Source organism: Pocillopora damicornis, chromosome 4 (genome assembly GCF_964200805.1).
Source record: "Pocillopora damicornis chromosome 4, jaPocDami1.2, whole genome shotgun sequence".
Taxonomy (NCBI): domain Eukaryota; kingdom Metazoa; phylum Cnidaria; class Anthozoa; order Scleractinia; family Pocilloporidae; genus Pocillopora; species Pocillopora damicornis.
Genome location: NC_142673.1, coordinates 17,247,282 through 17,319,370, shown reverse-complemented (window position 1 = coordinate 17,319,370; position 72,089 = coordinate 17,247,282). Strand labels below are relative to the sequence as shown.

Here is a 72,089-nt window from a genome sequence, read left to right as displayed (position 1 = left end):
AGATTGGAAATGGAGGACTGGGAGCCACTATTTATAGAAAAAAAGTTGACAATAAACATTTAGGAGAAGAATTGACCTTAAAAGGTTACTGAAGGATAGAGTCTTAGGTAATTTGAAGATGGTGTGCAACGTAAAAGAGAGAGAACTCGAAAATTTATTTTAAAATGACCAAGGATGAATGTTATTTCATTATTTACAGTATATATAACTGTTCTTGTGGGTGTCTGTTCCATAACCTGAGCAGAGGATATTATCAGGCACAAGAGCAAGGGGAATATGGTTCGTGAAAGTTTCAATCGGCCAGTGAAGTGAACGCCATTTTGAACGATACTATTGTTCTGTTCACCTTTTGAACCCTGGCATCAGTTTGCATATTCACCATACTGTTCTCCGTGCATTTGATAAGGTGCTGAAAAGGATACTTTTTTTAATAATAAAGAGTTTCTTGCGTTGAAGAAGAATTAGATACTGGTCACTCTTGGGGATTTAAGTGTTAATACATAAAGTAAAAAATGTAGTAGGTACCGAGCAGTGGTTGTTCACATCTGTTTGAATATGTTCAGAGAGCACCAACTCGGAGCAATCTGAATATCACACAGAACTTAAATATCTTGAAATGATCTTTTCTCTGAGCCATAACCGTCAACTAACCTTGCACAGTTAGATTTCCATGCTTTGATACCCTTCCCGCTGCGTTAGATGCGGTGCAAGTATATACTCCAATGTCAGCTTCACGAATGCTTCCAATCACAAACAAGCTGCTAGACGAGGACAATAACTCGCCGTTCTTGTACCACGTGATACTTGGTTTAGGCGTACCTCTCACAGAACAGTTTAGTACAGCGCTCGCACCGAGTTTTACCAGTCGAGGTACGTAAAATAATGTTATATTTGGTGGGACTGTAAAGAAAAAACAGATGCTTTACATCAGAGACTTAATTGGCTGAGCTGGTCCTGCATCGAGTCACGACGGCAGTCATTGTGGACAGCTCCCACCAAATCTAAACGAGTACCTGTAAAATGTCTGAGAAACCTGACCTAAACCTAAGTAGTATTTTATCGCTATTTCCTGGAAGAGTAACAATACCTCTGTCGCTTCATACCACACACACTGGGGTTAGCTCTGGCCGCCACACTAGTCAGTCTCTCAAGCAGAATTTACCCGGCAAGATATGAAAGTAGGAAAACTGCCGCGTCTGAGAGGCAGCGCAGCCGCAGGCAAAGAAACTTGTATATGAGTGAGAAAATTTTGGTTTTTATGGATTGTGTGCATCATCCATTACAAGGAAAAATAGTGTTACAAATTCATTGGTCCATGGAGACAAAGATTTAGAATAAAAATCGTCTTGTAAGACTTTCGGCTTCTCATCAAATCAACAGATTTTCGAAATAGGTGCTTTTATGTCTTTCACTCCCAAAGAGGAATTTGTTCTTACAACATTAATACAATTTCACGGAGAGAGGTGATGAGAAAAAAGGAAATATCCACCTATAATATTGTTCGATTTAACGGCAAAGTCTTTGAACTTAATTAACAAGATGTGTTAGCTAGACAGTGTAGAGAATTTGGTCTAGATCTTAGGAGTGAAAGTGTTAACGTTTTTACGCAAGAACACGATATTTATAAGTAACGATCTTTTCACTAAGGCTCAGCTTCTTCAATTGCCTGTTGATGAACACGGAAAAAATTATATTAAGTACTCAATAAACTAATTTAAATCGATACCAACCCACCTTGAACGAGCAAATGGGTAGTTCCCACATGTGAATTCAATCCATTGCTAACATTACAGCTGTACTGCCCAGAATCACTGGCGACCGTACTCACAATCGTTAAACTGTCTTCACCAATCGCAATCCTTGCTCCTGGGGTCAACTGGGTTCCACCTTTAAACCACGTAACTACTGGTTTGGGATCACCAGATGCATTACACCGGAATGAGGCTGGAGAGGACTCATTCACGGTTATATTCATTGGGTTCATATCGAGTCTAGCGGGAACTGAATGAAAACAAATAAAATGTCTTAAAAATGGGCAAAAGCGCGGGAAAACATGTCTTGTAGAGAGCAAGCCGCGGTTCACTTGTAGAATTGCAAATGATTGGTTGAGAGGGTGGCTGAAGTTTTGTGGACCAATCAAAGCTCTGACGAAGGGCCAACGCTCGAAACGTCAGCTTTAGAGACTCTCTACAGTGGCCAATTTGCATTATTAAGTCAGTCCCAGATTACTTTCAACACCATCATATTGAAGAGTGCTGTGATTTCTTAATATTTTGGAGGTTAACACGCTAGGTACCTCTCACTGTTAAATAGGCCGATGCTTCCAAACTTCCAGCAACGTTTTCAGCTCGACAAATGTATCTTCCTTCGTCTTTCTTCGTTATCTGCTTGATTTCGAGGGATCGGGTCAAAATATCGTAATGGTTTGTTTGACTGATTTGAACCATAGACCCTTCAGATTTGTAGAACCACTGAATGCTCGGGTTTGGAATTCCACTGAACGTGCACGTAAACTTCACGATATCTCCTACTGTCTTTGTAGCGTTTTCTGGCGGCGAGACCAGTGAAGGCGGAACTAGGAGAAAAGAGATTAAAACTAAATAAAGGCTTGCTCACTTGCCAAAAATAATTGTGGTCACTACCAATTCGTTTAAACCTTCTTCATCTTAGAAGTAGAAATATACTGTACCAAGTGGGTAATTTTAACATCTCCTGTTAAAAAGTGTTCATGAAATTATTGCACGGATTGCATCTTGAGTTACCAATTGAAAGTAATTTGTGTTTTTTTTTTCTTTAGCATTATCTGACATGATAACTTAATACTGTCATGTAATGCTGAAGCATTCAAAAATCTTGACCCACTCATCAGACAAGTACAAGTACGTACATGCATGTGTTTTAGTTGAGAGAGAGGCTTTCTCTCTGCCTCTCAACTGGACCAGTAAATAAGACCTTGGAGATAAATTGTCCACTGGCTCAAATTTAAGGGTGGAAGAAATACTTCTGTATCCATTGTCTTTTCAAAACCAGAAGCAATTAATTCTATCCTTAACCCTTAACTTTGTTTCTCATTTTAAATGTGACTCAGACTGTCTCAGCTTTGCCTAATTAAAATAATATAATTTTCTCACCATAAATGGCGACAACAGCAGTCACACTGACAGAACCTGCGGCATTGTTTGCAATACATCTAAATGTCCCAGCATCCTGCTTAACAGCACTAGAAATGAACAAGCTGCCATTGGACAGAAGCGTCACATGATTATTCTGCACAGCCTGACCATCTTTCTGCCAGGTTAAACTTGGCATTGGATCGCCTTTGGCCTGGCAGGGTAACATAAGTGGAGAACCTTGTGTGACGTTGGTATTACTGGGCCGAACTTGAAAAGATGGTGGTACTGAAATAAATTGAGATAGATCTGGGTAAGTTTAAAAGTCACGAGTCCTATTTTAGTGGAAGAAAGACATAAAATGTTTGTGTGCTAAAGACAAGTTGCCCAGAGGTACTGTGGTATGTAGCCTGACTACAACCAACAAGCACAGGTGGCAATCCTATCTGGAAATTTTAAGACAGCCCCATCTTGCCACTTCATATAGACCTCTTTTATAAATGGTGACCCTAAATTTTCATTTCACAATCTATGAATGCAAATCAGCCCTCCAAATGTCCAAACACAGCACAACTTTCATTCAAAAGCAAAGCAAAAATAGGCAGCAGGACAGGCATAATTCTTTCTGTTTTTCAAGCGAACAAAGATAAGTGTTAAGCAAATGCAAGTCACATGCAAGAGTTTTTTTTGGTGCTTCTCCCACAGCATGAGACTCACACTTGCCTCCATTTGCCTGAAAAGTACCAAAAAGAATTTCACCTGTTCTGCATGCTAAGTAAAGAATGTTTATTGGCAATTGTTCACTAAAAGGATAATGATCATACCTGCCATTGATGTCAATCATTGCATAAAGAAAGCAAGACTGACCCTTTTAACACATTTCTTAAGTTACTCACCATACACAGCAACAAAGGCCACAGAGGATGTTCTTGTGGCATGAAGGACAGAATTTGTTGCATCACAGAAATAACTCCCTTCATCAGACTTTGCTATGGAAGTAAAAGTTATTGTGCCTGAATTGTCAATAGTAATTCTGCCGCCAGGTGTAATCAGCTGATAGTTGTGAAACCAATTAATTGTGACCTGAACAGGAAAACTGAAAGGAGGAACACAGGACATGCTGACTGCATCACCAACAACAGCTGTCTGATTGGTTGGATTCTCACGAAAATTGAATTCAAAGTCTGAAAATGAAGAAAATAAATATTCATTGTCTTTTCTTTTGCAATACTTAAATGCTTAAGATTTAGAGGTTAATTCTAAGAACACTACCATATATCATTTTTGTACTTAAGTAAGCACAAGGTGATGATTTGATTGCCAGTTTCATTCTCTGGTTTACTCATTTGTGTTTAAAAGTTTTATTAACCATTAACAAATTGATAAAACCTTAAATAGATATGGTTAGTATTCAGTCAACTTACACGCCACTCTGAAAAACACAGGAAAACTTGAGACTGATCCAGCTGTATTTGTCCCATTACACACATACTGCCCAGCATAAGAGTTTTTCACTGGAGGAGCAAAGTAAAGTGAGCCATTACCAAGCATGTACCGGTCAGACACATTGTTCACAGGCTGACCATTCATTGTCCATGATATCACAGGTGGGGGAACACCAAGAATTTGACACTGAAGAATGGATGGAAGGTGCTCAGGTACAATCATATTTGTTGGACGAATACCAAAGTGAGGCTTGTCTTGAGCAGCTGCAAAAAGCCAAACACAGACTGGTTTAACAGTAACACAAAATAATATTTAAATAATGCATTTTCATCAAACCTTAGCCACTGACAGTAATTCTGTGCACACTGGGTCGGTTAAAATCACCAAGTCACTGTGTTGAATGCACACCAATGTGTTTAATTAAGGCATCATTTCATATTAAAACAAAAAGGTAATAATTTGTGATGTGTGTGTGAATGAGGCTGCATAAGAGACAAAAGCACAAAACTTCACCAGTTTCCTGAAGGGTTCTGTTCTAACTTGTGAAACTCAAAATTACATGTATCAAATAGATATTAGTCCTGTCTCTTCCTTTAGCCTGTCTATTACACATGTCTTGAAGCTCAATTGCTGCACAAGATTGGAATATTAATTCTAAGATAAGTTCACATGCCTTAATGATTAAATTAGAGAATTTAACCTCTATTTGACAGCAAAACAACAAACAGCTGTACTTGTACTAAAATGATGTCAATTCAAAGCCATCAACTCAAGCTGTAGCCGAGAAAAAGATTTATAAGATTGACCATAAAGCCTGACAACCAACACTGTCTACTATAGCTAAATGTAAATTCATCCACGTCAAACTTGAAAATCCTGCCTTTAAGTATTCATCCACCACCAAAAATAAATGTACTTACGAAGTACAGTTAAATAAGCCTTCTTGCTGTACTGTGGCAGACTGGGTAACAAAGGATTTACAGCCACACAACCATACCATCCTGCACTTGAGAATGTTACATTCCTCACTGACAAGGCTAATGATGTGGCCTTTGTGCTAGGAATTTGAAATGGACCTGTTACTTCACCACCAGTAAAGGCCTTTCCATCTTTCTGCCAGTGAATGGTTGAATAGGGTAGACTTTCTGCAATAACACAGTCAAATGTTGCATCCTCTCCCAATTTTCTTGTTAGATTATGTGGATTTGTGAGGTACTGTGGTTTGATGTCTGTAAATTGAAAAGTCATATTAACACACATGAAGCTGTAATTAAGTACTGTTACCGTTAATAAATGGCATGGAAAAACAAAAAGAGAAGGAGATAAGGAAAAGAAAATTCTGCACACAACAAATTAAATACATACATGCTGCTTGAACAGTTGCTTTTCTACTGTAATTGAATATGGATGTGCCTTGAACTGAAGCTCCACAGACAAAAGTGCCAGTACTATTAGCAGGAAAGCTGCTATAGTACAAAGACTGATTCGCTAACTGGGTCCAGGGTGCATTCTTGGGATCCAACAGCCATTGGTTATTATTTTTCCAAGATATCACTACATTTCCAGATCTACTGTATTTGGCCTGGCAGTTGAGGAGAAGGGGCTGTCCTACAGCTACAACATGGTCTGATGGCTCTATTGTGAAAACTGAAAAAAAAAAAGGATTTTAGTGCTTCTTCCTTAAGGATTATGTTATCAGCATAAGCACCCCTCTCTCTTTAATAGATCAAAATGTTTTTCAAAATTCATTAAATTCATAATAACTCTAGGTTAATTGTAGACCAACAATAAACATTCAGATAAAAAGAAAAACTTCCAACTTGATTATCCTTCCAAAAGTAATCATAAAAATGTGCTCCTCAGTAAACAACAGAGTTTAACAATGTGTATCAAGTTTTGTTTGCACCATATCTAAAAATATAGAACAATTATTAAACAGCAACTACATGTGAGTTTTGCGATGTTTTCATTTAAATGAACATCACTATTCAGATTATCAGAAAATAATATACATGTACTTGTCCCATGGATAACTCATGTCGAAGATTTACTTGTCCAAGATAAATTATGCTTGTTCTGCACAATCCTAAGAATGTTTTGGTTCACCCTGTCAAATGTTTACTGCCATGGGAAATAAATTTGAATTCTTTGTGACTGTGCTGAGCAACTTAGCTCTGGTGACCAATGGTGAGAGAGTACAGTACAAATGGAATTCTTGGAATCATAGAAATTGTAATCATAAAGCACTCTCTTTTTGGTGTTGTTCATAAACATTCCTGGTCATACATTCAACAATTGTCTTTTGAAATCACTAGAAAATCACACTTCAGATCAGCTATATACTTTTCCAGTATTTATTATCCAACTGCACAAAGTAGAGTGCAAGTAATGCATGAATAGAATACAAATATCATGTAATATTGTGTAGTTGGTTAGTTTGTACTGTAAAAGAACCTGTCTATCAGGTTGGCTGCTTAAGTCACACTTAAATATACACTTAAACTGAGAAATGATTAGGAACACTTTCCAGAAAAATAGAAGTTGGATAATAAATAACTTATTAGCTGTTTGGGTGGGTAGTATTGCTTAGTATTTTCACTTGTTTTTTGTATTTTGACAGCATACGGGCTTGTCAAATATGGCACAACTCATAAAAATACTAAGCAATACTACAAACCAAAATATTTAACAAGACATATATATATATATATATATATATATATATATATATATATATATATAACTAACTGCAGACAGTACTGTTTCTGCCTTCTGGGCCTCATCAGTGCAGTGCTGATGCTAGGATGGAGGTAAGGCTGTATAGCCACCCCAAGTGATCTCACACGTGTGGTATCATCTAAGCCATGCCAGAGTGCTCAAACTAGATAAACTAGTGAGCATGCATAATGCAAGCAGCAATGACTCATCCTAGTAGAGTGCTCAATTTGGACATGAAAGCAAAGCTTTGTATGCCAAAGAGCTATATCTGTATATGTACATGTATATATATATTTTTTTAGCTGCTGTAATCAATATGCCTCAAATATTATCATCATCAATAGGACTCTCTCCTTTCGATCACCATATAGGGAAATCATTGATTCATTTTTCCCCACTAATTATCAAGTTGAACATACAACAACAGAGAGATCTGAGAAGTCATTGACAGCATCACTTTCTCCACCATAATAGTTTGTTTCTACTTTTTGTATCTATCCCTTGTGCAATTCAGTAGGATAATAACAAGAAGGTGAGAGTGCTTCTCATTTAAAAGATCAACTTAGATCAACATGTGAAAGTTGAATAAATTGTCATTTGGCCATTAAGTTTGTTTCCATAGCATTTTCAGATCCAACCACTAAGGAAGATACAATTTTCTGTTACTCAGGTCAGGGGTAGTTTTACAAAACCCTACTTTTTGGAGAAAGAATGTAAATAATGTTTTAAATTTATTATTTCTTTCGGAGAAAATGTCTACTTTCCTTCTCCCCAACAATATTGCAACTGTCACTAAGGAAGTGTCCCAGTATACTTTGTTGAAAATACCACAGTCAGCAACAGCTTTTGTAATAAAAGATATTGATCTCTCAGGGACATTTGCTGAGGACTTAATTTCAAAATACACAACTCACTGTAATCAATAGTACCACTTCTTGAGAAAACTCGTAGTGAAGTTTGGTAAATAAACTCAGTTTTGTGAACTTTGTGATACAAAAAAAAAAACAAAAAAAACCCTTTTTTTTCCTCAAATGTATATGAAGTAAGCGAAGCTCACATAATCTCCCTTGATATCAAGACATTAAACTATGCGACAGTCGAAAACGGAATATATGACGAAACAAGTCATAAACAATCTCAAGTATCACTGACTTCTTCATCGCAATAATCATTAAAACTATCATAACGTAAATCTGAGTTGTAAACTTTTACTCACTCAAACTTGCATATGCTGGAAGTATAGCAATGAAAATCGTTGCGATCACCACAGCGCTAATGAAGGAATTATAACCCATTTCAAAGAGACATGCACAGCGAGGGAGAATAATTATAAATCGTTGATCCCTGGATACATCATGTTTGGAATTTGCTGATCCTTAGGACTTGTGCAGCATGATTTTTTTACTTCTTCGCAAGTTAAGAGATTCCACTAAAGCATCATTAGGGCTAAATTAGAGAAAGGTTTCTCTAGGTTGCCTTGGAGAAGAAAGAATTTTCCGCAGCATGAATTTCAATGTTTATAAGTTCCTCGGGGTAGGACGCCAGAGGTGATTAGCAACGAAACGCCCGCGATATTGAGTACAGTGGTTTTATTATGAGAACTTCCTATTTGATCTTCACCGATGAAGTACAGAAACTATGTCGGTACGGGTTCGGTGTTCGGCTTTATTTCGGTTTTGATTCGGTTTCTTATGAAAGCGGAAGGGTATAAAATATGACAATTCGCAATTTTCAAAAGCAAGAGCGGGTTAGCCAAAATAAGAGGATAATTTTTTACTCATATGGGTAGCGCCTTAAAAAAGAAAAACTGTTTCAGTTTACGTTGTTCCTGTTCATCGATTTCTGGAAGCTAGTCATCATAAGTATTTTTCTCTTTAAAGAAAAATTAAAATTTAAAATTAATTTTTTTTCAGAATTCGGGCATCGACGGATGTAAAAGTAACTTCATGGCGGTAACCTGGGGGCAATGAGGTGATAAGTGGAAAAATTCTAATCCGGCTTTATCGGTAGAAAATTGTCAGTGGGCGAAGACCGTGAAGATTACTAAGCTCCAAGACCATAAAATGCATATACAGCTCGAAAATTGGACTATCAATTTTTCCAAACTCTTAAATCATTCAGTTGAAGATGTATAGTAATTTTATGGAGCACTTGGCTAAATTACGCATAGGAAGGGGGAAGGAAAGCTATCTATGCGTTAAATCTAAAATGCGAGTTAATTTAAGTCAGTTAATGCACAAGTAGAATTACATTAACATAAGTCCTAAAGATTACTGTTACCTTTGGTAGATAACCCGTGGAACCTAATGACATCGGAATAGAATGGAAAGCCGGAATATATGTTTACACGCTCCACAAAGTACGCAATCAATGTACGATATTATGACGCCCGACGGCTCATAGGTACACACGACATTAAAAGGGATATCCCTGACGTATAACTCATTATAAACACTAAGAGTTCAAGTTTCTTAAAACACTTCTAATATACTGATTGGCTGATATTGGGCGTCGGTAATTTTCATACAAGAGAAAAACCGTCGAGAACCGTCTCTCTGTTTCGTCAAAGGAATGCCGCGGATAGCTTGATTGGAATCAGCGAAACTCCAACGGTTCTCTCATTCGTTAAAGTTATGTCTAGCTCTTGTCATTTGTTTATTTTCATGTTTTGCCGATTAATTAAAGCTTAAGTTTTAATTTTTTAGGTCTCGTGATCTTCTCCCGTTGACGAACGGCAATTAGGAGTAAATAGATAACCCCAAAAAGTTTGTTACGTTATTTACATACCTTTTCTAATACTCCGGCTATGGGCATTTTAATTAGGTTTGCAAAAATAGTTCTAAACGGGCTAGTCTGGAATTTATGAAAGACCTTAATCCAGCCTTATGTGAAATTATCATAAATTGATGTCAGAGACGTGACAGAAGTGGTGTTCTAGTTTGTTCAACGATTAGTCAGGGATGATGCTTTACTGAAAAGTATCGGATAAAGAAGAAAAGTACATTGCCTCCAAAATACTGCAGATGTCATGGACAAAGATGCAGAACATACGTACAAAAAATGCTATTTTTTCTAAAGCCGTGACCAAAAACAAACTGATTTAAACGTCAAGGCTTAGTTTGAATTTGTTTGTCCGAGGAGAATTTAGAGACCGTTTAAGCTTCGTTTCACAAATCAAATAAAAAGTCCATTTATGTCAGTGGGAGATCACAAAGGGAATAACAAGAAGGAAAAGATTTCTTGCAACAACCATTATTTGAAGTCAATAAGAATAACAGGACGGCGATGTACTTAGTAATCGATGGATGGTTCTCTCTATGGGTTAATAAAGGCATTGTGTACCTATTTTGATCTTTGACAAGGGATGTGGCGCCAAAGCTCGTGGACGCGATCTGTGATTGGTTAAATACACAAAGCTGTTAATCCGGCCAATGGTTGGCTGAATTGCATTGTTCTCAAACAGCTGCTTCACAAAGACCAATATATTCAGCAGTGATGTTTAGTCTCGAAAGTGACACAGTTGGTCAAACGTCTGTAGAGAAAACAAAATTCAATTCTTTCCCTACTCTCGCGCAAATGATGTATGTGTGCATCGGGAAGGGCGGGTGCCGAACGAACCGCCGTCGCTCGCCCCAGTACGGAGACATGGTGCCTGTCTCACCATCTAAAATCAAACAGAAAAAAGGAAAAAAGACAGAAATCTACAGTGCAATGAACGGAAACTATCAACCGCCAGATTATTCGCGAACAGACTGCAATTTTCAAGACGATTTCGCCCCAAATGTGAGCGCACTTTCGCTGGATGTGAACGATAATCAGAAAGCTCAAATGCTGCCGTCTCCAACAAAAGCTACAACTTTTCCTCGAAGGAGTCATGCTAAAACACCACCACAAAAACCTCCACGGGGATTGCCACCGAAGCCCCCTCGCTTGATGGAAAGAAAAATTTTTACTTGCGAAAATCCGTCGTGCCAAAAACAAGAGGAACTGCTGGGAATCGTCGCGTTGGATTTTAAGTCTTGTCCATCATGTTTCACACACTATTGCTGCATGGAATGTCGAAAGACACATTGGAGCGAACATCGCGTCGTGTGTCACTACGGACAAGTCGATAGTCACATGAAGTCGATAATAAACATGAGTAACGAAAACCGTGAGTTGCTTTATCATTTGACTGAAATTGCACGAGATGGATTCATTACTAAAGGACGAGGAGCTGTCATGCTTGTTTTTCTCTCACCGAAAGCTGCGGAACTCTTCGTGAAAACTGGCGTTGATTATTTTCGTAATCCTCGAAACTCGCCAACTTTTTCGTCGGCACAAGAACTTAAAGAAGCCGGAGTTTATTCAAAACATCAAAAACAGCTTTTAAATCTGGTGAACGATTATCACCCAGCTCAAGAAATGGTTCTCAATATTGCGATCGTTGTAGGGAAAAACCTCCCGAAGACACCGATACCTCGAAATAAAGAACCCGCAGTTATAACCCAGGTTAAAATTCCTTTCACAGGAAGAAAAACCTCGAAGACTTTCAGTCCTCAAAATAGCCAAGAGTTTGACATTTGCACATACAACGTCAGAAACAGCCCAAGAAGGAAGTCTCTTTGAAAATCGTAAACAAGATTTCGTGTTCGTTGTAGTATTTTTTTTTTAGTCCTCATGTAGTGTGCCATTTATCTTTGTCAATGATGAATAAATCATATATTTATGCCGTTTACAAGTTAACTTCTCGAAATCAAGTCAGAGTACAATATTTCCCGCTGCGAAAGCGTTCAAATCGAGTGTTCCAATGTGCACTGAACGCTGTCGAAATTTCATTTGTTTTCAAATTTTTTCCAAATTAGTCACTGTGAAATAATTTCAAAAAAATTCGGAAGTCGTTGGCGTACTTTAACGCCATATATGTTCCCTTGATCATTTTTTTTTTCGACTTTCAGATCGTTTTATGTGCAGAAGAAAAAATCTGTACGGTGTTGTTCATAAAAGAAAAAGTAAATGTCGTGAGTCGCCAGCTCAGTCAAATTGTGGTCAACGACACTACTAGCACTCGACTACTCTATTAAATAATTAAAAAGGTAAAATTTGCATACTTATTCAACATGAAAATTGTTTTAGTTTTATGCCAAGCGCGCTAATGTGGATCGTGACGCAAGTTTTACCGAAGAGCGGAAATGAGGCAAGTGAAGCGAAAGTTTGCTTCGGGAAAAAATGAATGTATGAATAAATATTGCTTTACTCGCGGGGTAAATTTTTGCTTTTTAGCTCAATCTTTTCACACCTCAATGGATTGATTCTTGTTTCAGTAATTGATGTTTTTATCTATGAATTTAGATTAAATAGGGCCGTTTTGCCGGTACTGACCAAGACTTACGCGTGATGGTCCAATGCACATATATTCTCGTTAACAGAAAACTGACTTTTAAATTAAAAGCTAATACGTTAACATGCAGTTTATATTTGACATGAATCAACAAAGCTTTGGCCTTTATTGGACATATTTTTAAACAAATAGACCCGAAAACTTCAATATTCACTCATCGATGATGACTTCAGATTTAATTTAGAACAAGATTACTGAGCCAGCGACATAAAGATCTGTGGGCGTATGCATAATGAGTTTCGTGCAACGATACGAACACAGGCAGAATGCAGACACAGACGCAAAGATCTTCAAGTGCCAACTTCCTCTCACTTGTTTTGATTTACGAAAAATTTACGTAGATTACGACAAAGAAGAAAGACAAACCTTGTCTATGAATAGACCCGTGCTGGCTGACTCCAACGAAACTGCAAACTTGCGCATATCTTCAACTGAAATCTCGACATTTTTATTGTATATTTTTTTTTAGAACTACTACGTCTAAACTGGTTCAAGTGGAATTGAGGCTTGAAGTCCATACATATTGACTCAGGTGACTGCATGTCAGTTGCATGTAAATCATAAGTATCAAAAACATAATAAAAAATAGCAATTACTAAAGTTAGTCTTGTGTTTACATCCAAGGAGATAACGTTTGTCTTAACATCGCGCTATTTTGTTTTTTTGAACATTTGCTTGATGTTGCGTGCAGTTCGTTTTCCCATGATCTTTGAAGCACTCAAATACAAGCAAATTACAGGTCAATTAAGTAAAAAGAAATTAAAAAAAAAAATTCCTTTGCCTCCGGCTAACTATGGAACATCAGCAAACCACGCAACTGAAAAAGAAAGTAAACTCTGCAGCATTGAAATAGAGATTTTCTTTCGATTTTGTACTTTGAAATTCAGATGGAAGATGCTTGCAGTCAGTGGAACGTTTACTATTCTGTGAAAAGACATTTTGCTCCTGAAAAATAAGAGGAACATCAAAAGACGACAATAATTTTATGGGTAAACAAGGCTTTTGGTTGTATAAAGCAAAGTCGTAAAGTACGAGCGACAATAATTCTCCAAAATGTCTTCACAGTTCCATCCCACCCTTTAAAGGATAAAATTTCTTCACTGGATACACAGTTGCTTACCGTTGGGAAGCAAAATAAAGAGGTAAACTTGAAAACATTTATTTATGATAGCGTGAGGTTCAATAATTATTCATGAGACAGATCTTAAAATATATATGAAGAAGAAGGTATTTATCGTATTTCGATTTCCGGGTGGAACTCAAAGAAATAATTCCGTTGTCTTAATATAAAAATTTTCTCGAATTATCTATTGACTGATAATCCTAGTCAGTATTAGTACGTACTTGAGGTTACATTGTTAAAGTCACGAGATATCTACGGCAAAATAATAAATAATACTCTACATATAAATTATATTTGATAAGTCTGATTAACTTATGGTATCGAATGATGTAACTACTTATTGCCTGACCAGGAGGTCTGTTAGGAAGTATTTTAAGACCTACTATCAGACCACCTGGTCGGTCAATCAAAACTTTTGACTGGCTCGTGGTCATGACGCAATGACCGCGGGGAAGCAGTAAGACTCCACACAACAAGAGTTTCATTATCTTATCCTTCCTAAGCTTGATTAAGAAGGCACTCAATCCTTGCCTCGCTGTCAAAAAAAAATTTAATTGAGTCAAACGCTAAATTGATATGCATTTTTCATAAATGGGCCCGAACTTAAGTAGAAGGATTTTAAAGTTTGGCCTTCTTTTAACGCTCGCTGTTTAGCAATTGAGATAAAGCACAAAATTGCAAAATAACTAAAGAAAGAAGTTCATCATTTGAGTGAGTTTAAACAAGTAGAAACTAGTTTTAAACAAGTTAAAAATAGGCAAAACTGGAAAAAAAACTATCGAAAAACTATTTATAAACTAAACTATCAATTCATTTACAGTTTATTTTATTTAAATTTTTTTTGCATCAACTAATAAATTTCAGTTACCATGGAAGACTACACAGCAATCGGCTTTATGTACTAATTTATGCTCTATGCAGTGAGAGGGCGCAATGGAAGAATGACAAATGCGGTTGCTAACTACTGCTATAATCCTATAAATAAGACAACTCTTTCTCTGGGCTTAATCCCTAGCGGGGATTGTTTTGGTAGCGACCCACTCGACTTTACCGGATCGCGGGCGCATGGAAACTCTCAGGGCAGGGTACTGAGCCTGGCCTTTTTACCTAACCATTTAACAAAGTTAGCATTGTTCGGTAAAGTAACAAGCTACTCAAGCGATCGAGTTTGCTTACTTTCGTTCAAATCTCCTGAGTAATATTATAATCCTCGCGCTAACCATTTAGTTCCTCATGGTCATTGAAGAGAGATCAACTTTTGACTTGTGTAAAAGAGAGGAAAGGCGAATCTTCACGACAGGAAAGCTCTCAAATTTCGCACAAATATTTCCGCATCAAAGAAAATGCCCACATCGCATTTTTTTTTAGGTCCTTAGGTAAAAAATACGTCAATCTTCAGGCTTCAAAACTGAAATTCTAAATCTTAATGCCAGCAACTGACTACCCTTGAATTTTCGTTAATTAAGGTTCATGGTTGTAATCTACTTAAACATCTCTGTGAACAAATTGTAGTAATAAGTTTAATCACTGAGATGTTTGAGGCCCCCTGACTTTGCCTGACCTTTCATGTCTAGCTGAGACGGATTACGAACTCATTAACTTAAAAAAAAACGCAACTTAAACAAATGGACGCTGAAGTTACTTTAGGCACATCTCAGACAGGTTCTCTCCAAGAAGATTACATTGCAATTCTTGATAAGGGTTTGCCGTCATTCTATCAGGAAAATAGTCGTGAAGATGAGTATTTCAAAAAAGAAAAATCGTAGTTTGGCGCTAACTTAAAACACAATAAACACTACGCGCGTCATCAAACAAAGCTTAATTAAAAGTAGATCAAACAAATTGCAGGGTGTTTCAGGTTAAACTCCATTAACAAGATTAACTCAGAATTTACCTCCCTGTGTGGTAGCCTTGGTCACTTCCGCCGGAAGTCATAAAGAAGGATATCTTTCCAATTATCAAATAGCCAAATTCTACATATCACAATGAACAAATTTAGAGATATTGGTATGCGTCTCTTTTGCGTGCATGCGAAATTCAAGTAACTGAAATCATTTCATTTGCGCTGTTGATTTAAATGTTGTTTCGATACCAGTAACATAGTACATATAACTCTGACTGTCAAGATACATATCTACCAAATTCTATTTAATTCACCAAGCAAAACACAAGGATATCGTACAATAATATCTGCCTGTCCTGCAGGACCTCAGACCCTATAAAGGAAATTTTCTAAAGTTCTCTCTTATTTAACAGAAATATAATATTTAAGGTTAACTATATGCGTATATCATACTACAACAGTGTAGGCTTCCTTTCATGCACTGTGTACAATTTGACGGGCGGAAAAATGGTGGCACAATTTACAATTGTACTCTGATAAGATGTAAGTTTCTAGTTTGACATATTGAGTAACTAATCAGATTATCTTAAAGTCGAACTATAAAAGCTCTGGAAGATGGTCTATTTCTGAACCCTCTACCACACAACACTCGTTGGAGAGAGAGATCTCCTTCAAGAGTTGCGTGACAGAAAATATGTGCCAGAACAGGACTGACTCTAACAAAAGAGCTGAGATTCTTCCTTAAGTTAACGTGAGGTTTGCATGAACTTAACTCACTCAGTTACACACGTAAATAAGCATACAATATATTGATTCATTAAAAATTTTCATATCTGCCCAGCCAAATTGAACACTATTAGTTACGAATGATAGAATTATTTAGAGATACGTTAGTATTCTGCTCCTCCAGCAAGATACCCTTGTCAACATGAGAAACATTAAGTAGAACGTTCGATTGATATGACGTTAAATCTGATGATCTGATTTATTACAATGCTGAAATTAAAAAAAAGTCTTATTTTCTCTGTAAGATTTATACAAGTAAGTTATAAGTTAATTTCTAAGTTTATTTTGTACTTAAATTGATCATGCTGAAATCCCCTGGAGGTCTGAACAAGGTAATAAAGAAATAAAAATTACAAAAATGTACCAGACACAATCAAACGAAATCTTTCAAAATGCTCAGCCACCCTAACTTAATAACTATAGTAAAATTTAGACTGCGACCGTCATAGCTACATAAAACAATCAAAAAAACCCGAACGATAATTGCAATAACACACTGCTCCAAATATCATAAAAATGCCAATAAGCGACATATAATCACACGAAAAGTTTCATGAAAATACATTATTTAAAACTAGTTGAAACGTTTGTCTTAATGGGAGAAAAATTTACTACCGTAAAATACTAAGAAAGTGATACACTCCAAATATTTCTCTTCTCAAACGTTTGGGGGAAAATAGCTAGTGAAAAAATTTAGTTATTAAAACTGATACAATGAAGTATGTAATTAAAAAAAATTAAAATAATTGAATATACCGTGTACACTGATCAATCCTGCAGCAAATGTTAAGACAATTTAAATGTTCACTTAGTTTAGGACGTACTGTTGCGGACACTATTCCCAGCGGTGTTGTAATGTTCACATATTGGCTTTAGTAAGCGATGTCATCTGTATCATTGAATACTAGCCGTACTTCAGATACAATCGTTAGAACCAGCTATGTGGATTTCAGTGTGCTTCAATCTGAAGAGGGTAGCTTCTTCAAGGATTCTTTATCCAATTCCTCACAAGGCATTTACCTTTAATGACAACAAAACGAAGTTAAAAACAGCAAATCAGAGTACACTAATCAGGACTGTCGAACAGTTTGCATATACCACAAACAATGTAAGATGGTAACAATTTCATTAGTCATTTTATCTGAGGAAAAAGGTTAAATTCCATTAAATTTGAAGGTTATCTCTGCTCCTCTCGGAACAGTTCTAAAATGATTTTGGACATTAATCATGGACTGTATTGACTTTTTTATAAAGTTATTGGTGTAAAAAACATACGACCATTCTATTAACCTTCACCGTACAAAACCAAACCAATCAGGACTTGGTCACTGGCATTTTCGTGCAGTTTTCGATTGAGTGTTGTTAAAACAAAAACCAAAGCAATCACAACAACCAATCATGGCAAGGACAATATCACCAAGAGAACTCAAAGCAAAACAAGCAAACTGCCTGAAGCGCGGGAAAACGCGGATGACCAAGTCATGATTGGTTTTAGTTTTGCATCTGATTGGTTGAGAGGTTGACGCGAGTTTTCTGGACCAATCACAGAGCGAAGTGAAGCAAAACCAAAGCAATTCAGGATTACTTTCGAAATTCAATTAAAAATTGTCTTGCGCAGTTCAGGTTGCTGGTTTTTGTTTCCTTCAGCTCTCACTGGCTCTTGCAATATGTTTTCGTGGTTCTGATTTGCTGTTGTGATTATTCAGGTTATGATTTACGATACTCAATCATGCTCCGCTCTAATTGCAGAGATAATAAGCTAAAATTTACCTTAAAATCACATAGAGTATACACAACATGTCATTACCTTCGAATCTTTGTGTTTCATGAGATAACCCTTTTCAGTCCTTCGCCACATCATCTCCAGCTTCAGGCATGATCTTGCACATAACAATCTTCTTTCCTTGATTTCCGTACACAGTAAGTGGTTCAGTAAAGCGAATGTTCTGATCCACGTAGAGGCAAAGTTTATTATATATATCAGGATAATCATTTTTCAACCTGATTCCGTACTGTTTCAAGTTCTTCGAAATGTTCCTGCAATAGTGCCGGCGAGCTTCATTCTCGTTTACAAATTCATGCCGCGAGCACTTCGGGAGATAGAAGAACTTCGTTTCAGTCTTTGGTTCGCTCGGAGGAGAGGGTGCAGTTTCCTCTCTGAGCTTATTGCTCAAGGGAACCTTGACAACTTGAAGAACTGTATTTACTTTTCTTCGTGGGACGGGACTTTCTGGAAGGTTGTCCATCTTGCCTGCAATTATGGCGAGATTGAGGACAAATTCTTCCTCAGGATCGTAGTCTTTGATGTGTTGGGTTAAAGCGACTCGGTGCTTACTAACAACACCTTCGGCTTGAAGGTCCGTTAATGATGAATACGTCGGAGGACTTGGGAAGAACGTGCAACCAGTCGTCATAAATTTTCGCGCAGACTGCGCAGATGCAAAAGTCACCAGGACGCAGCCACGCCCTTTCCTCTTGAACCCTTCTCTAGCCGCTTTAGAGAGCTGGAATTTCAAAGCTTCTTTCTTGTGACATATGTAAATGAAGGAGCGAATGTAGCTGTTGATTCGACCGAAGAAACAAACTTTCTTGTGCTCGGACCAGTGAATGCGCCTGCACATTCTATTGCAATAGTAAGTAAAGCAAGCTGGACATGAAGTGTAAGTGGTTTTCTCGCCAGAAAATAAAGCCTCCTCTCGCCCACATCGAGGATTAGAACACTTGATGACAGTCATTGAGCCCCTACGTAACCCCATGTGGGGCGTATCTCCAGCGAATGAGAACTCTGACATTGGGCTCCCAGGGCGCGTCGATAAAGTTGATGAATTCACTGATATGTCATCAGGAAAGTCTCTTTCTCTATCATCAGCTAATGACAAGAAACTGGCGTCAATGTTACCTCCGGGCTGAAAGCGATTTGAAGGGTATAGGAACAAATCTGAGGTCATCATATCTTCTTCATCTTGGTGTCCGCTGTCGCCCATCCACACGTTTTGACTGAGCCACTTCCGTGTGTGGGCGCTCAATCCACGCAAAAAAGGCGACTCATTGATCTTGTTTCCTTTCCTTGACAAATCAGGCATCGATTTCCGGCTATCAGCGGCTTCTTTAAACCTCTCTTTGTCTATATCGAGGCCTGGTAACTGCACGTCTTGGAAACTTGCTCCCAGGCCTTTTCTTTGCAAGCCAAGCCCCTGTTGTTTACTTTCCGGGCCAGGCTCTTCGTCGGACTTGTGACGAGAATGTTCCGACCTTGCACGAGGACGACGAATCTCCGTCGTTCGTGAAATCTTAACAAAAGCGGACGTAAACTCGCTCGGTTCGTCGATAACTGCAGGACGAGAGTGTTCGGGTGTTCTGTACGAGAATGATTCATTCTGCAAAATGTCATTCGTTTTCAGTTCGGGTGTGGTCGAACCTGAGGAAGTTGGTCTCTTGTCATTCTCCAGCTCGGCAACTGGCGTCGCTGTTTTGGATGAGCCACTTGAATCAGAGCGATTTCGAACTCCGATGTTTCCGGCTTCGAGCGACGACCTTGTGTGCCGATGTCGTTGTTTCAGCGGTAAGCTACTCACAGATGATGTTTCAGAGTCTGCATCGCTGCTATAGGAATGAGATGAATTAGCGACGCTTTTAACGTCAATTCCTGGGGGGTACTCCTCTAGAAACACCTCATCCAACTCATCGTCTCCATAACCATCATTCACCGGGAAAGCCGTTATCACAGCGGATTCTTCCTTATCAGCTGCCTCCGCGAGAATAACAGGTTCCAAGACAACCGGGTCGTCGGCGATGACCTGGCGTATCACGACACCATCTTCTTCTTCATAGCTGTTGATGCGAATGACCTTCTTTGGAACCGGACCCATGTGCGCTCTCACTTGAACCCTCTCGGCGACCTCCTGTTTGTCTGGACTTCGCGGCGGAGATGTTCCCTCTGTCTGTAGAACAGCCTTCTGAGCCAACAAAGCGTCTAGATCCGTGACCATGATGCGACTTTCCCCCAGAGGTTCTCCATAAAATTCATCTTCCAAGCTACTAAGACTGCTCAAGCTGCGTTCCTTGGGTTCTTCCTGAGCAGGAATAGCCTTAGTCCGATCACTGCCAAGAACACTGGACAGAATCATCCCTCCAGTATCATTATCTCTTATTTCTAAGCTTCCATATCCAGACTCGCGACCCTGACGGCGAGTGACTTCTGCAATAGGCTCTGCTTCTGTTGTCGTTGATAAATGCGGCCGAACAATCGTGTCATCATACTCTGGTCGGCAATCTTCTACAGGGGTTACTCGCGCCACGTGAACTTTAATCCTATTCCCCTTGGTTGCTGGCTCTGAAATTTCTGTAACTATTTCGCGCTCTAGTCGCGGAATAGCTTCAACCATTGGTGGTACTCTTGAAACGCGAAGTATTTTCCCTTTCATTTTATCCTCTTTATCATCTCCCTCCGTTTTAAACGCATTTCCAAGACTAGTTTCAGGATCGCTTGGTGATATCTTGGTCACGCGCGTTTTAACATTCTGCTTTACGGGTTCCTTTTCTATAACTTCTGCAGTGGTCTCTCCATTCTCTGCATCAGCCTCGCACAATACTGGCATAACTCTAGCTTTAATCTTGGTCGGCGTGTCATTTTCTGGGACGGATTCGTTGTCTTGCACAGCTGTCACTTTAAGAATGGGTGATCTGCGAGGTGAAGTCACTTTTTGCTCAGATCTCCTTTCGCCCATTTCTGGAAGTGAAAGTCGACCGTGGCGACTTTTGACTTTCACGACAGGTACTACTTTCGGACCATCCTCCTCCTCAACCTTTTCCTCTTCCTCTTGAAGGCTTGTCATTGAATTCCGTAAGTCGTTACTTTGCCTGAGGGGCGTCAAAGCCTTGTTGAGGGAATCTAGGTCATTAAGAGATTTCCATCTTGCTTTTCCATGCACTTTCTTCTTGACATTTAAAATGAGAATCCTCTGTTTGTCGCCTAAGACCTCTTGCACGGTAATTTTAGCAGTGTGAACAGATGGAGACTCCATCGACTCGATTGCATCATCCTCGAAGACACTGTTTGCTGGTGAGCCTAAACTACTGGTAGGCGTCTGAGCATCAGGTACCTCTTCATTGAGGTCTTCCTCTTTGATGCTATCCTTCCGTATTTCGGGTGCTTTTTCAACAAACCTAAGATCCTCATGGCTCTTACTTAGTCGTATGTTACGCGATGAGAGGTACGTCTTTTGAGACTTCTTCTCCAAAGATTTAGTAGGTGATGTCCTTGGAGACCGGACCCTTCGGCTTTCTCTCTCCGCTGTGGTGTTCTTACCTTGAACGCTTATTGTAACGACAGGCGATTCCACGGGCACTGTAGGAGTTTCTTCCTCTAAAATAGCTGGCTTTGTGTCTTTATCCGGTGAAGCGTTTTGAACTTCTTTAGTGGTCTTGCCCGATATAAACATTTTTAATCCCACATTTGCTCTGCTTGGCTTTGTTTCTACTTCATTCTTTATATCAGTCTTAATTTCATTTGCCAAGGATTCTTTTTTCTTATCGCCATTAATGGAGGTTGGTTTGTCGAAATCCTGCTTTTTATCCAAAGGAGATTCACTGTCCTTTAGTTTCTTGGGCATAATTTTCGGCTCCTTTTCGCCACGGATTTCTTTTTGTTCGTCTTTTGAGGGCTTTCTCTCCAAAGATTGTTTGACTTCCCGTTTTTGAGCATCCGCTCCGGCAGGCGTAAGGGCCGCGGTCTCCTTAACACTCTCAGGCGCCCTATCTAGTGTCGTTGAAGCGTCGATGCTTGACCCTTTACTTGGTTCACGTACTCTGGTGATGCGATAAGTCATATCACGTTTTGCAACATCGACTTTCACAGACGACGCTCTTGTCTCTAGTGACTCGGTCGTCGCTTTAGCTTCGGAGTTAACGTCGGCACTCCTTTCATCATTCGATGCGGGTAATTTAGTGGACTCTTGCGTGCCTTTACTCCTTGTAACGTCGCGTTCAATTGGTAACGCTCGTGCTTTGATACTTTTGGGATCGCTACTTGAATCGGGTTTAGGGACAGCTTTTTCTCCGTTCGTATCTGAAGAAAGTTTCGCCAAATTATCCTTGATGTCATTTTTTGGAATGTCTTGTGTCACGGATGGTGATGCATTTACTGCGTCACTCTTGGTTTCTGGTAGCCCGTTCACTTTCGCCTCATCCTTCTGTTTGGGTACTTGCGACAAGGTTTGCTCCACATCACGCTTGAAGAGGGTTTCCACTGATGAAGTACGTGACTCGATAGTCTTGGTCACGCTTCTTAGCTCGAGATGAGGCTTGATGTACGTTTGATCTTTCTGTGTGGGTGACAGCTCTGGATATTTCTTGGTGTTACTCTTCATATCAGCAACTTTCTCAGAAGAGGCATTTTCCTTGATTAGCGCAGGCACAGTAATTACTTCGGCTTTCTTTTCATCTTTCTGTGTGGGTGCCTTTACAGACTGCTCAAAAAGGGTACTTTTTCTTGTGATTTCTTCAGTCTGGGTCAGGTATTGTTTGACTTGCTCTGAGATGTCTTGGTTTGGGGGAGAGGCTTCCACGGTCGAAATACGTGCATCTATCACCGGTTCGACAGACTGGGGCTCAACCTTAGGTGCAACCTTCGTTTGTTCACTTATCGAAAGTGGACGCGTGACCAGTTGTGTGACACGTTGCCTGACGTCTTGATCTGGAGTAACGACTTCCGAGGGAAAAATTGGTTCCTCGATGACCTTTAGTTCAGGTTTAGGCGGCGTGTAAAGTTCTTTTTTAGCTGTTGTTTCCATTTTTTCAGCGTTAACTCGAGAGATGTTGTACTGTCCTTCCACAAAGTTCAAAGGCTGCATAAAATGGCTAACTGGACCAATCTGGGTCGTTGCGAAATTGTAAACAGAGTGCTTCTCTGCTTCGCTACCCTCCAGAATTACTTCTGCCTTATTAACATCTTTCTTAAAAGTTTCATCACCTGCATCCACTTTTTCTTCCTTTTTATCCTTGCAATTCATTAGGTTATCAGGGTCTCCGATCAACTTTTTGGGGCTTGAAAGCATAGCTTTTTCATCTTTTGTGACCTTCACTTCTTTCCTGACAACTATCTTGATTTTCTTCACAATTTTCACAGATCTTGTATTATCTAACGCGACATTATTTCCATTAGTTGCAGTCACACCAGAAACAGTGACAATGTCTGGTTTTTCAAGCTTCTTTAAAGTTGCCTCCTCAACTCCGGCAGTATCCGTAAGGCTTTCTGTGGCGCGATTTTCAGTAATGTAGTCGCTTTCCATGTCACGGTTCTCTGTTACGCCATCATTTGGATAAATTATTTTGTCAGAGACGGTTACAGGTCCTTTAAAGTTCATTTCTTCGCCGTTTACAAAATTCAAAACATCATCCAAATCACCATTTGCAATAACGTCTTTATTAGCGAAAACTTCGGCCAATAAATCAGCCTCTCCAAACTCTTTTTCCTCGTCACTTTTGTCTGTCACGCCATTCTCTGTCACGTCATCGTGGGTGAGAAGGTCGCCTGGTTTTGTCTCTGCATTATTTGCAACACTGAGAGCGATAATTTCCTCGCTTGGTTTCTCTGTGTCTGATCCGCTGTAATCTTCCTCGAGATCGAGATCGTATTCTGAATCACTTGCATCCACCGTAGCAATGGGAGCCTTGAGTTCCATCGACGTTTCCTTGGAAGTACTCGACTCATTATCATAACTGTAATTGGTTGTTTCGGGCTGGACCCACGGATAGCTTTTTCTTCCCCGGCTTACCTCTGCCAATCCGATCTCTTCGTCTTCTGGGATCGTAAATAGGAAAGGTTTCCGTACTCGTCTGTATTCTTCCTCAAATACTGACCAATCCTCGCCAAAAGAGTCAAAATGAATGTCTTCGGGTTGATCACTATGGCTCTCGTTCAGTTTAGACAACACTAATTCACCATAAACACCATCCTTTTGAAATGAAATGTCATCCATAAGTGTTTCCACGGCGTAATTCTTATGTAGAGGATCGCTTAATTCAGCCTCTTCGAGGTCCTCGATACTTTGCTGTTTGTCTAAACAACCGCTTAGAGTTGAAGTGATGATAATTGATTTTTGAATATTCATATTTGATTCATCTTCGGAGGATGTTGTCTCAGTTGCACAATGAGAGCTATTTGTCTCTTGATCTTCTGACATGACAATATCAGTTGTTGAAATACCAACAACGTCCTCCGCAGAATTGTGTGTCTCTTCCTCAGAGAGATCCGTCTCTAATACAACTTCACTGGACAATTCATTTGCCTCGGTTTGTCCCTCTTCTAAGATTATCTTGTCTAGGTCTGTCACAGAAACATGTCTCTTAAAATAGATGCTAAATTCACCTCCTTCTCCGAGTTCGTCGCTATCCATCAAGTCAACATCGTCAATATCAATGTCGGTTTCAAAAGTGTCGCTAACGAACGAGTCCGCATACCGCGAAGCCGTTTCATTTCCATTCATGTCGACTGATTCCTCATTAGGAATTAATTTATCACTTTGTAAACCATCGTCATAAGAGTCGATAATTATTTTGGGAACTTCGACTTCATCCGATTGTTGTTTGTGACTGGAAACTCCCTCCTCTAGCGTATTTGCTTCATCGCTGCCAGACATTGAAAAAAACGTCCATGAGTGGGTCGTGTGATTATTTGATTCCGCTATTTCGTCTACGAAACCGTTCATTTTAAATTCACCGAGATCGCTTTTGTTAATGTTCATCGTAATACTTGTTAATCCGCTGGTGTCTTCCGTAGGAGCCTTACTAAGTCTCGTGTACAGATCCTCTGCAATGTTGTCATGGGCATTAAATTCATTCTTCGAATGTTTGGAGCGGATATCACGCGTGAAATCGTCCTCGACGCCATTCTCGGTAGCACAGGAAACCCTGTGCTCACTAAGTGCGCATAATTTGGGTTCCTCGATCTCATTTGCATCTTGTTCGAGCGTTGGCGTAAGATCACAGTTAGGTATTGTAAACACTGTGGTGCTTTCGATCACCTCGCCGTTCAGGTTAGGAATATCTTCATGTTGTGTTTCTTTCTTACCTTTGCCCGAGCACGCGTCGAAATTACCGGAAGTGAAATTTGCAACTTCTTCATATTTGGATGTTTTCGAGCTTTCTTTCGTGGCTCTATGAAGTGCTGGGCCAATTAAAGGGATACTTTTGCCATTTTCTGTGTCCAATACTTGAGAACCATTGTCATTTTGGCGAGATAGCACAGACGTGCCATTTAGTTCTGTTTTAATCGGCTCGGGAACCGTGTAAACTTTCGCTGTGATGTCAACAGTTTCAGTTGAGTAAAGTGAGTTGGTCTCAGCTGGTTTTAGTGGCAGAATACCATCTTTTATCTCTGGCTTCTGTCTGTCAAAGGCTGTAGTAATTTTCGTTCCCGTCTCAGAATAATCACATTCCATGTCTGTTGATATTTCTGAGAACCCGCCATTTTTATTAACATGACCTTCAGTGTTTGCAGTTGACAAATTGAGCAAGTCTTGTTGAAAGCTGTCGAGATCAGTTTCCTGAGACTTCTCGCTACTTTCTGTATCAGTTTCCCCATCCATTTCTTCCTCTTCGACGATACTTGGTAAAAATCCGGGGAAAATAAGATCCATATTTTCCATCGAGTGCCGTCTCCCGGCTGCCAAGCTACTCGAGCTTTCAGACGACCCGTCATTGTCATCAACCCAGCCGTAGCTTGAATAGTGAATGTGAATTTCGTCGTCTACGTACTCGTAAACACTTGAAGCTTCTTCTTTTTTTCTAGAGACAGAAGCCACAGTTTTTGTACTAGATTCTTTAGAAATATCGCTCTTAAACTGCAAATCTTCGCTCAAATGTTCTAGAATTCTCTTCGCTACCACCTCTTCTCGATCGATTTCTTCGGTGACCTGTCGACCGGCGGACTTTCGGATCGGAGCGATCTGTGTTATGTAAAACCACACGGTTACAACGAGCAGAAAGAAAAAAGCGAATGACCAAAAAACGATTGATATTTCCCCATCTTCCACTTCCTCAGGGGTGTATTCCTCCTTGAGCGTAATAATCTCTATCATCCACATGTTGTCGGGTATCGATCGGCGGATTTTTGAAACACAATAATTTTTCCGCTTTCCACGGCGATAGCACAAAACCTTCCCAGTTGGGTAGAGAATGCAAACACTGTAGAGACCAAGCTCTTTTGAGCTACATTTGCACCAGCAACGTAGGAAATTTAATCTTCTTGATGGTCCCGTCTCACGAACAATCGCCTCTGTTCAAGGAGAGCGGACCGTGCAAAGCAACCCGTAGATTTGCATAAGAATCGATGGCACTACAGCTTATCATTGAATCGTAAAATTTGATGCATTGTCCTCAGTTTGGATAGCCACCCGTTAAACGGAAAGTTTCCAACGACCTATTGCTGCCAAGTCATGAAAAATGCATCACACCACCATCACTTCACCTCAAAATGGCGTCTCTACAGTGGATTACAGTGTATTATCGAAGCGTTTTCCGTCTTGTTTATCTTGGAGTAAAACAATCTTTTGATAGGTTCCAAGCCACGTGAACGAAACAATAGTACTACTTGCGTGAGTACGTAATCAGTTCTATAAAAAAATTATTTTAAACGCTGGTGATAGCAACATTCGTAGGAGACACTACCGTTTTCGATTAAAATCGCCTAGGCGGCACAGACAGGTCCACATGAAAATAAAGAAGATCTGGCTTATAGTAATACTGAGTCGTATCCATTTCCAACTGCTGGAATTTAATTTATTAATAGTTCGATGACAAGAATGCACGCGATGGCGAGGAACGTTCCCCTTCACTGCGCATTGGAAAGTTCTTAACTAGAAAACGGCTTTGTCGAGCTCTATCATTAATTAGCCTTTCAGTAATTAGTTATTCAAGGCTGGAGCAAAGTCGAAGTGAATTTATTACTGCGTCAGACGTGTTTTAAATTGCCAAATGTTGACAAATACTCAAGAGCGATTAGGAGGTCTTGCCACATAAACCAAACCGGATACAAACACACGCAGGAACAAACCAGCTTTGAGAAAAAATCCTATGAAGTAGAACAATTTCAATTTCGTATGGTTGATTTGCAAAGAACTTTGCAAATTTTGGGCTAAATAATGGTTAAAAAAAATTATTATGAAAATGGCAGCTATTGTCAAAGACAAAATAAATGAGACACAGCTAAATTGTCTTCCTAAGAAAAATAATGGTCGTTATTCGATTTTATTCAACCGAAGCAAAAAATATTTTCAAGCGCAATCCGCACGTAGAAGCAATACATTTGTCAGGAAAAACTTTTGTGGCGGTAGAAATTCAATATTTATCAAAGATGACTTTAGATAACGAAGAATTTTGCGTATTTTATTAGATTGTTCATTACTATATAGAAACAACGCGGGAACTCCTGTTAAAACATAATCAAAGCCAGACCCCTACCGATACAGTCATTACACATCCCATGGTGAATACAAGTTTTTTTGGAACTTGCTTACATAACTAATGATCGTAAAACAACCGAATCTATACACAATACCCTACTTTGTTCCGACAACTTTTCAAATGCAAATTAGAGAAATTTTGCCAATCGCGTGGCAGACAAAAGAAAGCAGAAGATGTGGTGGATCAGGAACCCAAAAATCCGGAGCTATCTGTCTATTTGGAATAGAGAATGGCCACAGTAACAGCAGGGATTTTTGACACGTTCAGAGCTGAGATTTGGTTTAATACAATTTGAGGAAAGATAAAAATATTAGGGGGTCGATTACAGAGTCCGAGTAGTTATGTAATCACAATCGAAACCTAGACAGTTTACAAGCCAAGACTTGTTTCGATTGTGTTTTTAATACTGCATCCCTGGTAGGGACAGAATGACTTCGATGGCCGACTGAGAAAACTCATAGAAAATGTACTGTTTCGCTTTAATATATTTCCTTTTAATAAAAGAAATGCTAGGATCTATGCAGTCGAAATTGCATTTTTTTCCCTTGAAATTGGACTTTGAACAAGTACCCAAGACACAAGTACCCAAGTCCTTACACAGAGTGATGAAGAACCTCGAGAGGGTAGGGGATACCCAGCAAAGTTTTGCACGGTTATTCACGAGGATCTTCAGAACGTCCTGCAGAGCATGACAAAAATTTTTCTTTTGAACCTCAGGCGTGAAAAGTGTTTGGCATCTGTCATGGTTTGCTACTTGTTTGTTGGACAAACTACGAGTGTGAAAAGTTTCTTTCATTGTCATAACAAGACGGTTTTCAGTTCTATCAGTTAAAGCTTAGTTTCAGACCGGATCAGTATCGGAGTATCGGTTTTGAAACAGGTGACGTGAATACAAACTCACTTTATCAGGATTTGTGAATTTAAGTGACCGGGTATTTAGCTAAACTGCTGTCTACCAAACTTCCTAGTCATTAATTCGTACACTTTGTGGCGTTATTTCTTTTATCTTTTCTTTTTCTTTTCTTAATCTTATTAAAGAAGGAAAATAGAGATTAATAAATGAAGTAAGCATTTACTTTTCGAAGTTGTCTGGTTTTTTATTGACTTTCAATGGCTTTCTCTCTTTCTTTCTCTTTCGCAATAATATTCACATCAATTATTATTATAATTCCTGAGAAGAGAGCTGAAAATTATTTCCCAACTCTAAAATCAACTTGGAATCTTCCCATACCATCACCCGTGACGCGAATCTCAATGCGATGAAGCCAATTTTGTGATATTAGCTCGCCTGGCAAGTTCTCCTCGTAAATCATTAAAAATTTGCATTTTTGCTCTAATTTATCTGCCACTGAACACATCCGGCAGAAAAATTCCTGCCAATTTCTTGCTTATCTGAATAACAATCGCTTTCCACATTTTAGTTCTGAAGTAGTGTTAATTAAACCTACCCGCAAAGTGATAGCAGTCTTTTGTACGCCACAATCGACGTTGCGTGTTGCTGAGAATCGGACCAAAAACTCCTTGGGGCAAATAAATTCGGGTGACGAAACGAGTTTAAACCACACGGTGTGGTTTATATTGTAAGTTATTCTCTTGGTTTTTGTTCATGTGATAGATTATGAAGAATGCTCCATAACTCTTCCTTTTCAAGGGAGAAAAGCATGGTGACCACTATAACAGCTTTTTATACTTTCAGGAACCATCAATCATTACTATGATTGTTCGATACTATGTCTGGTGAAGAGAAACTGAGGGGGTGGGGGAAAAACGTACAAAACTGGAATAAAGAAAGGTATGGCAAAATTCTGTCATGAGTCAATACTTATTCTGTCGATATCTTCCTGTCCTTTTCACAAATTTCTCATTTTCATTTTTATTCGTACATAGATGAATTTGATAGATAATTGACGTTTGTAATCTGAACGGCGAGAAGCTCTCCGAACATTTGGTATAAATTATATGCGGGACCCGGAGCCAGTAATGGGCTCCTGACGGAACTGAAAAAAAAAAACGAGACAAAACAGACAGGCAGTTTTTTTTTCAATTAAATAAGGCCAAATAAAAAAACTGCTCGTTGTTCAGAAAAAATCGTGAAAATTTTTCTTTAGTACACCCAGTAAGAATAAAAAATGATCACGCCAAAATAACCTATTTTCTGCAAATGGTTCAACGAGATCCTACTGAGAAAGTGCAGTGATCTGTTGTCTCCCAGTAATAAAGATGCAAATTACTCAAAGATGTAAGGAAGAAAGCACTTACGATCCACATTTTTGTTCTTATGCCAAAAATGTTGCAATTTCATTATCAAAAAAAAAAAGCGATGTTTACCACCCGAACTAAAATAAATAATTGTTATGTGACGTAAAGGACCGAACCTACTGAAGGACTCGTTAAAAAGTCGACACGCAAATAATTGAAAGTCGTTCTTTTCTCACTCTTCTTGGTTTCGTAAGAGCTCTTGCATTAAAAAATACAAGTTATATTCTTGAAATGAACCTAAAGGATCTCCAAGCGAGTGAGAGCGGGAAGAATGTTGTGGAGAGTCGATCGAGAAATTTCTCAATGGTATATTCATAGCACATCGAGAAACCGGACATCTGCTCCCTTGCCCCTCCCCTCTCCGTCGTGATGCTTAATCCCTTTCACAAGATCACAGATTACAATATTAGCAATTGATAGGCACTTGAAAACCGAGATTGGCACCATGGAAGGATCACACGCCATACTCATGTGGTTGAAGTTCCCTCTTAAAAATGTGAAAACTTGAAAATTTTCCTATATTATCTTGGGGCCCCCTCGTAAAATATTTCTTGTTGTCCTTCCTGTTTTCTGATCAATTTTCTCAACGTGAAATACTTTGCTCTATGTCTGCTTAAATTAACCTCCAGGCAAAGGAAGGCAAGGGAAGGAAATGTAGGATAAAATACCAACAACTGCAGCTATGCACTCAAATTATGTACTCCCCGTTTCCTCCTATTTGCACGCCAGCCATGAAGTACATTGTGTCATTTCAGCTGCGGGGAATCAGAAAACATGAGTGACGAGAAAATCGAAAATTTGTAACTGATAAAAAAAAAACAAACAAAAAAAAAAAACAATGACATAAAAACTAATAGAAAGTCAAAAATTAGAAATGTACTGCCAAACAAAAAATTTCTGAACGCCTTTGACAATTGACGTGCCACGAAAGTCAGCACCAAAATACGATTCTCTTTTTGTAATAACTATAGAACTCTTTTCATAATAGCGATAGAAATGCCTCACGATTGTCTACTTCATTCAATACAGACTAATCCGGTCTAGACAGCCTTTTAACAAGACATAAAAAAAACTTACCCAAGGGCAATATTGCATTTTATTCATGTTTGCCATATTTTTAATCGGTGAAGGTGGCATGTCTGATCACGTAGAACTATATTTCCGGTTGAGAATTAGGGTTGGTTCCTCATCTACTACCCCACGGAGAGGATTCTCAAGCACATAATCCAGGTGTGTACTAGTATACACCTACTAGTTGTTCAAAACTTAACAAAAAGACGGGCTCGTGCTTTGATTGAACAATGACATGAATAGGTCACGGAACTCGCTACTCATTTAAATCACTATCTGTATGCATCACGAATTGGCGTAATACCACTTAAGTCTATTGGATGTTCTATGACAAATGTTACATTCTGATTGGTTACGCTAATTGCTATCTACTTTGTAATACATATTGAGGAGAGCAAGTAGCCTATTTGGGTTTGTTTGTAAACAAAATAAATGGATAAAAAAAACATGAGTCTGTCTTGTTGTTAAGGTTTTAACAACGTCTCGAGTTATTTTCAAACAATGGGATTATCTACTATAGAAACCTATGCATGATAGTGGATTCAGTATTAGCTCTCATTAACTATCGCGTGATAAGAAATCGTGAGCTCATAGTCTCATTGTTGAATATTCGGGACTTGTTGCTTTAAATTTAAGTCTTTAACTCGCAGGATCTGACTGTTAATTCTCCCCTCTAGCTGCTACACATTTCCTTGTAAATAAGTTGCAAGAATTTGGTGTTAGATCAAGATAATAACTTCTGCCTGAAACATTTGAGTACTCTAATTACCTGTTTGTTGGATAGTGGATGGATATTGTAAGGAGAAATTGTTTGTGAATCACTTCTGGGTCTCAAAGGGTGAACCACGTAAATGAGATTTGAATAACTAGGATCGACTCGCATTGTATACCGGCTTTGGTTCCCTCTCTTTCTTCACTACTCAGTTTTGAAAGGTTATAACCTTGTGTGGTTATGTCCCCCTAGAAACACACTCTATCTAAGACCACATTGGTTTAAATCCCATTGAAGAGCATTTTTGTTAATCTGCAGCTCCAATCATCCAATGAGATGCTCAAGTGATCAGGGCAGCCATATTTTAACCAAACCTAACGTTCTAGTAAATTTAGTTTGACTAACACAAAACAAAAGAGCTCTGGAGAAAGCTTTGAAAAAAATGAAAGAGATGAAAGCATCCGTTCCTGTATAAAACAAATTCAAACAAGGATGATGATCACTGACGATTTTTTTTTTCTATTTCGACCATTTCAATAGGTGGGGGGAGGGGTAGGTACAGAGTCATTGAAAAGTATTCTTTTAAGGCTCTAAGGAAGGTAGCCACGTTCAATAAAGTTCATTCCCCTTCCCAGTTTGACTCTTTCTTCAAAATAAAAAAAAAAAAAACATTTAAATGTGACATTTTTTTTAAAGTTGAGATAGTCATGGGGTTTAGTTTCAATCTTGTTTCTTCAAAGTTTCTACTGATGTATTTGTCTCCATAATTCTTGTCATGTGTGTTTCTTCATATCTCAAGCAGACACCAGAAAGCCGGATTGTTTAATGCCCAAGCAAAGATTTCCTTCCAATTTGCCTAGTGGTTTCTGTTAAGTTTGGTGCCACAGAAGAAAGACTGGCAGTCTTTACAGTTAAAATCGCACACTTACACTTTGAACACTATTTTTATTGATAGCCACAAACAAGGTTTTAAATACAACTTGTGCAATGTAAATAAATAAATTTTCAATTTTTACAATATACCATAAGCAAAACAATCTATGTCATCCACTTAGAGCTGTAGTCATATTCTTGCAAGACTGAGGAATACTTTTCTTTAGAGTCTTATTTCTTATCATATCAACAGACAAGAACTGAACTGAACCATGAAGTACAATACGTGCATCTAATTAGTTATATTGCTAAATTCTTTCAGGATATTTCTCCTTGTGGAGGGACAACACAGTTCTTTCGATGATATCAGCTATACCGGCGAGGAATATCTTTACATGTATCTGCAGATTCCTTGTGTGCAGCTAATTTCATCTTCTGGCAGTTTGAGACTCTAACATGACAGGAGATTGACAAAAAAATTAGCCCAGAGTAAAACTAAACTTTTTCCTTTATTAAGTACACAACAAAGGCAATACATGTACAATTTCTTTGATATTCTATCAAACTTTTCCTCAAATCAAAAATCAGGAGATAAAAGGGTACTATAAAAATCAATGTGAGAGGTAAGTGGCCTGAAGACTCTTCTATTTCTGTTCTGTATCTGATCATATTCAAACATATTTCTAACAACACCTGAGACTAAACCCATGTTCAGCCTAACTATTTTCCAGGACACTTCAATACTATCAGTGAAAGATGCAGAATGGTTAAAGCATACAGGACTTTGAATGAGACCACTAGTCCCTATTCAAACCCTGACAAAGCCACCGTGTTGTGTTCTTAAAGAAGACACTTATCTCTCTCACTCAGAAAAAAAATATTTGAGTACATTTTTTCTGCAAAATGAAGGCCACTGTCTACACTTAAGTAACACAAAAACATGGCATATTGCTGTATTCAATCTAAGAGATTTTAAGAGCCCTTCAACCTCAACCCCCTTCCCCCAATTCTTCTAACAACTGGTAAAACTTATCAAGGACAAAAGGCTTACTAAACTTCAAAACACATCACTTAATGGGATTAAATTCTCAAAGTGTAAGCTACACGTAGGGAGCAGGCTTTCTGCAGACAGTACTCAGGTTGCAGATTTTGCCTCTTGTTTAACTGTAGCATCAAGGGAAATTTTAAGAATTTAAGTTGTTATGCCAAAATGAAGTTTGATACTCGGACTATAGCATTATGCCCAACATCACCCACATCCACATCACACCCACATCAGGCATGCCATGGAACATAAAGCAGAGAAAACAAAACTTCTCTAAAACATTAGAGAAGGTGAACTTTTTCCCACTCACACTTTTGTAATCTGTATTCACTTCAACCTATTAACCCTTTCCTACCAAGCTGTGCGGCAAGTGGCAACAAAAGTAAGTGAAATAGGAAATTGTAAAGACCTAAGCTTATAATTATATACGAGTTGCAATTCCTCCACAAAGAGCCATGGACGAGTTTGGAAGATTTCACAAAGATAATGATAAAATTGTCATTAACTCTTCCCTTAAAGTACCTTATCAAAAAACCAAAACCTAAATTTACAAATTCATAACAGGTGTCAAGCAAACGGACGCTTCTTTGACAGCAAGCTTACATGTACATAGAGGCTACGCATTTACCAAGAAGAAAAGAATACCAGAACACTGACCACAATATAAAAAAACAAAAAATTGCTGGCTCAAGAAATAATAATTTCTACGCTTATGTAAATTTAAAGAAAAGGAAAATGGTCCTAATTGAAAAAATCCCACGTTGGAGCTTCCTCGCAGCTAGAATATTATTAAGTCAAGCAGTGATGGTTCGCTGTCTATTTTTTTCTATCACTATCAACTTTACCTTTTAGTTGTGATACGATGGGTTGAGAGTTATAAACCTAGAAAGGATAAAAGCAGCCACAATCGTGGCTAGTGTGAAGGTAAAAAAAGCGAAGTAAAATGTTTGCTCGTCTCCAAAGATGTCTACCATGTTGTTTTCGTTTGGTTAATTCACACAAGTTGTCTCCGTCAAAGGACTGGAAAAGAGTAGTGACGTCATATTCCTTACCCTCGATGGCTCAACAAAATGGCGACTGCCTTTAGTGGAAATACGTTTGTTTTTTGCGTATTTATTCTATTTGTTCCCTTTACTCTGGGTAGAAATCATCGAATACAACTAAAGGTATAGTCTTTTAATGAAATTAGATCATTCTACAGTGTTTTTGTTCCCTTAATCTTTTATTTATCGCTTGTTTTTATACGTGCAATTTATAGGATGAAACTAGACAGACGATCGAGTTGAGTAAGTTCGGATTTCTTCAGAATGGAGTTCTCAAAGTGAACTTTACCAATATGCGGTTTAAGGGGAAAAATTCCGCAATCGTAAGTATATTTTGATATCGAGCAGTGAGGGCGCAAAATTTCAATAACTTAGTTGAATTTAGCTTTTCGCATTAAAAAGCTCAGGCAGCGAATTTAGCTGAATACTCAAGCCAATTGTTAACTTTCGGTTGTCGATTCCCTTTCAGTTCGGTTTTTCCCTGGAAAAGACTGGAAGTGATGGTATTTCCCCTTACATGGTACGAACAACTTAGTGTATATTTTACCGATAGGGGTTGAGCAATCAGGTGTGACACTAAAAACTAATATATGTTACAAAGGTCTGACTCGTTCAAAGGGAAGCAACGACATGAAAAACTGTTTGGCCTGTAGCATTTGCAGAAAAGGGTCTAGTCGCTGTGCCGTTATTAATTTCGGATCGACCCGTTAAGTTTGTCGCCGTGAGTACAATGAGGAAACTTCCCAACTGCTTACGTTGGCTGTAAGGAACATCTTAGAACTTTGGAAGTGTGGTACGGGTGATTCTGTGATATGGAGACACAAATCACCACAAACTCTAAGGGCTCCGGTTTTTCCAATTGTGAATATGAGCTTCTAACATTACTTACAATGAGTATTAAACGGTAGAAATGAACTTTTGAAGTTATATTTATGTTAATTACACAGTATATATCTTTTTGGTTTTTAATTTTTTGAGGGCCTGTTTATGATATTACTTGAGAGATGCCATTTTATTGCAACCCATAGGCTTACTGTCCACAATAATCCAAAAAATTTTCTTTTCAAAATAGAGAAAGGTCTGATTCTAAATTCTCCCTTCTAGCTTCTACTCATTTGCCTGTAAATTAATTACAATTAGTTGGTGATAGATCAAGATAACAACTTTTACCTGTATCAGGTTGAGTATTCTCATTACCTGTTTGCTAGATAATGTATTGATATTATAGGGAGAAGTTACATGTTAATCACAGACTTCTGGGAGTTAGAGGGTTAACTCCTAAAATCTGACTGCAAGTTTCCCCTCTTGCTGCTACTCATTTCCTTTTAAATTTATTACAAGAATTTTGTGTTTGATCAAGAGAATAACCTCTACCTGATAAATTTGAGTACCCTTGTCAGCTGTTTGCATGGTAATGTTTGGATTTAAGAAGGAGAAGTCACATGTTAATCACTTTAAGGAATTAAAGGGTTAAGGGGATAAATGATGAATCACCACCCAGCTTTGCATTTTAGTGTGGACAGAAACTGTTTGATTTTGGAACCTTTTTGAGAATATTGTTGTAAATGCTCTAATTATATATTTTCATTAGCCTCTATGTGGACATGTCTTTTGAGATGATTAAAGGTCTTCTGGGAGGGGGATTGTGCTAATGTGGACAAACACTTTTCCATCTGGCCCCAGTTGTTCGGAGGTCAGATAACACCATTCATTGGATGAATCTCTGTCTGGTAAATAATGCTATATGCCATCACTTATTTGCTGGATAGCGATTTATCCATTGGTTAGCATTATCTGCGATATACAACTGGGCCCTGGTTGTTTTTTGTGCACACGAGGAAAAAATTACTGCTTTGTTCTTAGAATTAATTTTATAGTGAGTAAACAGGATTATGAGGTTAAGGAAAATATCAACAGTCATACTGGAGATAAAATTTTGTACTTGGGAATGAAATTGAACTGCACCATATATAAATGCAATCATTTAAAAGTAAATAAAAAAAGGTTCTTCTCCTTACACACTAACAGATGCAAAAAAATTTAAATGGAAAGGTCTGCCTGTCTTAATTACATAATGTATAAGAAATCCACATCGTACTTCACTCTGCTGTGTGACTTTTCAGTGATAGATCACAGATGACGTCAAAATGTAGCAAGAACCACAAAAAAGTGGTACAAGGCACAGCTGAGTACATCACTAATGTTCTTACCACATTTTGACATCTTTTGAAATCTGTTACTGAACAGACCCATGGCAATAGGCAATCTAATTGTTTTATATAAGATAGCAGCTAAATATCATTAATAGTGACATTATCTATGTGTCTGTTTTTCAATAGATCATAAGACCCAATAAAAATGCATGTGTTATTTTGCTTATTCATTTACTTATTTATTATATAAATATATATAGTACATGTGCATAAACTTCAATTTATCTATTTATTTTTCCACAAACTTGTAGGTTTGATTTAATTTATTTCATGAACTTTTTCAGGAGCAACATTCTGATAAATGTGTTCTCAATGATCCAGAGAAGATTACTAATGTGAACCAGATATCATTGGCAATTCTCAAATTTGATCTCAGTGGACCAGAGTAAGATACATTTACATTTTGTCTAATGTTGTGTCTTTTATTGCCTCCAGTTCTAGTATTGTCATGCTTATTTGATCATTGTATGGAATATACACAAAATAAATATTATTAATGATTAGCGTTTCGCTTATTGCTATTTTTTTTGGATTTTTTCAAGAGATCTGCCTTTTGGATCACTTAATTTTTTTTTTTTTTACTAAGACAGTTTTTCCTTTGAAGTGTCATTTGTTGATATCTTGCTACACATACATTTAGTGACTGTTGTGATTAAATCTGAAAACAGTTCTTTAGTTCAGAGGTAGATCAATATTATTTGTGGTGTACATGCATTAAGTAAGTCTACATGTCTCTGCATAATTGAGCTAGTGCCTGTTGTGCTTGACAATGTTAATATTTGTTTATTAAGGGGTAAATATAATTTAGGCCAAGTCTAAACTAACTCCTTTGTGGATTTGGGAAGCACAGAGGAGGTTTGCCAGGGCATTGCCATGTGCTTCTCTTTTTTCTTTCCTACATGTACTTAGCTTGTTGTTGTACAGTTACAGACACTTTTTCCTCAGTCAATTCCAATTAACTGTTTTATTCTTGTTTTTGTTGATGGTCAGGATCATTATCACAAAATTTGGACATGACTTTGAAAACCTGACTATTGATAAATATGAACCAGAACCAGAACCAGAACCAGAAATTATGGAAGCTAAAACTACCTCGTCTAGTAAGGAAGGAGAGAGTATTTCAAGTTCATCTCCATCCTCTGATCATACTACAACACAAGCATCAACAACTGTTGCGAAAGCAACCTCTAACACTCCTCCAAAGAACACAGCAACAACTGATACTTCAAGTACTGTTCAACCTTCCTCCATTGGAAACGAGACTTCTGTGATGAAGGAACAAAATAGGAGGAGAAGGGCAGCAGATAGTACGAATCCAACAACACTTACTAAAAGCAAAGAAAAAAAATTGCTTTTGATGCAAAAGAAGATCAATGAATCCATGTCTGAGAATGTGTATTCTGGAAATGTAAGTTTAATTGATTTTCTTCTCTTTTCCTCATCTTATGTAGGTGCCACAGTGTACATGTATGTACCACTTTGATAATTGGTTACTTATCTGTTATTGTAAGTTACCTGGAATCCAGTTGTGACAATCAGTGGTTGGGAAAAGAGTTGGTTTACTCATAATATCAATCATTAGACAAAGTGTAAAACTACTAGCATTCAATTGCGATTGGCTATGCTTCTTGCTATCTATTCCCTGATAGATAGTAAGTAGAATTAGTAGCCTAACAGCATACAGTTGTCAGTTAACAAAATAGATAGATAAATAAATAAATAAATAAATAAATATGAGCTTGTTTTCTTGTTCAGTTGGGAGTTATGAGTAGATTTATTGTTAAACAATTACGCTATTTTCTCTCCATTTTCTATGCATGATACTATATTTAGGCTTCACCTTCATCAGCTATCACATGATCACTTGAACTAATAATGTAACTTTTAAATAAGAAATGCATACACCTTATATAATGGTTGAACATGCTGTAAGCACAAGCATTTTGCTGGTTGGGTGGTGTTGAAAGTAGTGAGCAAAATCGCTGCCTGTATTATATTTTTAAACAATCAAATATGAGATTTGTCATTCCATTAAATATTACATTTACTTCATTTACCAGAAAGTTGGCATCCAGTTTCTAAATACTCCCTACAACCTTAGCTGAGCATGATATCGATTGCACAAGAAGTGTGCAAAGGCAAAAACAAAGACAAAAAACATTCAAATCTTCTTTTGACCTACCAAAAAAGATCTGGCATGCTTTCAGCATGGCAGTTTAAGGCTCTTATTTCTGTCCAGCAAAGTAGCACTTAATTTACTTTTTAATCAGCCACAAGAAGATTTACATGGATAGCACAATAGAGAGTGAAGGTATTGATGATTTTTAACTATAAGCCAATGTCCCTCTGTAATTTTTTTATAGTTCACAGTCAAGATTCAGAGGAAGGCTGAGGAGGGATTGTATAACTTGTATTTTCATATCTGTCCCATAACAGGTGTAAAAAACACAGCTACTGTGAATATTGAGGTGATGTACTTGATATTCTTATTGATGCATCCTTAGATTTGACCATTTAACCCCCAAGAGTGACTAACATCTAATTTCTCCTTACAAGTCATTCCTGAATCACACATTAAGGTCAAAAGATTTAAAGAAATGATCATGAACCAAGAAAGCTCTTGATTAAACAAATTCTCCTTGTCAGCAACTATTAAAATTTATGGAGAGCAGTTTAGAAAATATGCATACTGATTGCAGAACCATGTGTGTAAAAGGTATTTTCATTCTACTTAAAATTACGTCTACAAATACATACAAATACATATTAAAATTAATTTATGTAATTTTGTTTCTGAATTTTGAGTTGCTTTAACACAAGCTGAAGTTGAGATTCATGTGAAGTGTAGCACCAAAATAATTTCATTCAATGAAATATAATATTCTTTTGAATATTTTTCTCATATGTTTGGGTTTAAATAAAATATAATTATTTTTTTAATTTCAATCCATCTTACCAATAGATTGACATCAAAGAGAAAAATGGTAAAAACTTTCTGTCTGCTGGAGAGGTGAGGGCAGTATTACACTGCACGCTGCTGTAATTTGTATGTCATAATTTGAGATCCTTTTTCCCCAAAAAATATATTATTTTACACTTTAAACTACAACTTGTATATAAACTTCATGATTACTATTTTCTTTGAGTAGTACAAAGCTGTATTTTGCTCCAATTCAACAATGGGCCACCATTTAAAACATCAGCTTAAGAAACTCTTTACAGTGGCCAATATACATTTATCAACTCAGTTCATAAAACCAAATTATCTCCACCAACAAATGACCCTGGTTTCATTGGAAACTTTCCCCTTCAATGTATTCATTGCTACTTTGTGTTAGTGTGTTAAGTTAAAATGCAGAGTACAATGTTACGACTCAGTCCTAAGTTTTTCTGTAAAATACAGTCCAACCACTTGAAGATGGCCATTCAACCCTTGTAGGTGTAGAGAAGGGGAATGTTTTCCCTTTAGTTTTTTTTTTCTTTTCTTGTTTTTAATGTTTGACCGCTGCACTGTATTATGAAGGTTCCTTTTTTTGAGTCCATTTGCTAAACAAGTTCTAAGATCATTTACTGCACCTGTGCTAAATTTCTGTCATTAATCTAACACAGGAACCTTTACCATATATGTTTGGTATTCTATCTGTGCTCTTCTTTGGAACAGCAATTTACTGGCTTCATGTTCTTCAAAAGAACAAGTAAGTTGAAATAACCCTTTGAGCAGCTTCTTGTATTAATTACATTCATAAATTGACTGGCTGACGGGGCATTTGTTATATGTGAAATTAAGATTTTGTCCTGTATATATTATTATTTATAAAATATTACAACAGAGATTCACAGTGAATTCAGTTCTTTCATTGACTTACTTCTATCACAAAAAATATCATTTTTAGACATGAATTATATAGTCATAAACTGTACTGTAAAGAGCATATATTCGTTTTTCTGAGGATACCACCATGCTGAATAGAAAATTTGATCTTAATTCACACATTTATAGCTATTGTCTGTGAGTGTATGTGACCTTGTTCTGCTTCTGTAATAGGGATTTCACATACAAAGTACATTACATGATGTTCATCCTGATCCTTTTAAAATCTCTCGATCTGATGTTTCAAGCAGTAAGTATCTTGTGCTACCTGTTGTCAAATTGTATCATAAATGGCCAATAGGTCACACGGTTTTGCCAATTTTAATTTCCCGTATGATTGTGGGACAATACCATTCAAAAAGTTCATGGCAAAAAAAAATAATCCCTGTTGTAGCGAAGAACATGGTTCCAACAAGTACTGGACATTATTTTTATTGCAATGAAGCACATATATCATCTTGCATAATTGATGGGTTAAAATGTTTCCTGTTTACCGATACTTTTCTTATTTGTGTTTATCATTTACTTAGATGATTTGGGTGAAATGCTACTTTTATGATTTAGATGTAACATTATCCTTAGTCATGAAAATGACAGCTATTTTTCTTAATTATATGGTTTCAAGAGCAATTTAGTGTCAATAAGCACAAGTAAATTTCCCTGTGGGTTCAAGCAATTTTGTTGTCTTTTAAGTACTTATTTACAGCAAATTGCATGAGAAATTGTGTTGTTACTTGTAATTACGGTATTTACTTGTATAAGTTGAACTCGTGTATAAGTCAACCCCCATTTTTAGGTTAAAAAATCGGGTTTTTCATCATTTTTAGTCAAAAAAGTAAAATTCAGACAGATAGAAATTTCCCAAAAGTTAATCTCTTATTTTTGGGAATGAAAAAACACAGGGAATTAAAAAACTGCAGAGCAAAATGTAACCAAGTGCTTTGAAGTTGATCAGCACTTGTTTATATCACTACGATTTTACATGAAAAAGCATCACAGAAAGTTAGGACCCACAAACTTTTGACAGCATGTGCATGTTATTTGTAATTTACACTTGTGTTGCATTCAAAATGCTCTCATTTCCAGCCCACGAGTGGCACTTAATTTTTTTTTCATGCATATTATTAGCATTGAAATTGCATTTTCTTGACTGAAGCAATACTAACTCAGATGAAACATTGTAATATCACCTAAAAAGGTGCATGTGTACATGTGGCTTACTTTGGTGCTGCTTTAGACTTTCTTTGTAGTTTGATGTTAAGTGTTATCAATTTTTATGAAGTTTGTCTTTTGGTTAACATCTCAAATTAAGTTTTGTCCCATCATACATGTTGTACAAAAGAGAAACATGCAAAATATATCTTTGTACTCTGGGAATGTCTGGATGAGGGTAAACGTGTACTTTTGGATAACTTTTAGACATGAAACTTTATATTTTTTCTCTGAACAGGTAAATTATCACTTTATTAGTAGAGATGGTAAACCAGAGGAATCTTGGGAAGTGCTCTACTACATCACACATCTGTAAGCTTTATTAGTCAGTCAGGGCTGTGCTCTAGCAGAGGCCAGGCGCCATAGGCCATTAATTTGTACCTTTGGTGACTGTGCAATACTGTTCTCATCAGGCCAGGCGCCATAGGCCATTAATTTGTACCTTTGGTGACTGTGCAATACTGTTCTCATGATTGACTGAGACAGAATTCATTGTCACAATACCAAGCAGACAATTCATTACAATAAATGAAAATATCAATTAGAGGATTATTGGTTGATCCATTACCAAATTCTCTGAACTAAAATGAGAATTGTATGGCAGACAGTAAAGAGAATTACTAATGAGATCTTGGGAGTGAAAGGATAAAGAGCTGGGCTCTTCAGATTTTGAGACCAAAGTCTTCACGCACCTGGTTAATCTTTTAAGAGCACAGCCTTGTTAGCATTGTTGATTACATTAATGACCTTTGATTATGTCAGCTGATGAAACATGACAAAGATATGGGCAGGGGTTACAAACAATTTTTCCAAATAACTTTGGTTATAATTTGGTGTTCACACTCTATCCTTTGACATGTAACTCCCAGAGGTGATTTACTTGCACCTGCAACTCCTCCTCACAATATTAATACATTAATTGAAGGTGACACAAATCGACATATTTTTCAACTAGGAGCTGTAGTCTTGAAATAATATAGAATTTTCTTAGCTTATTGTTTTATATGGAAAGGTACTTAAAAATTGCATAGCAAAATTGTGTCATCTAAAACAGAGAAAAGAAAGCAAAGTTTTTGTGACATTAGTTGCGTGTAATATTTAGTTTATGGTATAAAACTGATTGTTTAGCACAGTGTAAGTCAATGCCAGAGTGAATTAATATTACATTCCAGTAAGCGAGATCTGTTATTTTTCCATTTTAGATTGAAAGGGGCATTACTGTTCACAACTATTGTCCTTATTGGTACTGGTTACTTTTTCATCAAGCATGTGCTGTCGGACAGAGACAAAAAGATATTCTTGATTGTCATACCACTGCAGGTAAGAATAATGCACAATCCTCATTACCTAATAACATATTTTCAAGAAGTTTCTCACTGATATACACAAACTGATGGAAGCTAAAGCCCTAACATTTCTGCAGGGAAGGTGTTGGGCTCTTAACTTTTCATTTACATTAGGTACAGACCTTTAGTCTGTGTTTGTTAGTTAAGATGGTAAAAAGGGCTCTCTGATTGACTTGTTGATGTCATAGCATATCAGAAGCATACCAAATGCAGTACATTTACCGCATCTATAATTCCCAAATATAAGGTTATCATGGTTCATGTTTCTCATGGTGAACATGAGAGCAGTCTCTGATTTTTGTTGTAATAATGTGTTTAATTATTGTTTCTCGAATTTCTGTTTATTCTATTTCAATGTCATATCCTGGGAGATTTTGTGGCACTTTAACTGAAGAGAGGTTTCAATGAATGCCCAGACATATTATTACCAAGTGCTGTGGAAGTCTTGTGAATCAAATCTTAACAGGAGGCATTCAGAGGTGCTTTAAGAGGCAATAGACTGCTGGTAACTGGCTTTTATTGAAATTCCTGTGGAGGAGTTGCAGCACTGTTTGTCCCTTGATGCTAAGACCCACATGTGTCTGCTGCTGAGCATGATATCTTTTTTGTTGTTTTTTGAACAATTACCAGTATTATTTTATTATTCATACAAGTCGCACGCATTTGGTTTCTTATTAAATATTCCCCTTTTTATCCATTGTAGATTTTAGCCAACACAGCTCAGATTGTGATGGAGTCAACTGAGGAAGCAAACACACAGTATACAACTTGGATATCCTTTAATAACTTCCAATAATTTTGTTATCAAAAGTAAATCTTGGACTTTTGCCATCAGGCAACACAAAGAAACACCTCATTTGGTGGGGAAGGTGTTGTAATATTTGACTAAATGTGACTTAAGAAGATTTTTTCCATTAGTTCTAATCATTTCTCCTCAAAAATTTCACTGTCTTCTTTTTAAAGTTTTAGGAGTCACAGAAAATTTTCGCAAGCTTTTCATTTTCCTCCTTCCTTTCCTTCATTCTTTCCCTCCTACTTTTCTTTCCTCTTTGAGCAAATAAAAGACTGCAGACCACAAGGTCATGTGAAAGGCCAAGGAAAAAAAAACTCTCAGAGAGTAAATACCAACAAAAGAAAATGATACATAGCGGCAGAGATGCGAAATTGAGTTTGAGTGAGAGCTGTGTTTAAGTTAAGTTAATGCCTTGACTATTATTACAAAGAACTATTCATCTTGGTTGACTTGCTTTGCTGTGGTGCAATTCTGTTTCCTGTTGTATGGTAAGTAAGATGTAACTTTAGTGCCAAATATTATATTTATAATGGGAGGAATTTCTTTCGTTTTGATTCGAAGAGTATCTGTGTATTTAATTTCTCAATTTGGTCGTTTTCTTAAGAAGTGTTGTAGGGAAGTGATCACTGTTCAATTTATTGATCACATGGCTTCCCATCGTGAAACAAATCATTTATTCATATGAAAATCTTAGCTTGGCAACTTGCTATTAAGCCACGCTATAGGACTACAGTTTTGTTTTAACATTCTACCCTAGAATTTTAAGAATATTGAACTGATTAGGATTAACATTGTTTGGCATTTTTCATGCTGTACATGTTGTTAATGGCTGAAAGTGTTTTGGTAAAGGATTGTAAAGTTGTTAAGAATCAAACTGATCGTGTGTTTTTTTCTGAAAGTGTAACCACGCCTCTTCTGCCTTTCAGGTCGATAAGACACTTACAGGAAGGATCTCAAACAGACGGCAAAGGTATAAGACACGTTGTATGACTGATAATAAAACATTTTTTCCAGCAACATTTGCAGTAAGAAAGCTATTTTTCAAAATACCTAATTGGGGATATTTTCTCTTTTTTTGCAGCTGCTCTTAACCTAGCCAAGTTAAAGCTTTTTAGACATTTCTACGTGATGGTAAGGTGACCTCTCAAAGTTTAAAAGGGTTTATCAGCTTTGTAATGATATTTATTTAATATGAATTTTAGTAAAGATTTGCTTGCTTTTTTCGCTAAATGATTCTCTTAAAATAGGGAAATAGTATAGTGCCCCTTACCCCCGTTACCCATGTTCCGTATTTAGGCTACATGGTCTAAGTACAGTAATTTCTTATTGTATCAGACATCCATATTCAGAGTGTGAAGCTGGGTCAATATTTTGCCCATGAAGACCTTCGCACAGTAAGGTGCTTGGCTGTACAGGCTGGTGTGAATCCTGTTGAAATACAACCCATCACTGTTTTACGCGCTGACACTTACTTTGAACACAAACGAGACTTAGTCGACACATCGCAGTTTAAATTAGAATCGACTACACTTAGAGACAAACAATAGTTTTGCGATAGTGTCTCGCCATAGTGAACAACACGAACATTTTTAACAGCACTCCATATTTTGCATTTTCTAATTGGAAACACCTGTATTCTTTCTTTGTTTTTAGATTGTGTGCTACATCTATTTCACAAGAATAATTGTGTATTTGATAAAGGTGAGTGGGACCATCGACACCAAGAAAAGATGCAAGTTCCACCGTGGAACTTATTAATCTCCACCAGTCTTGAAGACAGAATGTTTTATTTTAGCTGTTCACGTGCAACTTTGTTCTTGATGCCACTCCCTTGGAGCCTTGGGAGAAGGGGTTGCTAAGGGCACAAACAGTGGGGAGAAGACTGGTTTACCTGCACTCACCTGAATTCATTGAAGAGCTTAGTGTAGTTGAACTGTTTTTATGTTTTTGTTTCAGATAACAGTGCCATTTGAGTATATGTGGCTGGATGATGTAAGTTTTGGTACAGGTTCTTGTAGTAATCAAAGAAGTTCGATCTTGATTCTTGTTGAATTTCGTGCTCATGATGAGCACGGATCCAATATTCCAATGATGCAACATCTAGAGATTAGGTATGACCAAAGTGCCTTTTTTAATCCATCTTGGGTCATTGTCCAGTGTTCTTGGAAAACACTCTTTGCATCCCAAACCCAGAAATATCAGCAGATACCAGTAAAATGTCAGCAAATCTAACGAAATGTGGTTGGTGCAGCAGAAGCCAAGATTTCGTTCCCGTTTAATATCTTACCTATGCTTTTCAACTCTTGAAACTATTAAAAATACATGTTTCATTTCAGTTCTTCAACAATGCAGCATCGTTTGTCTTCTTTGTACTGACTGGGTAAGAAAACAATATTTAAAGTTCTTTAATCGAGTTTCAAATCCAGAGTGTTGTTAGTTGATTAGAGATAAATTGTTATCGTCGTCACCAGCAATGAAGGGTGATTACATAATTTATAACATCTACGGTGATCTTTATGAATGTATGTTACTAGATCTTAAAAATGACCCTTGTCTTCTGACTACCTTTTGTCTCCCTAATCCCCAATACAACTGGAGAATGCTCACCATAATTGCTGCAAATTTTCATTCTGTTGAACAAAATTTTCTAGGAAGGGCTGTTAGTGGTTTCAGGAGCGATGATGCTAATCCCCCCTTCCCCTCCCTCCCCCCTTGGCCTCTCACATCGGTCTCTCACATCATGTTTAGGCGATAAAATTACTGCAGTTCCATATTTCGAATGAGACTGCAAAGAAAATTGACCGCAATCTTAGGAGGTTAAATCTATTGGAAAATAATTGATGCTTTGTTATAAAGTGATAGTAGCCGTATTTTATTTCGACTTTACCACGATGAATGTTTGTTCCGTTATTACGTGTTAATATAGCTTTAAGTTCCGACCTGCTCCGGACAATCCTTATCTTCATGTACCACAAGACGAAAGTGATGGCGAAGTGGAGATGGAAGAAGTGTAAGTTCTTTATGCTGGTTTTTTGCGAAGTGTGCTCGACGTTTCAAGGTCAAAGAGAATCCTGCTTGTTGCTAAATATTTTTCTGCTTGATTGTTTCAGGGTTACAAATCCAGGAATCGCCAATGGCGTGACGAGACTGCAGCCGTCGTCAAACGGCAAAAGAATATTTGAAACTGCGTAAAAATTGCGACAACCAATCACTTGCTTTGTGTGCTAAGTGGATGGATTTTCCCAGGGGCGTAGCTTAGGTGGGAGGGGATTGACTGGGAACTAGTGTGTTGGTGACTTCCTTTTTAGTGACAAAGAAATATTTGCTAATTAAAAAAACACCCCAACATACTCCGAAATGTTAGGAAAGCACTTGTTTCTCTTCCTCCTCCCCCCCCCCCCCCCCGTATGGGAAAACGCATACCCCAAGGGGTGACTCTTGTATTTTAATCTTTCTAGAAGCGATTTGAATCTCCAGTAAGTTACATATGGTTAAATGTTAGAGGATATATTTTGAAACATATCATATCTGTTCTTGTAATCGTGTTAATGCGAGACTAATGAGTTTGTGCCCAATGACACACACACAGATATTTAACTATTCTCTCAAATATTACTTACTGTTATTTGCATCGCATGGTCGTTAGAAATAGATGATAAATTTTTGCCGTGCCTTGCCAATCACAAAGTCATATTGAGCAATAGATTACTATAATAATACTTGATTGAAGAGGAATCATTAATGGTCTATCTGACCTTACTTAGATATTTATAAGAATCTGAAGTGCTTATTAAACTTAAGCAAAGTAGCGTGCTCGCCAAATATACTTTAGAACTAATTTAAACAATGAGCATTTGGTATGGGGTGTAATTTATTATAGATGTTAGGCTTGTTTTGTCTTTACTTGGTTTTGACATTATGTCGTTTGTTTTTTTGTTTGTCTTTTTTTCGTGGGAAACACGGTGATCTTATGGTTAACGGGCTCTTTTCCACATTGATCTGCATTTGATTCATGACTGGGATTAATCTGACTATCTTGTATTTAGGCAAGGTACGTTAACACTCGCACTGTGGATTTTCTATCTATGATTATAAATGGTAATTCCAGACTTGGGTGGTTGTCGGTGCTTTCTGCAGCAGTTGCACTTGCGCATTTCCCGTTTGAAATGTGTTCTGATTTTACGATAAATGTTCGCTTTGCTGTCAACCCTTTAAAGAGGTGCTTAACCCTTTACACCATAACATCAGCATGCATATTCTCAACACCTTATCAATACATTTCCCAAAAAGTTGTCAAGGAGAATTTGTGTAACAATCGAGAGCTTCTGTAGTTGGTGATCATTTCCTTTATTTTCGTGACCTTACTGTTTGATTCAGGGGTCCTATTGTAGGAATTAGAAATTAGATGCCAATCACACTTAGGGAACAAAGGGTTTAAAGATGGCTTAATATGTAGTTCTTAACAATATATTATTGAAATGACATGATGATATTTTGTATTCGTCCCAAGAAGATATATGTTTATATTTGAAGAGGCTATGAATTATTCCTGGAGACAACGACAATTATTAAACTTTTAGGGAAGACGCCTTTTGATGCAATGGAAAAGATCATTTGAATTAAAGTTGATCTTTGCAAGGCCTTACTTCCCATTTGACATGTTCTTTTCTTAAATTTAAAACGTAGGTTCAGGCTGTACGAGATTAACAAGTCTTGAATAAAAGAGTTTCATAAATGGAATCATTCTTTTTTCGTTGCTCAGTAAGATGAAGAAAAGAGAGGGTGAGCCTTGTGAGTCCACAACATTTTGACCGCAGTGTTGACGAATATAGTTTCGATAGGAGTACAGATCACGCTAAATTACTGTCGATTTATCAGATTTACTGTAATTATACTGGTAAAAACCTTACCAAACCACGCAACGTTTTTCACCATTTCAAATTTTACTTATGGCTATGCCACGAAAATATAGGGTATTCGTTCTGAGAGTGGGTTCCAGACTTACTCAGAACGGCTGGTTAATGGCGTCATCAGTATCGTGTATTATTTCAAATCTGTTAAAGTTGAGCTCAAGGCTGGGCCCCTACGGCCTCAATCGTCTAAATATGGCCCCTTAAGTGAGGTGAAGGGACAAGAGCCCGCTTCACTTAATACGTTTACTCAGCATTCAGTTTAAAAACTCTTTCATACGCAAGTGAAGAAGTAAATTCCTAAGGAACAGAAGGAGTCTTACAAAAACGTACCATTATATAAGAAGGACAAAATATATAATACCACGAGACAAACAAAAACTACCAAATACAAAGGGTATGTACAAGAATCGAAAAATTCGTAGGAAAGAGGTCTAAAAGGTGCGTGAAACGTGATATAACAGGGCGGTGTAATCTACATTAAGTGTAGAGATGATACGTGGAAAAACGAAAAGAATAAGTCAGTGTAAATTAATGGGTGCGGAATATAAGACCTATTCGTGAGAAATCAATGTTAAAAAAAATATGTACAAATTCGCTACAACATAACATTTGATTTAACGCGTAACAGGATGCTGGGTCTTCACACGAACTGTAAACCCGGTCAGGCTTATACACCCTAACATCAGCATGCATATTCTCCATTGTTTTCAAGACATATCCAAAGGTGCTGATAAGGAGAATTTGTTTAACAATCGGGATCGTCATAAGCTGGGATTAATGTCTTTATTCTCATGGCCCTAAGGTGTGATTCAAGGGTGATATTGTGGGGAGAAAGAAGATGCTAGTCAATCAAAGAAAACAAAGGGTTAAGAGGAGAAGTTTAGCAACATTTTCCAGTAGACTTATATGCCAAGTGCTCCGTATTTGTATTAAGGAACTTGCTGTAGCCCAGGAGAGGGTTGCGCGAAGAAGGAAAAGCACACAGGGGAACAAAGTGATATTTCATTCTCTCATTTATTTATCTACATAGCAGTGACAGCGATGATAAGTGATTCATATGAAAACAAAGCTTTGGTATTGGTCCTAATTCGCTGTGTGAAGCTATACTTTCAATGTAAACGGTGCCTGTTAGGGTTGATCATGAATGATATTTTTTTCAAACGGCGTGTTTTGGATGAAGATCATACTCATCATCATCCTTTTCCTGTCTTTAAAAAGAACGCTACCGAATCCTGAATACAGGCAACTTCGAAATTATCAGTTTCTCAGTTCGTTATAGATTCTCGGCTGTGTCAAACTTTATGAAAGTTTGCAAGGGAGGTAACCTGCCATCAATAACAGCAATTGAAATGTGACGAGAATCACAACTCAAAAACTTTTTACCTTCTGCGATCTTCTCAATGTGCTCAGAGCACGAGACTTGTTTAAGTTTTAGTTTTCTAAGCTTTAGTATATCTTTCGACGAAATCTTCATTCTGCTACACATACCTATTATCAATGAGGAGAGCTGTAATAGCTACCATCACAAGAACTGTAATCCAAAACTTGTTCATCTTGATTTTCTTTGAGTGTTCAAATTCACCTCGCTGATTCGAACTCTGAGACATCTGATGGTTCGGACGAGGTATTTATATCATTAACGTCAGTTTTAATGTTCAAACTGTTACTGATTGGGTGGCATCTATTCTGTATACTTACTGATTACTACTTGTTTCTCAGTCGCCCTTTTGCCAATAACATTGTACAATAACATTGTGCTGAACTTGTGAAATTTTTTGCAGATGGCCAGTGATCTCTTAAAAAAATGTAAGAACGATATTTCTTGTAACCAGGTACTTACCTATAAAAAGTATATATATAGATATATATATATATATATATATATATATATAGAGAGAGAGAGAGAGAGAGAGAGAGAGAGAGAGAGAGAGAGAGAGAGAGAGAGAGAGAGAGAGAGAGAGAGAGAGAGAGAGAGAGAGAGAGAGAGAGATTAAAGGGCACTTTTGCAACGTAAATTCGGGCACTTATGTCACGTTAGGGCACTTTTGTCACGTACCTTAGGGCACTTTTGTCACGTTAGGGCACTTATGCAACGTACCATAGGGCACTTTCGTCACCGTAGGGCACTTATGTAACGTACCATAGGGCACTTTCGTCCCTGTCTCCAGTTTTTGTGTCTCGTATAAAACTGAAGAAATGAAATCTAAATCAAACATAGTTTTTTGTTTATTTAGAAATACAAACAAGCCTACAAGCAGAGTCACTCTCTGCAATCTTCATGCTGATTCACAACTTTAACGTAACCTGTTTCTCGTGTAACGGCGTGAAACATAGTTAATTTTATCGTTAGGTAAGGCATTTTTTTAATATAGAATCCATTTATAAGCATATTTGGAACATTTTAAGCGATACGTGCAAGAACAGTGGAGGGTTTCTTCTAACGTAACCTGTTTCTCATGTAACGGCGAAAAAGTCAATCTACATTGAACGTACTTTGCTTTCTCTTTAGAGATAAAACTAACCTATAAGCAGAGTCACTCTCTGCAGTTTTCATGCTAATTAACAACTTTAACGTAACCTGTTTCTCATGTGACGGCGGAGAAGTTAATCCACATTGAACGTAATTTGTTTTCTCTTTACAAATAAAATTTAACCTATGGGCAGAGTCACTCTCTGCAGTTTTCATGCTAATTAATAACTTTAACGTAACCTGTTCCTCATATAACGGCGAGATAGTTGATCTATATTTAACGTATTTTTTTTTTATTTTTACAAATACAAACTAACCTATAAGCAGAGTCACTCTCTGCAGTCTTCATGCTAATTCACAACTTTAACGTAACCTGTTTCTCGTTTAACGTAACCTGTTTCTCGTGTAACATTGACCGTACTTTGCTTTCTCTTTAGAGATAAAACTAACCTATAAGCAGAGTCACTCTCTGCAGTTTTCATGCTTATTAATAACTTAAACGTAACTTGTTTCTCATTTCACGGCGAGATAGTTGATCTACATTTAACGTAGTTTGTTTTCTCTTTAAAAATACAAACAAACTAATCTATAGGCAGAGTCACTCTCTGCAGTTTTCATGGTAATATAATATCTTAAACGTAACCTGTTTCTCATGTAACGGCGAGATAGTCGATCTATATTGAATGTATTTTTTTTTCTTTTTACAAATACAAACTAAGCTATAAGCAGAGTCACTCTCTGCAGTCTTCATGCTAATTCACAACTTTAACGTAACCTGTTTCTCGTGTAACGGCGTGAGAAATAGTTAATTTTAAACGTACTTTGTTTTCTCTTTAGAAGTATAAACTAACCTTTAAGCAGAGTCACTCTCATGCTAATTCACAACTTTAACGTAACCTGCTTCTCGTGTAACGGCGAGAAAAAAAAAGTCAATTTTAAACATACTTTGTTTTCCCTTTAGAAATATAAACTAACCTTTAAGCACAGTCACTCTCTGCAGTTTTCATGCTAATTAATAAGTTTAATGTAACTTGTTTTTTATGTAACGGCGTGATAGTTAATCTACATTTAAAATAGATTGTTTTCTCTTTAGAATACAAACTAACCTACCAGCATCGTCACTATCTACGGTTTTCATGCCAGCCTTACAATTAAGCTGACAAAAAGCGTTGCTTGGCAAGTTGTTCATTTCTTCTGATTCAACCTTCTCTCGTATTTCAAACGATTGATTATTTGCTTCAATTTGAACTCGTGTAACATCGCTTTCCCCTCCTCCTCTTTGCCAAGCATATCTTTGACGGCAGTTTGGGATATTACCCCTGATTTTACCATGCCACCACATACCTTAAGTAGGTACTTCCTGTGATCATCACTAAAGATGTTCCTCGACACATAGCTTGAATTTGAAGGAGGTACCATCGATACACTGCTCTCTTCATTGGAAAAGAAGCGGGACATCTTGTCGGCTAAAGAGTCACTTTCTTTGGGCAGTTCAGGACTTTTTCGGGGCTGTTCAGCTGAAGGTTTGTCGTCATCAATATCTGAAGGTTGGGAGTTGCTTTTGTCATTAAAGCGCCACTCACTTCGAATCTTGTCATAGACCTTTCTTGGGTGAAGACGACGGAGGACGGGATGCTCTTGAATCTTTTCCCTCACTTCTGCCATGGTAATTGATTTACTTTCAATTTCTGTGAAAAATACATCTTTTAAAGTAGCCACCTGTTCCTCGTCCCACAGCATGCGCTCCTTGTTGTTTCTGTCATCGGCTTCTAAAGAGACATCGTGAGAAGTCGTAGCGGTTGGTAGGGTATCTTCTACGCCTTTTTTCGGTTCAGCCGATCTCATAATGGTGGGAAGGCTGCTTGCCGCTTGTACGCACGCTTCCTCTTTCTTTTAAGTCGGTAAAATCTCTCAGCTGTCCCTTCTTTATGCGCCATGAGGTCGGCCAGATCTGATTTCATTCCTTTATGTCGTGTGTGCACTTTGGTGACTGCTGACTTGCGAAAAATAGTTGATGTCACGTGCCCTTCCATTCCTCCCTTCCTCCACGCTGCGTTAATGGCAGTGGATATCTGGCCGGACTCTAATTTAGAACCATTCCAAGACAGGAACACACTTCTTTTGTTACTTCCATACTCTTCACTTGTGGAATCTTCCATCTGGCTTCGCATTTCACTGACGTACAATCTTAAATACGAGAACAGTGATAATGACAACACCACACGTGCCGGGCCGTGAGTATCCGCCGTTTTGTGGTCCTTGACGCTTATGACCATGCTATCATCCACTCTCTTTGCCGCCTTATATTCTTCCAGTGTCATATTTGCCAACACACCAGAACGGTGTGCATTGGCAATAGTGATTTCAAGGAGAATAAAATCTCTGACGAGAGTGTACATGGACTGGTTAACTTGTAACGAATGCGCTCCACTCAGTTGTTCCAAAAGGTTAACAGCGCTCCGTGCAGCCTCACTGCGTTCATATTCGTTGACCATTTCTGGGGTCACTAAATTGCTAAGGTCATTGTCCATCTTCTCAAGATACCGCCGTTTACTATCCTTCCTATACGACATGGACCAAAGACGTGCTTTCTCTTGAATTTGTTGCACAAGGGCAGGATCAACAGCCACACTTTCAGGTTTCTCGGCAACCACGTACGAACAGAAATGCCTTAAACTGAGGAGATAGGCTTTGACGGTATCGGCTGTATACTTTGCTTCTGCTTGCTTTAAAAGAGTGTCGCGAACAAGGGTTTTGTTGAACAACGACTCAAACTGCAGCGAAGGATCAATTATCTGCAATATACGGAACAATTGCGAGGCATGTTGCTTTGATAATTTCTTATCCTTTCTACCGCCATCTGCTGACTGTAACCAGCTGCGGAAGGAGGATACTACATTTATTTCATCTTCTACGTTTGAAGAATAAGCTTCTTCTGCCGATTCCATAATGGCTTGCTCTTCTTCAGAAGGTTCCGTGTTGTTCGTCTGCACCTCCACTTCATCTTCTGACTCGGCGAGAGAACATTTTTTTATCTTTGTTTCCTCTTCTGTACGAAAACGTTTAACTTGTTCAGACGGTTTCCAGGTTTTGGCTGAGCGAGCTTCTCTCAAAATCTTTTTGTAAAATGATGACCCTACTGGGATGTCCCGATGAACTTGACGTATATGATTAGATAAGCGCTTTACCACTGATTTACACCCTTGAATTGGGCAGGCTCGATGACGGTGATAGTCGGTGTATATCTTCTTGCCCTCACTTGATTCTGACTTGTTATTCTTCACAGGTTTCGGCTCAAAACTTTTTCTCATCCCATAGCTCGATGTTGCTTTTCTTGCCATCTCCTTGCTCCAGTCATGAACCTCCCTTAAGTGTCGAGGGATGTCTATGACGTCTGCTTTACAACCCTTTAAAGGGCACCTGCGTCGTGGTCTTTTCTTCTGGAAATTCTTAGCTGTCGAACCTTTGAACTTTTTTACGCCATCTTTTTTACTGTCTTCTTCATCTTCGTCATCTTCACTGCTCTTCTGAGTCCGACCTCTGCTCTCAGAGTATTCACTGTCTCTTGAAGGACTCCGACTTTCATAATCTTCGACATCTATTTCCACTTCATTGTCGTCGTGTTCTTTACAAAATCTTGCCCAGGCATTTCGAGTATTCTCTAGTTCACATCTCCGCTGTAACCGAGATGCAGAAGTTGTTTGAGTTACAATTTGAATATGAAACGTCAATAGAAATACTATATACAAGAAATGGTTGTTTTGTTTTGTTTCAACCTGAGCAACATCATCAACAATGACTGCATTTTTTATTTAGAAAAAGGGAAAACAATGTCAGTGCTATAACATTCCATTAAAATAAGAGAATTAATATTCCTATATCAATAAATTACAACCCTACATGTACATATTTGCAATATAAACGAGATGAGAGGATACACTTCGTCTTTTTAACATACTTACATATTAAGAAAAGAGTTGACTTAGACTATTGCAATTCGAAGTAGTAAGCAAAATGTTGATCTACTTCTGGTCCACTATCCTACAATCTTTTGGGTCCAGAGGTCTCAGGGTGGATAAATTAATTAATTATGAATTTTAAAGTGTTGCTTAAATGTGGTGGCCATCTTGGTTTTTACATACAATTTAACCCCCCCCCCCCCCAAAAAAAAGAAACAACAAGAAAACAATATATAAACATATAAACGCCGATTCCGTATTATCTTTATTAATTTGAAAAAAGAAAAACTTGAGGTTGAGGTTAAAAAGGTATGCTCCGGGGAAGGCTTCAACTTATTACGTTTTATGTATAGCGATTTTTAGATGAATTAAAAGAGTTTCTTAAGGCAAGGAGGCAAGCACACAACAGCAGACGCTTTGTGAGGAAAGAACAGGAAGAATCAAACAGCTAGAGGCTACCACAACATAAGAAATGTTTATTACTTAACTTGTATAAAAATTATTGTTAAGGTACACTGAGATTGTATTGAAGGTTATTTATTCCACCTAAATGTATAAGGATCGCAGCTACAAGGAATTATCTGTGGAGATTTTATGTTTCATGACCGTTTGTTAGTTTTGAAACGCTGCTTGTTTTATTAATTTCCCACAAACTTCCTCTCAACTATATTTAGTCATTATTCAAGTCATATACGTGATCTAAAATAAGGTTTCAGTAGAATCGTGATTTCCTGATAAGTTAAATCATAGTTCTAGAATTTTTCTGCTAGGAAATAGGTTTTGTTATGGGCGCTACATCTTTTACAACGCCCTAGTTTTTTCGCGTATCATAGCCGATAAAGGACGACGCGCAACGTTAGTTAGTCAGAGAAGTTAGTAGAAGCTACACCGCTACTTTGCTAAGATCAGAAGGATCCACGTTACCGCTATCTTTTGGTGCGAGTCGTCAACCAAAGTACGTAAGTCTTTCTACTTTGTTGTTAATTAAGTCGCAAATTATTAGTCTTTTCTCTTTCGCGAGAAGAAGCTTTCATTTAGTCATTTTTATAAGTTTGCAAAGGATCATTTCTCGAGTTTTATCATTACTAGTATTATTGTCAAGCAATCTTGTCAACCAATTGTCTGTTGCTTTTACCAAATTGTCACTGCTTTACGTTCGTTTAGTCACTCTGTTCAGCACAAGATTGTTGTTTATATCTTCGCGTGATATTGTGTTTATTACACGAGCTTATCATCTTAGTCTATTAGTTTTTAAGTATCAATTAGCACGTCTGTTTATTCACGTTATGAGCTCGCTAGTTTTTTTTATCGTTGTTCTATTTTTGTTAGTCGTATCTTTAGCTTTATCTAAGTTAGATTATATTTTTAATTATCGTATTTCAGTTCGCACCTACTTTACTACTTCACCTACTATCATCGCCACCAGAATCAACTTTGGTCTTCGCTATTTTCATGTCAAACGCTACCGATTGTGATCTAGACCTGTAAACTTTGATCTTTCATTAAATCAGTTTAAATCTATCAAGTGGAGTTCGAATATTGCCACCTCGCACCGCGCTACCCCTGTAGTTGTTGAAGATTTAAAAAAGGTGCAACCTCTAGAATCTTTGCATCTACACCGTTACTTTAACAGGATCACTTAAAATTGCAGCCAACAAAATGCTTTAAGGGGCCTTTTATAGGCACGCACCGTGTTTCAGTGAGCAAGTATAACACAAGCGCGCATTTTGCGGTCATTTGTGTTTGGCTTGTGTTAAGTATACGAATGCAAGCTATCTTTCATTTTACAGCTTGGTTCAACTCCTATCAAAAACAGTACAGAAAAAAAGAGGCAGTAAAGAGACTGGAATAACATATTATTTGGCAGAAAAAATAAAGGAAAACCTAGGCGTGCTGCCTCATGCATCTAGAAGATAGCAGAGATAAAACTTCATCGACATCACATAGTTTGTTACAATGGTTAAACCTTATCAAACACATTTGTTAACTTAAGAAACCCACCTTTTCAATCAGATCTTTGTCTCCTGTCATTATAGCTTTGGCCAGATTTGACTTTCCAATTTTAATTTGCTCAAGTAGATCCTGATCACTCATTTTTGAAATGCTAAAAGATGCATAAAGAAATTAGAATACTAAATGAGAATATAAGACAACAGGCTTGGCGCATGGATCTAGTTTACACGACCGTAACATCGCGCGTTTGCACTAATTTCGTGTTTAGAGAAAGGCACGATTTCTGCGCAAAGGCTTGAACAAAATTTAGCACGGTTTAAGACAAAGCCAGTTCGGCACGGTTTTTGAGCAGTTTTGGTACAGGCAAGGCACGGTTTAGGAACGGTTTAAGTGCACTTTATGCACACTTATGCACGCTTATGTAGCACGTTCAATGGAAATTTTTGATCACAACTGCCGCGTTGATTTGTCAGCCGTCAGTGAGCCGGTTCGATTTTGCGTGTCGACGTTTGTTCACATCTTATCAAAATCTGATTTTGGACAGCCTATTTACAGCATTTTGAAGTTCAATTTACGGCCGTGATCGCCAGTAGCGTCCACCAGGCCAACAAACATATAAACAGTTCTACAATAGTCGGGATTCGAAACTGATTTAACATTGCAAAAAAAAAAAAAAACGTGCCAAAGAAACGTTCCCTGATAGTAACAACAGTAATGGCATTGATTTTCACATTAATACAACTTACATGAAATGGTGTCACTTCTTGTCACGCGATTCTCAGATGATGGAGTGAGCATCGAAATCAGCGGGTGATTTCTAGAAATCAAAAGGAATAGAAAACGCTGTAGCTACGATATAATGTGAACCATAGGAATGCATGCTTACTTATACGGACTGAATGGACGATCATCAGATGGAAAACAAGTTTTGAGTCAAATTCGATAACTGCGTCGACCACGTGCTTTTATGACAGTTTTCAAGTTTATGCTTAAAAGAACAGGGCACTGTAAATCTGATCAAATTTTCGAAGACGTTGTTAAATACTATGCACATGTAACACCCTTATTTCTTTATATTAAAGCCTACAGATGCGAAAGACGAAGAATAGTTAAAACACATATTTGCTTACCTTTATCTCGAAGTCTTCGATGACAGCCATTGCAAGTACGCTTCACGAAGTGTAGTTTTATGATGCCAGATAAATTGCGTCCAAGCTTTTCGCTTGCAAAGCAATTGGTCAAAAGTGTCTCGCATTTTTCTCTGTAAATCCGACTTCCATCAATAGTTTACGAATCTTCCTAATATAAATCACAACTTTGATTGTTTTTAAGTCGTTCCTGTTTTTCTTAAGAAAATATTGTTGCTATCTGGCTAGCCCCGGTGAAGTGTAGGGTTAGTCAACTCCTTAGCTGGTAAATGTTTATTATTGTAATTAGTGTTCTTATTATCATGATTAAATTGAAGGTATCCTTTGAAAGAGTATGCGCCAAAAGGTAAGGATTGACACGTAGGGGTTAGGGGAAAAGCCTTCCAGGTACGAAGCTTTTCTTAATTTGCCGGAGTGGAAAAGAGTCGCAAAAAAGCACGATTTTGTTATTTAAAGATTGAGAATGTTTTAGGGTCTAGTATATCTACTTAAAATTATAATGACGTTTACTTCACTGATTGCGGCACATTTTCTAAACGTTGCCCTAAGTGCCCTAAAACGTTTCGAGAAAAAGTAGTGTGAAATATGCTATTAAATCTACAGTAATTAACATGGAATTAACATTCCCGCCATAAGTATGATGAGCAAAATTAAATTTTCACGAAGAGTTTTCAAAATCACACAGAACCTTCGGGTTTTGGTCCAGTCTCTAATTAGGGCACTTTTGTCACTCCAGCTAGCGCTAAAAGTCCATAGTAGAAAAAAATTCTAAAAAAATATTCGATACCAATTTTTAAGAGTCTTAAAGTTTAAAAAATAAAGTTGAAGTGCTGCTTTACAAGTTTCAACCGTTTTATTGTGGTCTTCTTCGGCTTTCCGAAAAATATTTACTAAAGCGCTCAAAAATCGTCTTCTGATAACTTTCGATGTCAAGCAAACCTCGCAAGTCTATGAAGATGTATGTACGTATACCGCATTTTTTCGGGCAGCAAAATTTTTGGAGAGATTAATTTTTGGAAATGGAGAGAATGATTTAAATATGCCTAAAGGGCTGGATATCTTGTTAACCACGAAAAAAGCCATCATTTTGGCGTTATTTTCCCAATTCCACGGCGTAGGGAACTTTCGCAACGTACATGGAAAGAAAAAAAATCTAAAAAATAGAAATTTAAAGGCAGTGGAATGATAACGTAATATGATGTACATTATTGAAGACTCTATGCTTCCAATGTTTTAAACTGTCAAGTTTTATAAACTGAGTGTAATAAGGAACGAGTGAAAGAAACGTGGCAAAAATGCCCCACTTTCAATCTTTAGAGAGAAAGAGAGGAAGTCTGTGTTTCAATTTTTCCGTAGTACAATGTTCGATACGTAGAAGTAGAGCGCGATATACATTTAGATAGGGAAGAAACAAAGAGACTATACTGTCATCCCTACAAGACTGTTTCGTGATTACTCACTTATTTCATTTTGCAATAAACTCCCGAATGAGTGACTAGTCACGAAACAGTCGTGTAGGGATGAAGTTAAATCGTTTTATCGTTCTTTTAGGCAGAACTTGTTGAATTCCCACTGGTGTTCAAGCGTCACAATATCATTTTAATTGTGAACATTTATAACTGTTTTCATGTTTGGTGAACAGCTGAACATGTTTCATTCATAGAATACGTGAGATGTTGAACACAGCCAACTGTAAGTGTTGACTTCTTTCCGAAAGTTCCTATAAAAATGATATCTCTTGGTGAAGATGCCGATCTATTGACAAAGTTTTCTCGAAGTATCGTCACCAATCACACAGCGAAGGAAAGCAGAACCAAAGCATTCTCGCATCACTTTCTACTCTATTTAAAATGATTGGAAAGTTTAAAAAGAGATCTCTGGATGGTACCTGCGTATAAAATCGCACTCAAAGAAGCATCTCGTTAAATCTGTTTTCTGTCGAAGAGATCACTGTCTTAATTCAAAGAGTTATAGCCTTAACACTATCTTGTAGTTTTTAGCAGTTAAATTGAAACCAAGTAAACTAGAATTAATTGTCCAGGTCCAGTTAATGTTCAAATTGCAAATTATTTGGCGGCATCCATTCTGTATACCCACTGATTACTCGAGTTGCCCTTTCGCTGTTGTCTCAAACAGCGAACATTGTGATAAACTTGTCAAATTTATAACAGATGCCTCGTGGGTGATATTACCGTCACTATCGCAAGCGTTCTGAACTGACAACCACTGATCTCTTAAATCATTTTATCGTTCTTTCAGCCAGAACTTGTTGAATTCCAAAAGGTGTTCAAACGTCACAATATCATCTTAACTGTGGATATGTTTTCATTGTTTATGTGTTTTGTGAACAGCTGAACATGATTCATTCACGAAATATGCTGAACACAAACAATGCTAAGTGTCGACTTTTTTCCGAACGTTCCTTCCTGTAATTTACGTATCTCCTTGTGAAAATGCCGATCAATCCAAGTATCGCCATCAATCACACAGCGAAGGAAAGCAATACCAAAGCATTTTCGCATTACTTTCCATTCTATTGAAAATGATTGGAAAGTTCAGTAAGAGATCTCAGGATGGTACTGGCGTAGTAAAATCGCAATCAAAGACGTATCTCGTAAAAACTGTTTTCTGTCGAAGTGATCGCTGTCTTAATTTAAGGAGTTGTAGCCTTAACCCGCGGGTGATATTAACATCACTCGCGCGTTTAACGCCGGAGGGAGTGATGTTAGCCAGTGATCTCTTTTGAACACCTGACCTGATTCTTTCAGTTACAGTCAGTTTAACATACTTCATTCACGAAATACGTTGAATTCTAAACACAACCAATTCAAGACTTCTTTCCAAACTTTCTTTTCCGCTCTAATTTACCTCTCTCGTTATTAAAACGCCGATTTATTAACAAAGTTCAAAGTGAAAGAGAGATGCTCAATAAAAAAGTAGCGAGAAAAAGAAAAACAGAGTACTTTAAAGAAAAATGTAAACAACGGCACAAAATTGAACAATTTGTATGTAAATTCTGTTTTGCTGTCCTGGTCAAGCACAAGGCTATATAATGATAACTGGAGTTGGTATATGGTATATGCTCTCTGTGGGCTCGTATTAAATTATAGCCACTAAAGTGAGATCGATTGAACGCTTAACAAGAAAATAGAGATCTTCATAGGAATTTGTGGGATCACGTATTTGATACTTTTTAATTACCCTACACCCATTCAGGTTGTCTCAGTGGCAAAATGTGTGGCTTAAGCCTTTGCACCCTAATATTGGTGTGCTGAATCTTTATACCGTTCTCTGTGCATTTCATAAGGACAAGGACAATTTCTTTAAAAATCAAGATCTTCTGAAGTTGGAGATCATATCCTTTATTCTCGTGACCTTAAAGTGCAATTTAGGGAGAACAAGAGTGTACAAACCGATATTTCATTTTCTTATTTATTAATATACAACAGTGACAGTGACAAATAGTAATTCAAGAAAAAATCAAAGCTTTGTTACAGATCCTAGTTCTTTGCCGTGTGAATCTGTACTTTCAACTTTTTCGGTGCTTGTTGTTCTTTTTCATGATTTATTTTTAACGGCGTGTTTTGGATGAAGATCGTACTCATCTTCCAAGTCTTGGAGAGCTTCAATAACTTCTTTAGCGTGTATGGGAATTTCTTTTCCTTCGTCCGCTGAATCTTGTAACTGGCTTGTTACATCAGCACCTTCGTCCATCTTACCGTTACGGCGACGACGGCGGCGACGTCTCCAGGCATCGCTATAGGAATGAAAAAAAAAATTAGTCATTACAACATCCGTGAGGCAATAAGAGCGCAAAGTAAAAAAAAAAACAAAAACACGAAAACTGCTTGAAGCTCGGGAAAACGTGAGTAAACAATTTTTAGTTTTTTAATTCTGTGCGCTGAAAGGGTGTTCAGAGTTTTTTCGATAAATCACACACCTAAAGAAAGAAAAGCCAATGCATTTCCAGTTTACTTTCGACTCTCAGGATGGTACAGACGTCAAACGATTGCAAGCAGTCAGCTTCTCATCAAAACGCTTATTTGTTGAATCCCAAACGAGTTCCAGCTTACACATTATCTTGTGGTTTTTAATGTAACATTGGAACCGAGAAAATTGGATGAAAATTGTCTCAATTCTGATAACTATGGTGGCCTTTTACTGTCCTTAAAATTGTCACGTATTATCTCAAATTGTTCCTTTGCTTCGATACAGTCCACATAGAAATTCTGGGTTTCTTAGTTCTTTGGTTTCTCGGTGATGTCAGAAATAAAGAAATTTTGCAAGAAAAATAACCCGTCCTTGCTTTAAAGATTTGTAAAGAAAACATCACGAGAATTACTGTTTAGAACATTTTCACCATCTGTGATCTTCTTTATATGTTCAGAGCTTAAGACTTGTTTGAATTTTAGTTTTCTACGTTTTAGAATAACCCTATAAAGTCTCACAAATACCTGTCGTCAATGAAGAGAGCTACGATGGCCATCATTACAAGAGCTGCGACCAAAAACTTGTTCATCTTAAACTTCTTTGAGTGTACAAATTCTCCTTGTCAGTATAGCTTCAAACTCTGATACATTTGATTGTTCGGACGAGGTTTTTATACCATGCGAGTATATTGTAATGTCCAAACTGCTAATGACTTGGTGGCATCCATTCTGTATACTTGCTGATTACTATTTGTTTCTCAGCCGCCTTCTTGCCGTTGTCAGAGACAGCCTGAGTCACATTGTGCTGAACTCGTGAAATTTGTTGCAGATGGCCCGCTGGCGATATAATAGCATCACTCTCTGTAGTGTTTAACTAACTGCCTGTGATCTCTTAAAAAGACCTAAGAACAATATTTCTTATAACTGAATACTTACCTACCCATGGCCGAATATTTGTATATATTTATATACATATAAGTGATATTACTGCGCAAGTCTTGACATTGACATTTAACTACGGTCAACAAATACGTGTTGCTGTCAAAGAGTGATGGAGGTGAACTTCTATCAAATTAAATCAAACTTTGATTGCTCTATCATTCTTTTGAGGAAGAACTTGTTGAATTCAGACAGGTGTTTGAGGGTCATAATATCATTTTAATTGTTTTCATGTTAACTGTTTTCATGTTTTGTGAACAGCTAAACAAGTTTCATTCACAAAATACGTGAGATGTTGAACATAGCCAATTGTAGGTGTTAACTTCTTTCCGAACGTTTCTATCTGTAATTTATATCTCTCTGTGAAAATGTCGATCTATGGACAAAGTCTTTTCCAAACATCAATCGTCGTTAATCACACAGCGAAGGAAAGCAGAACCAAAGGCCTCCTACATTACTTTCTATTCTATTGAAAATTGTCGGAAAGTTTAGAAAGAGATATCATGATGGTACGTACGTAGGAATTTGCAATCAAAGAAGGATCTCGTCAAAACTGTTTTCTGTCGAAGTGATCGCTGTCTTAATTCAAATAGTTATAGCCCAAACATTATCTTGCGGTTTTAATTTAGCTTTAATTAGAACCGAGCAAACTAAATTGTTAATGTTAAAGCATCCATTCTGTATACCCATTGATTGATAAACTTGTGAAATTTATAACAGATGGCCCGCGGGTGATATTAACATCACTTACTTGAGCGTTTAACTGACTGCCAGTGATCTCTGGAATCGTGTTATCGTTCTTTTACGCAGAACTTGTTGAATTCCGACAGGTGTTCAAGCGTCACAATATCATTTTAACTGTGACTTGATTCTTTCAGTTACAGCTGAACATGTTTCATTCACGAAATACGTTGGATTCTAAACACAACTACTTCAAGACTTCTTTCCAAACTTTCTTTTCCGCTCTAATTTACATCTCTCGTTATTAAAATGCCGATTTATTAACAAAGTTCAAAGTGAAAGAGAGATGATCAATAAAAAAGTAGTTAAAAAAAAACAGAGTACCTTAAAGGAAAATGAAAACAACGGCACGAAATTGAACAATTTGTATATAAATCCTGTTTTGCAGTCCTGGTCAAGCACAAGGCTATATAATGATAACTGGAGTTGGTATATGGTATATACTCCCTGTATGCTCGTATTAAATCATAGTCACTAAAGTGAGATTGATTGAACGCTTAACAAGAAAATAGAGATCTTCACAGGAATCTGTGGGATCACGTGCTTGATACTTTTTAATTACCCTACACCCATTCAGGTTGTCTCAGTGGCAAAATGTGTGGCTTAAGCCTTTGCACCCTAATATTGGTGTGCTGAATCTTTATACCGTTATCTGTGCATTTCATAAGGTGCAGACAAGGACAATTTGTTTATCAATCAAGATCTTCTAAAGTTGGAGATCATTTCCTTTATTATCGTGATCTTAAAGTGCAATTTAGGGATGATACTGTAAGAACAAATGAAATGCTTGTCACTCTTAGGAGTCAAGAGAATAAAGAGAAAGGAAAGAAGAATTAAGCAACATTTTAATATTAGTCTGATGTTGTAGTCGTATCTATATGAAGGAAACTACTGTAACTTAGGAAAGGGTTGCGTGATGAGATAAAAGGAACACAAGTGTATTAACCGATATTTCATTTTCTCTTTTATTCATATACAACAGTAAAAGTGACAAATTGTAATTCAGAAAAAAATCAAAGCTTTGTTATCGATCCTTGTTCGCTGTGTGAAGCTGTACTTTCAACTTTTTCGGTGCTTGTTGTTCTTTTTCATTATTAATTTTTGCCGGCGTGTTTTGGATGAAGATCGTACTCATCTTCCAAGTCTTGGAGAGCTTCAATAACTTCTTTAGCGTGTATGGGAATTTCTTTTCCTTCGTCCGCTGAATCTTGCAACTGGCTTGTTACATCAGCACCTTCGTCCATCTTACCGTTACGGCGACGACGGCGGCGACGTCTCCAGGCATCGCTATAAGAATGAAAAAAAAAAAATTATCTCTACAACACCCATAAGGCAATGAGAGCCCAAATAAAAAAGAAACATGCAAACTGCTTGGAGCTCGAGAAAAAAACAAGCGAACAAAATTTAGTTTTGATTCTGTTTGCTGAGAGGATGGCGAGAGTTTTTTCGATAGATCACACAGCAAAAGAAAGAGGAGCCAATGCAGTTCCACTTTACTTTCAACTCTTAAAATTTAGAATTTCAGAATTACTGTTTGGAACATTTTCACCTTCTGCGATCTTCTCAGCGTTTTCAAACTTTAAGACTTGTTTAAGTTTTTGTTTTCTATGTTTTAGAACAACTCTATAAAGTCACACAAATACCTGTCGTCGATGAAAAGAGCTACGACAGCCATCATTACAAGAACTGCGACCCAAAACTTGTTCATCTTAAACTTCTTCTAGCGTACAAATTCTCCTTGTCAGTAGCTTCAAACTCTGATACATCTGATCGTTCGGACGAGGTATTTATACCATGCGGGTCCATTTTAATGTCCAAACTGCTAATGACTTGGTGGCATCCATTCTGTATACTCACTGATTACTGCTTGTTTCTCAGTCGCCCTATCGCCGCTGTAAGAAACTGCGAGCACATTGCGTTGCACTTGTGAAATTTGTAGGAGACAAAGGGGGGACGAACAAGCCAGTAAATATGTGTTGATGTTAAAGATCAGTGGAGGTGAAGTCCTTTTAAAAAATTGAAATCAGCTTTTTATTGGCTTATCGTTCTTTTGGGCAGATCTTGTTAAACTCCAGCAGGTGGTCAAGGTTCACAATGTCATCTTAACGATGGCTTGATACTTCAGTTACAACTAAACGTGCATGTTCATTGACGAAATATGTGGATTACTGAACTCAACTAATTATAAGTGTCAATTTCATTGCGATTGTTCCTTCTGTAACTTGCATCTCTCATTGTTAGAATGCCGATTTGTTGACAAAGTTGAAAACAAAGAGAGAACCTCGATAAGAAATAATTTTAAAAAAATAGTACTTAAATATAAAATTAAAACAACAACACGAAATTTAATGCTTACCAAAGCATTACTTCAATTCTGCGTTCCCACTGGTAGTTATTTCATTTCATATCTTTTGGAATTATTTGAAAACCCTTAACGATCAGGTGAGATCTATTTTACCAGCAAACTCACTGCTTATTGCTTGCTGTTCAGTCACCTGGTAGCAGTGGCAGGAAACAACGCACATTATACTGGACTTGTGAAATCTGAAACAGGTGCTTCTGGGGTGAGATTAGATTGGCTACCTTCTGAAAATGTCATAGAGGGCGTCACAGTGGAACTACTCTGTAGAAAATACAAAAGGAGTATATGATATCTTATTGCTCCAATGTAGTACGTTAGATATTTTTAAAACAAGGTTGGAAGCATCCCAAGCCTAACATCGAGCTGATACATCTCCCCCTATCTTTTTCGGCCTCTTGGTGGAGGGAAAGTGTTTTTTGAAAAATGAAAATCAGTTCTTGATTAACTTGTTGTGTTCTTAGGCAGAACATGTTAAATTCCGACAGGTGTTCAAGCGTTACAATATCATCTTAACTGTGACTTGATCCTTTCAGTTGCAGCTGAACATTTTCATTCCCGTTGTATGTGAATTACTCAGCGCGGCTAAATCTAAGTGTCAACCTTATTCCGAACGTTGCTTTCTGTATATACATCTCTCCTTGTAAAGTACCGATTTATCAAAAAAGTTCAAAGCAAAGAGAGAAACTCAATAAAAAGTGAATGGGAAAAAAAACTGAGAACATTAGAAAAATAAAGAAAGCAGCGTGAAATTTAATGCTTACTTAACTTCAGTTAAGGGAGGTTACTTCAACTTTGCATGCCCACTGATAGTTATTTTATGCGATTACTCTTACTATTTCGCCGAAATTTTTGTTCACCCTCTGCAAACCGTTAAAGATTAGGTGAGCTCCATTTTATCAGCTAGCTCACTGATTATTATTTTCAGCGATAAGTATCGATTACCAGGGTAACGGTGGTAAGAAATAATGCACATTGTGCTGGACTTGTAAAGGCCGAAGGAGGCCTCCTTGCTTTAAAAAAAGAAAGAAAATATCATGTATTTAGCAATACGCGTTCATTGGAAAAATTTCTTTTTCCAGACCACCGGTCTTTATCGTCAGTATATCTATCAATTTAGTAAAAAATTTTGGAGACGTCTTTTAAAAGAAGCAGAAGTTTCATGCAGAATGCCCTTTATCACTGGATAAGGAATTCCAAATTTTTGGTCTTTGAAAAAAAAAAAGAAAAATATTTAACATTGGTTCACATTAATGAGATCGGTAATCAGTGCCTATTCTAGTGTTGTTCAAACGCATGAGGTTATTGGTGACAAATTGATTAAGAGATGACGGCGGAAATATTTTCCATTGACTGTTATTCCCCATTTTCTAGCCTCACCTGCAAGACACCAGTTGAAAATGTCATAGGTTCAGAACAATGCGTGTTGTTTCTGTCCATAGTGTCAAGGTGATTGCATAACAAGTAGTGATCAGCAACTTTAGAGAATAGATGTCTCCAAGTCATTGATGTTTTGTAGTTAAAGACCCGCATGATATAGATATCTCGTCCAAACAATCAGATTTGGCTGCGTTGAAGTAAGATCCCCTTCATAGATTTTAAGAACTCTTTACACACCCAGAGAAGGTCACGAAATATGAATAAGCTTTGGGTAGCTATTCTTGTGACGGTGGTTGCTGCAGCTCTTTTCATCGATGATAGGTAATTTTCTACAAAACTGGCTTGATATGAAATCCAAATGTTTTTCAGTCATAAGTATTGCTGAACGGAGTAAGTGGAGGCAATATATTCATTAAAACAACAAACTTCAGGTGAAAGCGTAACGTAGTTTTTGTTTGTTTGTTTGTTTGTTTTTAGGTCTATAAAATGTATAGAGCTCTGATTTATTTTATAACTGAAAATGAAACAGGCAAGTCTTCGCAGGCAGTTTTTTACATGGTAACATCTCAAAACGTTTTTCTATCCCTTGAATCGACCAGCATGCAAGCACTTTGTGACTGCCAACAAGTCAGATTTCAACGCGCGAACATTTTAAATTTATTTTTATTACGGTTGATCGTGGTTGCGAAAGTAACAAATAATTACAAGTTATTACGAAGTAAAGGGAATAGGAAAACGCAAAACAACACAGGAAATACAGTCGGACATGGAAAGACACTTACAAAGGTTGTATGACTTGTGAGCACGAAGGATTGAAAAACTAAAGACGATCGCAGTGAAGGAATCACTGATACTCCAATGTTAAATTTTTTTTCTGAGAAACTTTTACGAAAGAAATTAAACAAAGCAGAATTAGGCGAAAAAATCTAACAGAATATAAATCGCCTTGAATGAAAAGAATACGGAAACAATGAGAAAAATGTGCGTAAAAAAACACAAAAAAGTAATTAGAAACGTAAAAAGAAAGAAACCACTGAGTGGGAATGCCGCAGTAACACACTTCAACTGCCGACTTAGGCCGTTTTTCAAATATTTTTTTGTATTTCATAAGACTCTTATTTCTCCTTTCATACAGTGATGCTGGCAGAAAACATCGCGGTCGTCACCCTTGCGGTAAGATGGGCAAAGCTAATGGCAGAAAAACCAGTTACCATGCAAACCAGACGAGATAGTGGAAGATTCAACTGCAGATGATGAAAGTGAAACTTTTGTAGCTGTCCAGGAATCTGAAGACAGACCTGAGGAAAATGATCTTCATCCCAAACTAACTACCTGGAAAAAATCCTCATGGAAATTGAAAGTATCGAGAAATTACCAGTAAAATGAAAACTACAGCAAATTTGCAATAAGATATTGTTTTTATCAATTGTCACTGCAATATAAGCTCTGTACATTGTAATAAAGTTTTAAATGAAAGTTTTTCGAGTGTGTTTCTTGCGGTTTCAGACCGTTTCCTTTTCTAAAAACCAAATCAGTTCGAGCCAGCAAATGTAAAGACTCACGACGAACTGTTTTTTTGGTAAACAAATTTAAGCTAACGAATATTTCCTCATTTTACTAATTTTTATCATTTGTGTATTTATCTTTGTATTTCTTATCACAACACCGACAAGAATGTCGCCATGTCAGGTTTTTTATCCGATATTGTTCAGCACAAATTATCAGTAATAAATTGCGCGTGAGAAGTACCCCATCCACGTAAATCGTTAACAGAGCGCTTTTTTTCGGGTCCTGTGTTGTTTGGTCGTCATAGAAGGCTGCTCAAAGAGTTTTCGGTGTTCTCTTTACTTGAATAAGAGAACAGTAAGATATCCAAGTACAACGCAGAGTTATCCTGTTATTTTCCATCACGTTCCCAAATGTATTTCATTGAAAGTCTTTTTCAATCTCTTTCTGACATTTTTGACAATCAGAAACTTTACCACCTCAACATATTTGTGACAATTACAGAAAACAACCTTTAACAGGAGTTTAAAATGACCCGCAGTCGTGTTCAATGAATCACTTTCTAGTGTCTCATAAATAGTTGTATGCTCACCTATGACCGAAAGAATATGTAGATCACAGTTATTGAGATTTTAAACAACAAACGTGCATCTCTGTGGCTGGAGACTTATTCTTTTCCAAAAAAAAAATTTACTTCCTTTAGATACACTTATGTACGAATAAGAATGAAAATGTTATTAATTTTTTTCTGTTTTAATGAATATTCAAATACAAGGATTTGTTGTAGGCATTTGGAATAACCAAATAATCATATCTGTATTCCAGTTCTTGCACTTTCCCTTCAAGACATCTTTGTCTCGTCATTTGAGATGATAGACACTTCATATCACATTTGAAATTGAAATCGTAAAAAACGAGCAAAACTGCTTATGAAAAGTGGATATAAACAGCCACAATAATTTACAATTACTTCTTATTTCATTTTCAAATATTTCATGCTTTCCGTTAACTTTCGTTACCACTATCGTCATTCTGGTCAAAAGAAAAACATAATGAAAAGAAATGGCATTCGTTAACCTTATATAGCTGTTTTTTCTGTTTTCATTTACATTTTACTAACTTAAGATGCTATGAAGGAAGTTTCATCTCACCAAGAAGTCACCTATCACATTGTTTCAGAATCAGTGCAGAGGCTCTTGTGCTGCTCTCACTTAAAACAAAAAATCATCATGCCGCAGCTGCATCAGCCGGAAGACTACTGAAACAAAAGCTTTAATTGGCCAAAACATGTAAAACACAAAGTCATTAAAAGTAAACAAAAGAAAATAGACTCACACGATATAAATATCTCGTCTGCATGATTCGAGGTATCTTGGATCGAAGTAGCTTTGAACGAAGAGTAATCTCCAGCAAGCCGACGTAAAGTTATATCAAGATGAACAAGTTTTTGATCGCAGTTCTTTTGATGATGGTTGTTGCAGCTCTTTTCATCGATGACAGGTGTGTGTGGGACTTTGAAAATTTCATCGAAAAATAACCTTGAACGTAGAAACTAAAACTAAAACTAAAACATGTTTTGCACTGTAGACATTCTGAGGTAATCGCTACAGGTGAAAAGTCCTTTGCCGTGATTCTCATGATTTTTGTTGTTACATCGATGACGGGTATTTTTTTCCGAAGACATGGATTTCTAACACCACCGCAAAAAACTAAAGAACTGAGAAACCGAGAGTTTATAAAGCAGCCTATGGTCAAGATTTGGCTTTGTACTTCCCAATGACAGAAAAAGGGACTGACTGTCATCGATCAGATCTGAAACATTTACAGTCCTTTTCTCGTTTCCCAATTTTAGATAAAAACTATAAGATATAGCGTTTAAGCTATACTCACTTAAGTAGAGAACTGAGAGATTTTTTTTGTTCTTTTTTTTGAAAAAAGAAAAATGTTACGGTAAACCTTGATATAAGTGCTTAACATTTATGAAAACAGAAGTCGAGTGAAAGTTGGTTAAGTTCGAGTGCACGGCCGTTGCTGTTGTGACTTGTTGTCATAGGCCGTCGAGGCGTCATGGCTTCTGCCAGCTATCGATTTTCTCAGTATTCCTAAAGGTCCTTTTGCTTTTCGTTTCAGCTCACGGATGATCATATCTCCTTTTTAAGAACAGTCTTTTATTTCATTAGTCGCTACCTTCCACGAGGTGTCTTTCAGACATCTCACCCGGGAAGTGGATAGAATTTGATAAAAAAACACTGCGAGCAAAATTCGTGTACGTGCAACATATAGCAGGGCGCGCGAGAAGAGATGAGATGTCTATCGAAAATTGGATTTGTAGCACAGCAGTAGAAAAATAAATAAGTCAATTATATCTCTTGAAATTTTGAATTATGTTCTGCTGTCTCCTTCTCATTACAACCTGGCCTTCACGAGAAAGCTAGCAAGAAAAAGTATCGTCCCAATCCTCTCTCGGTCATATCAGTTTGTTTTA

The 72,089-nt window shown here is 37.4% G+C and overlaps 4 protein-coding genes, 1 long non-coding RNA gene and 1 pseudogene across 6 annotated transcripts in view; 2 read left to right on the top strand and 4 right to left on the bottom strand.

The window, feature by feature from the left end:
• The window catches only part of LOC113673546 (contactin-3), a 23,548-nt gene extending 14,704 nt beyond the window's left edge, over positions 1–8,844 (bottom strand). The window contains exons 1-10 of the mRNA XM_027189952.2: positions 8,491–8,844; positions 5,922–6,203; positions 5,477–5,785; positions 4,535–4,819; positions 4,007–4,294; positions 3,132–3,398; positions 2,297–2,575; positions 1,735–2,001; positions 652–900; positions 1–27 (exon numbers count right to left, since the gene is read on the bottom strand). The exon at positions 1–27 is cut by the window's left edge and continues 258 nt beyond it. Coding sequence (XP_027045753.2) covers positions 1–27; positions 652–900; positions 1,735–2,001; positions 2,297–2,575; positions 3,132–3,398; positions 4,007–4,294; positions 4,535–4,819; positions 5,477–5,785; positions 5,922–6,203; positions 8,491–8,569 — 2,332 coding nt within the window. The 5' untranslated portion in view covers positions 8,570–8,844. The remainder of the gene's footprint in view (positions 28–651; positions 901–1,734; positions 2,002–2,296; positions 2,576–3,131; positions 3,399–4,006; positions 4,295–4,534; positions 4,820–5,476; positions 5,786–5,921; positions 6,204–8,490) is intronic.
• Positions 8,845–9,567: 723 nt separating this feature from the next.
• Positions 9,568–11,989, top strand: LOC113673548 (apical junction component 1 homolog). The gene has a single exon (XM_027189953.2). The coding sequence runs from the start codon at positions 10,770–10,772 to the stop codon at positions 11,880–11,882; it is 1,113 nt and encodes a 370-aa protein (XP_027045754.1). The 5' UTR covers positions 9,568–10,769; the 3' UTR covers positions 11,883–11,989.
• Positions 11,990–15,904: 3,915 nt separating this feature from the next.
• On the bottom strand, positions 15,905–29,473 carry LOC113673541 (uncharacterized). The gene is made up of 2 exons (XM_027189947.2): positions 18,214–29,473; positions 15,905–17,426 (listed from the first exon to the last, which is right to left on the bottom strand). Exon 1 carries the CDS (start codon positions 26,489–26,491, stop codon positions 18,248–18,250), a length of 8,244 nt encoding a protein of 2,747 aa, XP_027045748.2. The 5' UTR covers positions 26,492–29,473; the 3' UTR covers positions 15,905–17,426; positions 18,214–18,247.
• Positions 29,474–32,839: 3,366 nt separating this feature from the next.
• On the bottom strand, positions 32,840–34,840 carry LOC113673544 (uncharacterized). Its single transcript, XR_003446428.2, has 2 exons — positions 34,675–34,840; positions 32,840–33,235 (listed from the first exon to the last, which is right to left on the bottom strand). It is a non-coding gene; the product is annotated as an uncharacterized LOC113673544 (long non-coding RNA).
• On the top strand, positions 34,838–49,047 carry LOC113673543 (protein GPR107). Its single transcript, XM_089205225.1, has 20 exons — positions 34,838–34,995; positions 35,088–35,195; positions 35,342–35,392; positions 37,370–37,470; positions 38,076–38,493; positions 39,449–39,553; positions 40,048–40,095; positions 40,695–40,780; positions 41,131–41,206; positions 42,407–42,480; positions 43,371–43,488; positions 44,218–44,287; positions 44,735–44,795; positions 45,234–45,277; positions 45,389–45,438; positions 45,961–46,008; positions 46,264–46,299; positions 46,644–46,687; positions 47,234–47,317; positions 47,418–49,047. Exons 1-20 carry the CDS (start codon positions 34,900–34,902, stop codon positions 47,497–47,499), a joined length of 1,800 nt encoding a protein of 599 aa, XP_089061351.1. The 5' UTR covers positions 34,838–34,899; the 3' UTR covers positions 47,500–49,047.
• A 3,521-nt stretch (positions 49,048–52,568) lies between these two features.
• On the bottom strand, positions 52,569–60,041 carry LOC149047051 (uncharacterized; annotated as a pseudogene). The gene is made up of 3 exons (XR_016185511.1): positions 58,349–60,041; positions 57,651–57,753; positions 52,569–55,367 (listed from the first exon to the last, which is right to left on the bottom strand). The product of XR_016185511.1 is annotated as an uncharacterized LOC149047051 (transcript).
• Positions 60,042–72,089: the final 12,048 nt, after the last annotated feature.

Bases quoted from the DNA above. Each gene is read 5' to 3' on its own strand.
- LOC113673548 (XM_027189953.2), top strand. From the start codon at position 10,770: ATGTTTAGTCTCGAAAGTGACACAGTTGGTCAAACGTCTGTAGAGAAA.
- LOC113673541 (XM_027189947.2), bottom strand. From the start codon at position 26,491: ATGTGGATGATAGAGATTATTACGCTCAAGGAGGAATACACCCCTGAG.
- LOC113673543 (XM_089205225.1), top strand. From the start codon at position 34,900: ATGGCGACTGCCTTTAGTGGAAATACGTTTGTTTTTTGCGTATTTATT. The intron at 41,207-42,406 runs GTAAGTATCTTG...TTCTCTGAACAG, and splicing joins TCGATCTGATGTTTCAAGCA to GTAAATTATCACTTTATTAG. The intron at 44,288-44,734 runs TATCCTTTAATA...ACTATTATTACA, and splicing joins CACACAGTATACAACTTGGA to AAGAACTATTCATCTTGGTT.